The 72,089-nt window shown below is 44.0% G+C and overlaps 1 protein-coding gene and 1 long non-coding RNA gene across 3 annotated transcripts; both read right to left on the bottom strand.

The window, feature by feature from the left end:
* Positions 1 to 19,675: 19,675 nt before the first annotated feature.
* LOC111963241 (bcl-2-modifying factor-like) lies at positions 19,676 to 32,399 on the bottom strand. 2 transcript variants are annotated; one of them, XM_023986549.2, is made up of 4 exons: positions 32,243 to 32,399; positions 28,800 to 28,995; positions 28,196 to 28,398; positions 19,676 to 23,455 (listed from the first exon to the last, which is right to left on the bottom strand). In XM_023986549.2, the coding sequence occupies exons 2-4, from the start codon at positions 28,972 to 28,974 to the stop codon at positions 23,339 to 23,341; spliced, it is 495 nt and encodes a 164-aa protein (XP_023842317.1). In that variant the 5' UTR covers positions 28,975 to 28,995; positions 32,243 to 32,399; the 3' UTR covers positions 19,676 to 23,338. The 2 variants fall into 2 exon arrangements, with proteins under 2 accessions (XP_023842317.1, XP_023842316.1); XM_023986548.2 differs by having other exon boundaries at positions 28,800 to 28,999; positions 32,243 to 32,396.
* On the bottom strand, positions 19,676 to 47,599 carry LOC139027660 (uncharacterized). The gene is made up of 2 exons (XR_011479779.1): positions 47,432 to 47,599; positions 19,676 to 21,541 (listed from the first exon to the last, which is right to left on the bottom strand). It is a non-coding gene; the product is annotated as an uncharacterized lncRNA (long non-coding RNA).
* Positions 47,600 to 72,089: the final 24,490 nt, after the last annotated feature.

Here is a 72,089-nt window from a genome sequence, read left to right as displayed (position 1 = left end):
CATACCCCTCCCAGTCCACGAGGTACTGCAGGCCCCTCACCCGGCGTCTCCAGTCCAGAATGGCCTGTATCGTATACGCCGGGGACCCCTCGATATCCAGAGGGGGAGGAGGGACCTCCGGCACCTCACCGTCCTGCAGGGAACCAGCTACCACCGGCCTGAGGAGAGACACATGAAACGAGGGGTTAATACGATAATAAGAAGGGAGTTGTAATCGATAACACACCTCGTTTATTCTCCTCGGGACTTTGAAGGGCCCCACACACTGCGGCCCCAGCTTCCGGCAGGGCAAGCGGAGGGGCAGGTTTCGGGTCGAGAGCCAGACCCTGTCCCCCGGTACAAACACGGGGACTTCACTGCGGTGGCGGTCAGCACTCCTTTTCTGCCGTCCACTAGCTTGTTGGAGGGATTCCTGGAAGGCCCTCCAGGTCTCCTTGGAGCGCTGCACCCATTCCTCCACCGCAGGAGCCTCGGTCTGGCTCGGATGCCATGGTGCCAGGACCGGCTGGTACCCCAACACACACTGAAATGGGGACACGTTAGTAGAGGAKTGGCGTAGGGAGTTCTGGGCCRTCTCAGCCCAGGGGATGTATCTCGCCCACTCCCCTGGCCGGTCCTGGCAATACGACCGCAGAAACCTACCCACCTCCTGGTTCACTCTTTCCACCTGCCCATTACTCTCGGGGTGATAACCGGAGGTCAGGCTGACCGAGACCCCCAGACGCTCCATGAACGCCCTCCATACTCGGGACGTGAACCACCGCTAACAACTCCCGGTCCCCCACATCATAGTTACGCTCCGCTGGACTGAGCTTCCTCGAGAAGAAAAGGCAGGGGCGGAGTTTTGGTGGCGTACCCGAGCGCTGTGATAGCACGGCACCCACCCCAGCCTCGGACGCGTCCACCTCCACTATGAATGCTAGAGAGGGGTCCGGGTGCGCCGACACGGGCGCATCCGTGAACAGCGCCTTCAACCTGTTGAAAGCTCCGTCTGCCTCTGCTGACCACCGCAACCGCACCGGGCCCCCCTTCAGCAGTGAGGTAATGGGAGCCGCTACCTGGCCAAAACCCCGGATAAACCTCCGGTAGTAGTTAGCCAAACCCAAAAACCGCTGCACCTCTTTCACCATGGTCGGAGTCGGCCAATTACGCACGGCCTTAATGCGGTCACATTCCATCACCACCCCCAAGGTGGAAATGCGATAACCCAGAAAGGAGACGGCTCTTTTGGAGAACACACACTTCTCAGCCTTGACGTATAGGTCATGCTCCAGCAGTCTACCAAGCACCTTGCGTACCAGAGACACATGCGCGGCGCGGGTGGCTGAGTAGATCAGGATGTCATCGATATAAACAACCACTCCCTGCCCGTGCAGGTCCCTGAGAATCTCGTCTACAAAGGATTGAAAAACGGCTGGAGCATTCTTTAACCCATACGGCATGACGAGGTACTCATAGTGGCCCGATGTGGTACTAAACGCGGTTTTCCACTCGTCTCCCTTCCGAATACGCACCAGACTATACGCGCTCCTGAGATCCAGTTTAGTGAAGAACTGCGCTCCCTGAAATGATTCCACCGCCGTAGCGATGAGAGGTAGTGGGTAACTAAACCCCACTGTGATGGCATTTAGACCTCTATAATCAATACACGGACGCAAACCTCCCTCCTTTTTCTTCACAAAAAAGAAACTCGAGGAGACGGGTGAGATGGAGGACCGAATGTACCCCTGTCCCAGAGACTCCGYGACATATGTCTCCATAGCCAACGTCTCCTCCTGGGACAATGGGTACACGTGACTCTTGGGAAGCGCAGCGTTTACCTGGAGATCTATCGCACAATCCCCTCCCGGTCGATGGGGTGGTAATTTAGTCGCTTTCTTTTTACTGAAAGCGATTGCCAAATCGGCATACTCGAGGGGAATGCGCACCGTGGAACCCTGGTCTGGACTCTCCACCGACGTGGCACCGATGGAAACTCCCAGACACCTTCCAGAACACTCCTCTGACCACCCCTGGAGAACCCCCTGTTTCCACGAAATCGTAGGATTGTGCCGGGCCAGCCAGGGAATCCCTAGCACCACTGGAAACGCAGGCGAATCAATAATATAGAGACTGATACGCTCCCTATGATTCCCCCGTGTCACCATGTCCAGTGGAACCGTGGCCTCCCTGACCACCCCTGACCCTAATGGCCGGCTATCTAGGGAGTGCACGGGAAAGGGAGAATCTATCGGCACAAGCGGAACACCTTACTTAAGGGCGAGTCCGCGATCCATAAAGTTCCCAGCTGCATCTGAATCGACTAGTGCCTTATGCTGGGAAGAGGGAAAAAAATTCTGGAAAAAAATCAGGACAAACATGTGACCAACAGGGGGCTCTGGGTGAGTTTGATGCTTACTCACCTGGGGTGACCGAGAAGCGTTCCGCCTGCCATCTCGACTCCCAGATGGACCCCCCCAGCACCGATCGGCCGTGTGTCCTCTCCGACCACAGCTGGTGCAGGGGGAGCCTCCTCCTCCGGTACCCCTCGGCACGGCCCCTCCCAACTCTATCGGAATGGGAGAGGAGGTGCTGGGTGGTGGAATGCACAGGACCCTCTCCGAACGCCCGCGGGCAGCCAGCAGATTGTCCAGCCGGATGGACATGTCAATCAGTTCATCAAGGGAGAGAGCGGTGTCCCGACACGCTAGCTCCCTGCGGACGTCCCCCCGGAGACTACACCGGTAGTGGTTGATAAGGGCCCTGTCGTTCCACCCAGATCCTGCGGCCAAGGTCCGGAACTCCAGCGCGTAATCCTGGGCGCTCCTCTTCTCCTGCCTAAGATGGAATAGTCGTTCTCCCGCCGCTCAGCCCTCAGGAGGGTGGTCAAAAACGGCACAAAAACGGCGGGTAAACTCTGGGTAGTGCTCCTTCGCTGAGTCTGGGCCATTCCAGACTGTGTTTGCCCATTCCAGAGCACGACCCGTCAGGCAGGAGACGAGGACACTCACCCTCTCCGCTCCCGAGGGAGTAAGGTACAGCTCCAGCTGGAGTAAGAACCCCTGGCACCCCGCCGCCGCTCCATCATAATCCCTCGGGAGTGTAAGACGGAGAGCGCTGGAGTCGGGGGATGGAGAGTCTTGAGCTGGGGAAGCCGGAGGTGGAGAGAGGAGACCACTCCTTTCCCATCGGTCCATTCTCTCCATCATTTGATCCATGGCCGATCCGATCCGATGGAGAACGGTGGTGTGGTGTAGAACCCATTCCTCCATCGATGGGAGAGGGTTGGCCGCTGCTCCTGCTGACTCCATTAGGTGGTGCGGGATTCTCTAACGATCTGTGTGTGCGATCTGTGTGAACGGGAAGGGGTGCCACCTTCGGTCGGAGTCGTGACAAGTATATACATATGAAATGAGTAAAACAGAATGTAAACATTATTAAAGTGACCAGTGTTCCATGTCTATGTACATAGTCAGCAGCCTCCAAGGTGCAGGGTTGAGTAATCAGGTGGTAGCCAGCTAGCGGCAGTGACTAAAGTTCAGGGCAGGGTACTGGGTGGAGGCCGGCTAGTGACAGTGACTAAAGTTCAGGGCAGGGTATTGGGTGGAGGCCGGCTAGAAACCAGTGACTAAGTTCAAGCTAGGCTACTGGGTGGAGGCCGGCTAGTGACAGTGACTAAGTTCAGAGCAGGGTACTGGGTGGAGGCCGGCTAGTGATGGCTATTTAACAGTCTGATGGCCTTGAGATGGAAGCTATTTTTCAGTCTCTCGGTCCCAGCTTGGTTGCACCTGTACTGACCTCGCCTTCTGGATAATAGCGGGGTGAACAGACCGTGGCTCGGGTGGTTGATGTCCTTGATTATCTTTTTGGCCTTCCTGTGACACCGGGTGCTGTAGGTGTCCTGGAGGGCAGGCAGTGTGCCTCTGGTGATGCATTGGGTAGACCCTCTGGCGAGCCCTGCGGTTGCGTGCGGTGCAGTTGCCGTACCAGGCGGTGATACAGCCCAACAGGATGCTCTCAGTGGTGCATTGCATTAGCAGAAATGTTTCATATCATGCATTTTTCTATTCCTTATGTCATTCTTTATGACTCTGCATGTTACACCGCTGGAGCATGTGTTTGTTATCTGCACCTTTCCATCCAAACATCCTGCAGCAACGGAAACATCAGCTCCAATCAGGCCAATAACAAATACATAATCAGACCCATGTGACCATCAGCCAAGTCCTGCTTCTCTCTCTCTCTCTCCATCCTCTGTTTGTTTTCCCCACCATTGTAATTACCCCTCCCCCAAAAGCCAACTGGTAAACAAGCCCCCCTGGCCTGGACCCTGACTGACTCAGACCCATAAAAACCATACCAAGAGAGAAAGGAGAGGTTCAGGGGGGTTGTGGGATAGTGGGGGTCTGTTTCGGAGCAAACTTGTCAAAAGAGGCCATTGGGCATTCAATAGGGGTGGGGGGGTCTCAGTGTATACAACCATTACCCCTTTCCTCTGGCTCTGACACTGGACTCCTGCCAGCAACAGTCACAGTGTAATTGCCAAACCCTCTGTGCCAGTGGAAGCATTGTAAGAGTCGTTGTGTAGGACCCAGAGAGAAGAGTTCATTCATCCCTGCATGTTTGCTCTGTCTTTACTTTAAGTGGAACGTTCTCGACAATCTATACGTTTCTGCAAAAACAACAGGTCTGAATGAGTAGTCTGAGACAGCCATGAAAGCTGATACGACGAGAGTGAGCCTAGTCAGTCGTACGGCAATGTGACAGTAAAGTGCTATGAAATGTGACAAAACATTGTCACGCTTAGACAGATTGTTACAATGGACACCCACTCAACCCAGAGTTGCCCTCCTGGTGAGTGGTATGGGTTCCTTAATCTATGTAACTAGAATTATGTATAATGGGATTATCTATGTTGTGTGTGGTCTGGTCTGTATGTTGGTTATCTGTATGGTGTATGACACAGACTCAATAAAGTAATCATCATTGACTTATTTTGGTACTGAGGCCTACATGAAGCCTTATCTGTCCTGTAAGCAGGTGGACATCTGAGTCTCCTGATTGTGGCATCTTTGCATTGATCTCTGTGGGGTCCTTCTATCGTGGAAATGCATTAAGGATGACATACCGACATACACAAATCTGTGTGTCTGTTTACCCCCTCTGACTGCTAACACTGTATGGGAATTGATGTAATTTTTCCCAGGATGAAATCCTTCTGTCAATAGCCAGATTAGAGCTGTGGTCCCATGTTAGAACCAGCAGGGTGTGACTCAGTGCAGATTAGATGCTATGCTCTTTCTTTATCATGTCCATGACTGGATTCATCAAGCATAATGCTGGTAATCTCTTTGATTGTGAGCTAAACCCATTAGGGGATACTGCACAGGCACAGTGTGGAGAAACAGACAGAACCCGGGATAACACAATCGTATTGTTTTAAAAGGACTACAGCTTTATCGTATGTGCTGGAGAGCTTATCAGACGTGCTGTGATCTTGTCAGAAAGAGAGAACTATCACAGGTGAAACTGGGCCAAAACAATGGTGTTATGCCTATTGTTATCGCTAAAACCGTAGAATAGTTTTATTTATGGGACATAACATTGCGTGTTATCTATTTTCTCTTGGGATCAACACTTACCGCTTTCCAAAGAAACCTTGAAAACAGCTCCAGACCGTGTTTTTTTAATCACAAACACAACATTACTCTCTGTAAACAACACTGATATAAGAATGAGAAACTCAAAGCCATAGAGTGGTTAAACATTCCTATGGGGAAGGCCTGCTTGTAGTCCTACTTTTAGTTTTACTTCTATCTGAAAAACTCCTCTGCCAGGTAATATTCTCTCCATCAGGTCTAAGGGTCTTATTCCGTCTTTTTGGCTGAGAAGACATATCATGTGGTGAAACAGGAAGAAGACCCCTATGAGTGGACTACAGTTGAAGGGACACACCCATCCGTCTGTCTGCCTGTTCTGTTCTGTCTCACATTGAGAGTCTCAGTGGCCTTGATCCTCCGTCTGTACAAACCACAGACTCACCGCTGTCTCTCTCCGGCGTCGCACCGTTTGGAGAGCAGGACCCACCCATACCACACCACACCATACTACACCACACCATACTACACCACACCACTATTACACCACACCATACTACACCACACCATACTACACCACCAGCAAACTACACCACAGCGTACTTACACCACACTTATCACCACACCATACTCAACCATAGCAAACTAACACCACACCATACTTACAACCACACCATACTACACCACAGCAAACTACACCACAGCGTACTGCACCACACTATTACCACACCATACTATTACCAAGCAAACTACACCAACCATACTACACCACAGCATACTACACCACAGCGTACCACACCACACCATACTACACCACAGCAAAACTACACCACAGCGTACTACACCACACTATACCACACCATACTATATACCACAGCAAACTACACCATACCATACTACACCCACAGCATACTATACCACAGTACACTACACCACAGCATACTATACCACACCATACTACACCACACCATACTACACCACACCTACCACAGCATACTACACCACACCATACTACACCACAGCAAACTACACCACACCATACTATTCCATAGCAAACTACACCATACCATACTACACCACACCATACTACACCACAGCATACTATACCACGCATACACTACACCACACCAACTACACCACAGCATACTATACCACAGTACACTACACCACAGCATACTATACACCAGTACACTACACCACACCATACTACCACCACAGCATACTATACCACAGTACACACACCACAGCATACTACACCAAACCATACTACACCACAGCATACAACACCACACCATACTACACCACACCATACTATCCACACCATACTATACCATATCAAACTACACCACACCATATTACACCACACCATACTACACCACAGCATACTACACCACAGTCACTACACCACAGCATACTATACCACAGTACACTACACCACAGCATACTATACCACAGCATACTACACCATACTACACCACAGCATACTATACCACAGTACACTACACCACAGCATTACTACACCAAACCATACTACACCACAGCATACAACACCACACCATACTACACCACACCATACTATACCACACCATACTATACCATAGCAAACTACACCACACCATATTACACCACACCATACTTCACCACAGCATACTATACCACAGTACACTACACCACAGCATACTATACCACAGTACACTACACCACAGCATACTATACCACAGTACACTACACCACACCATACTACACCACAGCACTGCATGGCACGGCACCACAATCAAACACATAGGAGCCCATACAACCCAGTCTCCATGCAGTAATCTGCAATGCTTTGGACACCTGACCTACATAACCTGTTTGTTACGTGTATAAATGTTAGTAAACTGGGGAGACTGATGACTAAATCAGCAATGATCTTCTGGCTTCCTGTTGTGTCTGAGGCTTCAAGTCCGTGGGTGAGATGCAGAAAACTGGATGACTATAGCCTAACCTTTATTAAGGAGCTCATTTGTGAGCAAGCCAGCAGAAAGTTATCTCCAATAGGATCAGACAGAGAGGTTAATACACAAGTTACTCACATCTCATGGAGTTAGTATCAGGTAGTCTACACAGCATATAGTCAAGTATTATGACAATTAGAAACCATGGTAAAATTCACTACAGCAATCCAGCAAATCATGGGCATGGCAGTCACCAAAATAAAGTGTTAGAAACAAATGTTACACACTTACACATACAATGTGCATTACTTTTAATTACATTTACACATGTACTGTTCATTACTTTTAATTACATTTACACATGTAATGTTCATTACTTTTAATTACATTTACACATGTAAAATTCACTACAGCAATCTAGCAAATCATGGGCATGGCAGTCACCAAAATAAAGTGTCAGAAACAAATGTTACACATTTAATGTTCATTAAATTCACAGTTTGTTTTCCTACCCACACTTATCTCTGCTTCTAATTGAAATGCATTTGAGTGTCTTCGAAGGGAATCATTTATGAGGAAACCTGTTCATTTGACTGTCTTCGAAGGGAATCATTTATGAGGAAACCTGTTCATTTGACTGTCTTCGAAGGGAATCATTTATGAGGAAACCTGTTCATTTGACTGTCTTCGAAGGGAATCATTTATGAGGAAACCTGTTCATTTGACTGTCTTCGAAGGGAATCATTTATGAGGAAACCTGTTCATTTGACTGTCTTCGAAKGGAATCATTTATGAGGAAACCTGTTCATTTGACTGTCTGTTTGTTTTGTTTTGCTGTGTTTCCCAAGTTAATTCAGCTGGGGTTCCATGCCAGGTTATTTTCAGTATGTTTAACAAAGTCAATATCCAAAGTACAAGAAGTCAAGATGTGTGATTTTAGTACTACTGTGATGATAACCTTCTGACAAGAAACAGGACTATTCCCCAAAAGTTAATTCATGAGATATAGCGCATTTGTTGTTTTGTTTACATTGAGGAATCTATTCATGTGTTCCCATGGTACAGTGGTGTCATCAGGTTAATGATGAGCAGCCAGCTCAGAGAGGATCATGGGAGTCTGAGTCCATCCCAGGTGGCTTCCAGCTCCAGATGTCTCTGTGTTGTCTCTTAAAAGCGTCTGGGTTCAGGAGTTTACACGTGTCCACTGGGTAATAATGCCAGCCCTCAGCGTTAGGGAGGAGCCTGTTGATTGGCTGTGATGGCCTGCGCTGTGACCTCAGAGTGTGAATGAATGACAGTGGGGATTGGATGGCAGCCGTCTGTCTGGTCGCATTCTAAGACTGAAAGGAACATTTCAAACATTTTCGACTTCATATTTATCATCTTCAGCATCACCCCAACATCAACATACTGTATGTGAAAATGGCGCAATTCTATGTGTTGTAGTAAATAAGATAGAGGAAGATAAGTGTTTTTAATGACATCATCGGTGTGCATCATGTGATTTTAACCAATTATGAGTAAACATAGCATACTATGAAGACGATAAATATGAAGTAGAAAAATTTAGACATTTTCTTTTAACGCTCCAAGTCAGTGACTGCACCCTGACTGACCTCTCAGACTGACAATTCTAATGTCATTTTTCTCCCTTAAATCAGCGTCTTGTGAGAGACCGTTAAGCCTTGTTCACACTGCAGGCCTTAATGCTCAAATCAATTTTGTTTTTCAAATCTGTTTTGGAATACTTCTGTGTGTTCAGAGAGCAGTCATTAGCTGGCATGGCTACGCTAGTTGCCATAGTAACGACGAGTGTACGCAGCGGTGTAGGCTGATTGGTGGTGGTACTCCTGTTTCCTATCAATCAGAAGTTATGTAGCAGGTGACAACAATGTCTGCCATGGATGTTTCCCAGTTGCTTTGAATGTTCAAAATCATAGTGTAAGAACCCTTTTAAAGCCTCAAAGGATAAGATGATCCAACTTTCAAAACAAGTAATTTTTGGCTAGCCATAGCATTCATCTCGTTAGGTAGGTAGCTGTTTAACTTTCTGGCACATTCACTAATTTGTTTGTAAACAATTAGCAAGCTAGTTATCTACCACATGTTCTTGTCAAACTGTCAACCTAGTAGCTAGCAAGCAACAAGATATGCCAAATAACAGTCTAAAAACCACTTGAGCGCAAATCAGTCAGATTCGACCGTTCAGACAGTCGCTTGGCCAGGAATCAGATTTGTATCTGACTTCAAACCATCTACGAAGGAGGTTTGAACTGCGGCTTGAATTATCTGATTCCATATGCTTTTTGGCTGTTCAGACTGCAAGAAAAACAACAGACTCTAATCGGATATGCAAAAAAATTGGATTTGAGTCACTTCAAACTGCCAATGTGAACAAGGCTTTAGAGCGAGAGGTTATGTCATATGCTCTGCTCAATTTATAAGATTTTATAATACACATACACACAATTCATGACAATGTGAAAACCTAAGAGCCCAGCACTTTCCTCACAAGAGTTTGGCGCTTATGTAACAGAACGATATGCAGTGTTTAACTATGATGTCTAAATTAGTCCATTGCACAGATGATGAAGATGGTGCTGGCGATGTCCAGAGCTCTGGGCTTGGTGCTGGGGTCTGTGGGATCTATCCACAGCTGCTGGCCACATGGGGCCTGCTGGGGGTTAGAAGTACAGAGAGAGCCAGTCTACTACTTTGTTTATTGCCATCAGAACTTGGCTCTGCAGGCCCTGCAACTCGTGCAGTTGTTTGAGATGAGCTGGCAGCCGTCCAAGCCTGGAGTAAATCAGCACTGTCCGTCAGTCAACAACAGCCAGCACAGAGAGGAGGGAGAGGAGGGAATGTGTACATGAGAGAGAGGGGGAGGGAAGAGGATGAAAAAAAGAAGGTAAAAAGTATGAGTGGGGGAGGGAAGTCAAGAGAGAGCAAGGGCTTGGTCTGCTGTTGTGAAACCTGAGCTGGGTAAAATGTTTAACACTTTCCCCCAATGTTTTTGCAGTTGTTACTGTTAGGAGGGATCGATCGAGTGAGCAGGCACACGCAGACCCAGAACCGTACACACATACATGCAGAGCCCCAAACACCACCTCTTGTGTGCTTGTTTTTCTCTCCCCCTGCCCCATCCCAGCCACACTTCTGTTATCAAGGTGAGGCACACACTCACACTAACAAGCCAGCCAGACGTCTCTGACCTGGCGCCCAGCCAACTGTCTCCATAAAAAACGTTGCACCCACTGAACCGGACCGGCTTCTGCCAGGAGGCACTATCAGCTCTTTATCTGCTGCCTCCCTGCCTGGAACGACACTCACTGTCTCCCAGCAAGAGCCTGTATGGAAACTGGGTATGAGGAAACGCTGCTACTGAACAACCCAGTATCACAGATTATTGTGAAATAGACACAAACTGCTTATTAGAAATTGGTAACAGGCACATGAAAAAGCAATTTATTTTGTGTGCAGTACACGGTTTTGTACACAGTGCATTTCAATCACAGAAAAAGACAGTAGGTTATGTAAGACAGAAATTATAGAAGGGAGGTTGGTTGGGGAGGATGGGTGGGCGTATAACACAAACATCTAGCAACCCAAAGGTTGTATGTTTGAATCTCATCGTGGATAACTAGCTACTTTGCAACTTAGTAGCATGTTAGCTAACCCTTTCCCTTTCCCTAACCTTAACCATAACCCTTTAAATGAACTCCTAAACCTAACCCTTTAACAACTTAGCTAGCATGTTAACTAACCTAGCATGTTATCTAACTAACCTTAACCCCTATCCCCTAAACCTAACCTTAACCCCTAACCTTAACTTCTAGCCTAGCTACTGTTAGCCACCTAGCTAGCCTAGCTAACGTTAGCCACAACAAATTGGAATTTGTGTAATGTACACGAATGTGCTATGAAGAAAGAAAATCGTGTAATACACACAAAATGCGTTGTGATGAAAATCATGTAATACGTGTACCTTGCACGAATTTCAAATAAGTAATTTGTGTTTATTTCACAATAAGCTGTGATAGTGTGTTGGAACACCGCATGTGGAAGGAGCACAGAGGGTTGAGACTGATGTGTCCTCAGGAAGCCATGGTGACTGTCATATTTCCATCTGAGAGAAACTTTTTTCTGACAATTAGTTCTCAACAATCCCCCGGCTTGTTTATGTCCTGTATATTGAGTGACATCTACAAGCATAATTAGACCTGTGCTTGAGTCTCCTCAAGCGACGTGCCAAAGCATAGATGAAAGTCTGCAGTTTAAATACTTTAATTGGGGCCTAAATGTCATCAGAAAAGCTTAAATCTTTGTGAAAGCGACAAAATGGAAAATGTTGTCCAGAAAACAATAGCCGGCAGAGACAAAAAAGGCAAGTTCACTAGGTTCATGGTCTTTGCTTGGAGGATTTTAAATCCCTCCCCTTGACCGCATGATATGGCTAGAGTTTGTGAGTCAGAGATTTTGTGTGTGTGTGTGTGTGTTGTGTGTGTGTGTGCGTGCGTGCGTGAATGTGTGTGCGCGTGTGTCTGCGTGTGTGTGTGTGTGTGTGCAAGCATACTTTTAACTGTGTGTATGTGTGTCAAGAGTTTATGCGTGTGCGTGCACATGAATATGTGTGCTTTTACTTCTGCTTGCGTGTGTGTCACAGCTGTGTGGCTGGGAGTGACTGGCGCTCAACAAAGGACTGGGCTCTTCTGGGTTGCTCTTGGTAAACAGAGGGGAACTCACAGTGCCGCACGCTGATGGCACAACTTCTCTTTTAGAGTAATTGTACAGAGACGGCTTCAAAAGAAAATAAGAATTAAAGGGGCAACACAATACAGAATATGGACAGAGAGAAAGAGATGAATTCTTACTGTCCCAAATCACATGCATTTAGAAACACTTGTAGCCCTCTTCTCAATTCCCAATCCATGCCTATTTCTCAAGCCTAAGTCTCTAAGCATGAATTAAATGCATCTTTGCCTTATTTATACCAAATCAAATCAAATGTATTTATATAGCCCTGCTTACATCAGCTGATATATCAAAGTGCTGTACAGAAACCCAGCTTAAAACCCCAAACAGCAAGCAATGCAGGTGTAGAAGCACCTAGAAGCACTATACTATTATAGTACATAACTTTCATACATATGTAGGATCTTAATTTGATCACCCTGTTGCAGGAGAACTTTCCTTGTAGTCTATTTGAGGCTTTAAAAGGCTTCTGAAGTTTGTCATTTCCACTTTGAAACTTCAGACTTTATTTTCCCTTAAGAAAAATGTATCAACCCCTACAGAAATGTCCATTAATTAAAATCCTCATGATAATTCACATTTCCTGTTGCTGCAGGATTATTGTCCTGCTGTAGCAAACTGGCTCAAGTGAAGATCCTACATCTGTAGCCTGACATAGTAATTGAGAAACGGTTGAACTGAAGTGACTTAAAGTTTCATGCACAGATATTAAAATCACACACTGTATCGCCTTGCCTTCAATTGCAGAAAAGAAAACACAATAAATACTTATCCTTTCAGTATTGACCAAGAGTCAACAGATCCATCTGCTGATAGTTGTGTGTGCTGTGGCTTTCATTGCAGCTGCGATTTGGTGGCAGAGCTGGGCTGCAGGGAGCTAGGGGGCTGGGAGGCTGGAGTTGGGTGCTGGAGGGTTTGGGAGCTGGGGAGTCTGTTCCGAGGGAGGTCTGCTGCCCCTAGCATGCCCGGTCCAGTCCAGTCCAGCTTAGCCCTATGCCCTCACCATCCCATGTGGCTGCATTGGCTTAGCTGGTGTTTCCATGACGACTGTAGACTTTCCTGGTGTTAGATGTGTACAGAGACGAGTAGAGAGAGAGAGAGAGAGAGAGGAGACGGAGAAAACTTTGAAGAGCCTTCTGTGTTTGTGTTTGTTCTGACACGGCTGAGGTTGTTATTTGATGAGTAGACCATTGCCTCTTTGCAGAGGGAGCATGGAGATAACTCTGGCAGTGCCAAGCAAGACAGGATGGTGTTACCAATGACTGTCAACTGACTATGACAGATGCTTAGTAATACTGTTCATTTGTTATATCACTGCCTATTACTCAGACAGCAACACAACAGTGCTTCAGGTAGTGAGTCAGAACCCCTAGGCACCTCCACTATTAGTTTAGCCAAAGCAAAGACAAGATAATTAAAGGCAAAAACAAACAATACACAATGCTATCTAAAGGACAATCTTAAACAAAAGAGAGAAGTGCTGTAATCATGAGGTTGGTTTATCCTGGTTTTAATATGTCTTCCCAGACAACACCAGTACCCTGCCATCAACTTCATGCAATCAGGAGAACCACAGAGTGTTTTGGTGCTGTCACTCAGCAGACCTTTGTACTGGTCCCAGCCCCCCTCTTTACAGCCCACTTTGCAGATCCGTTCAGAGGAGGCATGGCTTTACAGAGTAACAACAGCCATGACATCAACAAACAGAATAATAAAACTAATGACTTCTTTTCAACTAGGAAGTGCCACAAACATATACAGAACATATACAGAACATATACAGAACATATACGGAACATATACGGAACATATATAGAACATATACATAACATATACAGAACATATACAGAACATATACAGAACATATACGGAACATATACGGAACATATACAGAACATATACAGAACATATACAGAACATATACAAAACATATACAGAACATATACAGAACATATACAGAACATATACAAAACATATACAAAACATATACAGAACATATACAGAACATATACAGAAAACGGGTCCTTTTCTTACTTGAGCCACAGAGATCATTATTTGTTGTTGACTGTTGGAAATTACTCACAACAGCCAGACAAGGTGCCACATTGCATGACAGAGAATAAAAACAATAGATGTACTAGCAATGTCATAGGAGCCACATTCAAATGAGCTGTAGTCACTCGCTTCTCCCACCATTAAGCTATCATCTGAAATGATAGCTTAATGAAATGTTAGTAATTACCTGTTAGTAATTACCTTGCCGTTTGGGTGAGATGGTGTTGGGTAGGAGTACAGTGCTTGGGGATGGGGGTTCTGTGGCTAGTGGAACACAGGGGGTGATGAGGTGCCTGTCAGCACTAATTTGCTGTTATTCTCCAGCTCACAGCTACTTTCTTTACTTAATACTGTGCCTATCTGATGCCTTCAGCACCACTCTCAGCCTCAGCAGAGAGAAAACAGAACTTACCAGAGGCTACACAGACAGAATGAAAGGCAGAGATTGACTCTGTGCATCAGCTGAGCACAATCACAAGCGTCTTCTCTTTTTTTCCTCTTGTGAGCCGCCCCGCTCAGCCACAAGATCCAGATACGGACGAGTTAACTACGTACTTAGGCTGCACTGTTTTGATTGGCTTTGCAGACATAAACAAGAGCTGCACTTGTGAGTGACCCCTGGGCCTGACCCCAGAGATAGACGTTCCCTCTAATGGGTGCCTCTTTCAGCGGGCGGCCCGGGGAACAAAGAGCCCATTGTCTGTGCCAGGAACAGCCAAGACTCAAGCCCACAAAAGTGCTGAGCCAAGAGGAGCAGACTAGGGAGCCAGGGAACCATGGGGCCTTCCACCTTTTCTTGCTGCAGAGCAGAGCCTCAGCCTTCTACCCCCTGAGGGAGAGTGAACCCAGGAGAGGATTACCACCTCCCCCCTCAGAGCAGACAAAGTACAATCACTGCACTGATAACACCTGGCCTGACTGCTTCACTTGTTTTGGTCAAATACTCTTTCACTTTCACCTTTTGGTAGATTCTTAGCCTCTTGTTGCTTTTTTTAGGATTTGAAGTGATACTTTAAATTACAAACCTATAATATCTACAAGTGTGAACAGTTGTGTGTGTTTTTCCATGGCTGGGATAGCTGTTCTCTAGTCTTGTGCTGAGACTCCTCCACATCCTCTGACACATACGTGAGTTGGGGCCAGTGCCTGAGGCCAGGGAGTTCTCCTGCTGGAAGTGGCCAAACAGGTTAGTCAGGTGTCAGTGGGGTGTGAAATCTTACCTGGCAGCCATGACAATCGGACTGCCACGTGTCAGCCCTGGGGGACATGACTTTACACAGAGCACAGCTTTGACTGGTCTATTCAACTCAGCCTGAGCTGAAGACAAAATAATACTGGGTTTTACTGTAATTTTTTGTAATGATGATCCTTGTAAGATATGGTCCAAAGGAGATAAACTAGGGGTTCTATTCAATCTGTGTCACTGAAGCGTTACAGATTGCGTGATACAAATGTAAAAGTAATTTCCGATTGAGCCAACAAATGCAGCGTTTACCGTGAATGCTGTCTCCGCTAACGCGGGAACATTCCTCAACTTCAGCGATACAGATTGAATAGAGCCCTACAGCTAAAAAAAAGGTGCTAAGTAGAACCATACAGGGTTCTTCAGTGTCTCCGCATTGGGGAACCCTTTTTGGTGCTGGGTAGAACCCTTTGCAGAGGGTTCTATCTAGAACCCTCTATGTAGGGTTCTTCAAAGAACCCCATGTATATGGTTCTACCTTGAACCCTATGAACGGTTCTGCCTAGAACACTCTATGAAGGGTTCCACGAGCCTTATTAGCCCTTACAATTGAATAATTTTAGACAATATATTACATATATCACAAGGCCTTTCTTTGAGGGCCTAGTCATACCCTAACACAGTTGTGTAAGGAAAGTCCTGGTTTACAGGCCACATCAGGCCTGGAAGTCACATTATGCCGGCTTACAAAGTGATGTGTAATTTCTATTGGAATCCAGCCAGAGTTAGGATATCCAACAAGTGAAATGTTAATCACCCGCAACCTGCATTCAGAATGACTGCCAGGGTAGGGAAATATGAAATACTGAGACTACCTCAATTATCTAAACTGGAACAACCATCTCAGTAGCAGGTGCAATAAATCCAATTACTAACAGATTGGATTAGTTTAGAAAACTGTATGCAATTTATCTTTGTGTAGCATAAAATTAATCAACGAATCACTGTACATTCAAGAACACAGATATTACAGTAAAACCAACAATTGAGCATGCTGGGAAATATTATGTATGGTTCTATGTAGAACCCTTATTGCTTTCCAAAGCATTATCAAAGAAGCCTTTTTTCCAGAAAACAGTTATTAGGATGTTAATGAGTCGACGTCCGTGCCCCTGCCCACATCTAATTAGCATAATAAAAAAACATCTCCACGAAAATCCCTCAGCTAGAGATATCGTTTTTTTTTGCATTGGATAGGTCTCAATCCTCCTCATCCGCCGATGTTGCGCTTCCGCATTTGCGGTGAAAGGTGACAGCGCTAGAGTGGTGTTTGTCAGACTATGAGACATCCCAAAAATCGGTCTTCTCACAAAACCGTCTGTAGCGTCCAAACGGTTTGGACTATAAACTATTATGACCCCTCTATGGAAAGATGAGAGGCAGGAGCCAGAAATAGTCTATAAATGCTTTCGTTACGTACCACAAGTATAAAAAAGTTATATGAACATTTCATTTACCAAAGTGTGTGTTTTATGTTGACAAATATGTTAATCAGTTCTTTAAAAAGTATGACCTTAGATATCTTATTGAACAGGATGATCATCTCTATTTTTTCAGGATTACCGTCCGACTGAAAAAGTTTCCTTCTTTTTGACTACCAAAATGTCAATTCCTGACACTAAACCAAAGGAATACATGTTTAACCTTGAAAAAACCTTCGACGCCTTATTGAATAGGATGATCATCTCTATAATTTATCTGTTGTTCCATATTGTGAATCTGTTATTTAAATGCATTTTTAGCAGTAATGCAGAAAAAAAAAAWAATAATTTTTTAAAATATATATTTTTAAACTTCAAAGGGTCCCAAAATTCAAAATCAAATAGCTAAATGATCATTGGTATGACCTTTAAAAATTCCATATAGCTTAGTAGAACCCCCCCCCCCTCCCCAGTTTAGACAGGGCTTAGACTGTCATGGGTTAAAGGCTCCAGGTAGAACCTCTTGCCTTACAAAGAAACACTGTCTTCAAAAAAAGGTTATTCTGATCAAAGCGGTTCTTGGTAGAACCCTATCCTGCCACAAAGAACCCTTTTGGAACCCTTTTTTATAGGAGCTAATATGGATTATTGCTAGACAACCATTTTCAGGTCTTGCCATAGATTTTCAAGTAGATTTAAGTCAAAACTGTAACTCGGCCACTCAGGAATATTCACTGTCTTCTTGGTAAGCAACTCCAGTGTAGATTTGGCCTTGTGTTTTAGGTTATTGTCCTGCTGAAAGGGGAATTCATCTCCCAGTGTCTGGTGGAAAAAAGACTGAACCAGATTTTCCTCTAGGATTTTGCTTGTGCTTTGCTCCATTCCATTTATTTTTTATCCTGAAAAACTCCCCAGTCCTTAACAAGCATACCCATAACATGATGCAGTCACCACTATGCTTGAAAATATGGAGAGTGGTACTCAGTAATGTGTTGTATTGGATTTACCCCAAATATAACACTTTGTATTCAGGACAAAAAGTTAATTGCTTTGCCACATTTTTGCATTATTACTTTAGTGCCTTTTTGCAAACAGGATGCATGTTTTGCAATATTTTATTCTGTACATGCTTCCTTCTTTTCACTCTGTCAATTAGGTTAGTATTGTGGAGTATCTACAATGTTGTTGATCCATCCTCAGTTTTCCCCTATCAAAGCCATTAAACTCCGTAACTGTTTAAAAGTCACCATTGGCCTCACAGTGAAATCCCTGAGCGGTTTCCTTCCTCTCCAGCAAATGAGTTAGGAAGTATGCCTGTATATTTGTAGTGACTGGGTGTAGTGATACACCATCCAAAGTGTAATTAATAACTTCACCATGCTCAAAGGTATATTCAATGTCTGCTTTTTTTTACCCATCTACCAATAGGTGTCCTTTGTGAGGCATCAGAAAACCTTCCTGGTCTTTATGGCTCAATCTATGTTTGAAATTAACTGCTTGACTGTGGGACCTTACAGGTAATTGTGTGTGGGGTACAGAGATAAGGTAACCATTCAAAAATCATGTTCAACACTTTTATTGCACACAGTGTCCATGAAACTTATTATGTGAGTTGTTAAGACATATTTTACTTCTGAACTCATTTAGGCTTGCCATAACAAAGGGGTGAATACTTATTGACTCAAGACATTTCAGCTATTCATTTTAAATTAATTTGTAAAAATTTTGAAAAACATAATTCCACTTTGACATTGTGGGGTATTGTGTGTAGGCCAAGTTGTGTGAATACTTTCAGAAGGCCCTGTAAGTGTTTCAAATGACATCATCAGTGTGCATGGTGTGATATAAACCAGTTATGAGTAGGCATTGCCTACTAATTGCCTACTAATTAGTTGATGATGTCATTGGAAACACTTATCCCCCACTATCTTTTATGCTACAAAACATAGAAAGGTGCAATTTTCACATATGTTGATGTTGGGCTGGTGCTGGAGATTATGAATATGAAGTTGACATTTTTAAAAACATTTCCCTTAAAGCATAAGGCATCACATTAAGTATGTTATTCCATCACTTTTACAGGGTCCAATAATGCACAAGGGACATGTTTATATCTGTCATTGGCAATATATCAAGCCCCCTGCCCTCAGAGCGCCAGTAGTAAGTCATCTGCAAGCACAGCAGCAGTGGCTCTGACCTTTGTCAAAGTGACAGTAATGCAGAGCGATGGCACTTCTCTCCTTCGCTCTATCCATGGACACTCTTTACCAGGGCTCTGCTGGAGACCAGGACACAGGTCTTCTGTAGTTGCTACTCATCCTCAGTGTTGCTATCGCCCTGCTAGACAGGCGTGTGTGTGTACAGACAGAGCAGCTAATCATTCATCCTCAGGCCGAAGGCCCCATCGCTCCCACCAAATGAATGAACTCTCAGTAGGAGGGATGTGATGAGCACTACCAATGCCAAACGCCTGGCTAACTTCTAATGGCTGGCTGGCTATCCTCAGATGGTTGGCTAGTTTCAAGTTGCTTCATTTGATGCTTGTAACACATGGACGTCTTGATGTTTGACATTGTAGGAGGGGAGAGAATATTAAGTTCTACCTCAGCACAACTTGAGTCATTTATCAAGTAACCACAACATCTACTTTTACCAGGGGACCTTTTTGGGGAGAAAAATAACAGAGAAACCTTTTACACTTTTAATACAATTTTATTGAAAAAAAGAGCCCAAAAAACAAGAAGAAATTCAGAAAAAGATTTGCAGAGAAAAGCTCTTATATGTACAGCATATTGCACTACATAACAAATTGTCCTTCGACAACAAAAATGAAACGCTAAAAAATAAATGAGTGCACAGTACAGTCTCGAAAACACACAGTCAATGTTTACAGAAATGCTACATTTTCACTGGGTCTCTTTTCTTGGGAGTACAGAGAGTGTGTGATAATCAAGACTTAGTTGTAACTGAGCAGTTAAAGGCATTTTCCAGGGTGTCAGTAATACATGTACAGTTCATCGGTTCCTTAGAAAGGACCATGTGTAATGCTGATGATGTCAGATATCATATGGTGTACAACACTGAAATACATTTTTTGTTTTGTTGTTGAAAACATGTTTACACCAGAACCAGTCACAAAAGGAATGTTTCAAGTTCATTTTTATACGAAAAAGCCCTTGATCTCATTGGACTCGTTAAAAAGATCCAACAAGTATTAAAAATGATTTAAAAGCCTAAAAACTGTCCGTATAAAACCTGGCCCTTTCATATGAAAAGACATTTAAAAAGTTACGAAGACAATGACCAAGGAAGGTTCTTAATACAAATAATAAAAAAAGAAACATACAAATTGAAACCTTCCTCAAAAAACTTCAAATTGAAAGAAAGTGGACTACAAAAATTCAAGACACTTACGGTTTATCCATAATATACAAAACTCACTCCTTTGAGTTCCTGTAGCCTTGCACAGTGCTGAGATAGACTTGCCATATACTATCTGCACTACACAGCTTCAGAACCCTCTCTAACAAATGATTTCTGGGCACCATGGTGGTTTGTTTCTCTTTCAAAGAAATCAAAAAATGTGCTATACAGGTTATAGCTTCGTCAATGGTCTGCTATAGTAAAGACACACTCAGCTAGTTCAGCACCTGACAGACTTGAGAGAACGATCCAGAGTACACTGTACAATAACACAGGGATAGCTCAGGGAGCCACCAGCTCTACAGACGCAAAGTACTTTCCAGTGCATGTTGATTACAAAAGAACGCTAAAGAAGACAAAAAGTACAGAACCCATAACCAATGCCCAGTGACTAAAGAAAAACGAGGCAAATTATCTGAAGGTTACTGATCCAGCTCCAAGCCATTGACCAGGAAATAGATTCTACTGCTGTCTACTGAATGGATGACGTGACGTGGCTGATTTAGATAAATGCCTTAACCGATTGGGCCCATTTCTGGAGATTATTACCCTCAGGGAAAACCAGACACAGTGCAGACAACCATCGCTCTGCACAGTCAAACAAATGTATCATACACACATCTAGAACCAAAAAAAGAAGATAAATTGCACACAAAATCTATACAGTAGAAAAGGGTGAATATACAAAAAATAAATATAAAATAAATACAAAACTGAAAACACCAAAAGTCCTAAAGGAAATGGAGGAGCAGTACACATAGATGTAGGCTACAGTAGACGGAGATAAGCAAGTTTAGAAACTGGTCAATGTGCTACAGTGAGACAGGAAGCTACGGTGACTGGCTCAGTGTTCAGGATCTGCAGGAAACAACAACAAACAACACCAACGTTCAGCTGATCTCTTACTGCCCCACATGCTTCTAACGTAGTCCCTGCCATAACAGAGTCATAGCAAGCGTAATCATCTGACCACTCTGCCTAAAGTGTACCTTTGTATCTATGGTTATGTATCAAATGCATTTCAAGTGATGCAGACAACAGAATTGGATTTAACCACTCATTTCTTTTGTCCTTCTACTCTATATGGGAAACTCTTGCTAAGAGTATTGTATTTTCCCTGGCCCTGAGACATATCTCCAGTATTCTAAATGAAGGTTTGAAATAAAGCTCTGATTATACAGACAGATGATGACACATAAGTACTGTAGGACCAAACATAACCGGGTAATACGAGCTGTGTCTAAAATATGTATACTGCTCCTTCAAAATGGACGAAAGTAAAGTAAAAAGGCAATAAAATGTACAACAAACAGCATCTTCAAGAATACATCAAACAGATTCAAATTTCAACAGTAAATACAGTCTTCCACACTACCAGTTACTTCTAATCTCAGACACTTTCTCTTGTCAATTGGATTAGCAGTGGTCATTTCTATCAAACAGTTACAACACAGGATCCGAGGACAAAGGACTAATACAAGATCACCCCACAGGTACAAAAAGTATAAAAGCCCATGTAAGAATCCTGAGAGGAGAGGAGAGGAAAGGCTGTTGTTTCACTGGTTTGTTTGCACATTATTGCATTGGAGTCCAGAATACAATTTAATATCTGACAGTGGGTTAAAAAGCACATCAGTTAGAGGGCTAAAAAACACTGGAATTTCAATGAGGCATTCAGTTAACTAGCATCACTAGTACCTCAGACTGTTGGTCCATTGGTCAGTTCCTGTGATGATATGTGAATGAAAATGAATGGAAATGTGACTGAAAACATTGTAATGTTACCATGAGAAATCAGATACAGTTAAACACCTTCATTGAATAACAGAGGTTGGTTTTGTAACCTAATCTACTCCTGACTAATGTACTATAGTGCAAACAATGTGGATCCATAGCTCCACTTGAAGGGCCTGAAAGTCTTAAGAGACTAAAATGATCAGCACACTGTTTCTTACAGTGGCTGGGGTCCAGTTTTGGGACTTATGGAATTAGTAAAAGATCCATCTGAAATAGACTATGATTGAAAATACGGTGTTCTTTCTTAGTAACTTGAAGTAATTCGTGGGATCCCCTTTGTCTCGGAAGTTGTATCTAAATTGTAAAAGTATTTTGTCTGTAATGTCTTTTTCGTTATATGTCGGACCCCAGTAAAACTAGCTGTCACCATTGGCGTCGGCTAATGGGGATCATAATAAATCGAAATCGAAATCTACCTTCACACCACAAAGTGGCACTAACCACCTTAGAAGCCACTGAGTGCTCCACCATTTTGTTCTTATTACTTTTGGTGACACAGGGAAAAACAACAATTATTGAAATCAATGCAATGAAAGTGACTGGAAGAGCAAAGAAAAATCAACATGTAATATAACAGTATTATGACAGTACACACAACCCCATTGAGGAGAAGGACGAGTTGAGGTGCAAAATGCTTTGTTCTGAGAAACTGTGCCTTTGGAAATTTGGTAAGTTGTCAAGTTTGACCGATTATTTCCTGGGAAACTTCAGAAAAGAAAACCCCATGAACCACTCTTCTTTCCCTTCTTCAGATCCCTCCATCTCTTGCTTTATTCTGCTTGGTTCATGTCAACAGTTGTTGGGTTGTGGCAGGTGACATTGACAAGGCATTCCCAGGTCCATGGAGGCCATTCAAGATGTACACATACGGAAGTGCAAACAAATTCAACAGGAATAATGACTGTACAAAATACTACATCACACAATTACCAAAACAAGGACATCATCCAGTAGAGGAATCTCATGAAACAACATGGCATCTTCTTGGAAAAAAATCTACCTTGTAAAAAAATGGTTGTCTCCGTCCTGCGGTGACCTTTTCTCTCTTCCCCCAACCGACCCATGTTAAATTTGACAGTGCCATTAGGAGTCCAGTCCCTGTGGGAGAGGGGTGGTCTGGGCTGGTCTTCTCCATCACCTCCACCCTGCTCTCCCCCTTCCAGCGATGGCCTCCTGCTCAAACAGCAGGGTGAGCAGAGCTGAGGCCAGGCGCCACCACAAGGGCCTCATATTCCTTTGGTTTCGGTGATACTGCAACAAAACAAGGGAGAAAAACAACCGAGTCAGAACAGGATGTGGACAGGATAGTCGGGAAACTGGCATAGTCAGAGACAAATGATGGCATCATTCACTTCCCAGGGTGTCCAGTTGGAGCTCTGGATGGTTGTTGGTGAGTGATGTGTGGTGATTGTCAGTGAGAGGGATCAACAGAGTAAATTGAGGAGGAGTAAGTCAAAACCAGAAACCGGAATGGCGCTGATATTTTCACAACAGTCTGTGCCTGTCCCCAGCACTACTTATTACCGCTGTCTCTTTGTGTGCAGGATTGAGAACCCTATACAGCCAGTGTAACACTAACTACCACCCCATGCCACAGACACATTCATTGCACAGCTCTTGTCTATGGAAGCCGAATCCAACAGCACATCCGGAGCAGCCTCCCTCTCTGGCTAGAGAGCCAACTGGACAGTGTGTGATTCGGAGGATAATGCTATCTCTGCCATTGAAAGGAGGAGATAAGATAATTGCACTAAATAGGATTAGGGAGCACTTGAGGAAGAGCGGAGACCTACAGAAATACATCTCAGTATGAGAGCTGAGCTTAGCTCCACAAAGTAACTCATCTACAGACGAAACAGACACTACCGGACCTGATAACACCACGGCTATTTTTAGACACACGCCATAAACTAACAAAGACCAGCAATAGGCTGGATAATACGTTTTGGCAATACACTGTAAGCACATTGCCAGTTTCAGGCAACATTATCCCATTGTATTCCAATTCCACCAAAGCGTGACTGCCGAGTTGACTTGTACCATCTTAACACGACAGCTGAGGCAGCATCTGTGTCCAACCCCAGAGATCAAGCTGTTTATAACTAGCCTGCACTCTCCATTGTGGTAAGGCCCAGGTTCTCTGCCACAGCTTAAACCGTTCAAAAGATAGAGACATATTTGTAGGAAGAAAACAGAAACGGCTCTGTTCATTACAACTGTATCTAGCGGCTACAGGAGGTGACTGACATAACCCCGGTTCTATGAACCCAGATTTTTTATTTTAGTTCCTGTCATAATTTTTTTAATTAGGCGACCCCACATAGGGTCGCAACCTTTAGCTTGGGAAATGCTGTTTTAGAGTGTTGCATAAGCTGGTACCAGGTGCAAACTGGCTCCTGCACGCTCCACACACACCAGTTTTTGTTAAAAAAAGAAAATAAACAATCTATCAGGAATCGCCATTGGCTATTTGAGGGACTACTGGGAATCTTGATCGTGCTAGTTTTGTGTTGTAGCATTTATTTGAAGCTAACTGAGGGATATTTTCGATAAGTGCATAATAACACTGTCTGCTTCATAAAGTCTTCTTCATAAATGTACATTATACGTAGCACAAATTGGACTAGTTCACCTGAAGACACTCTGAGCCCTAACAACAGCTAACATAGCAACACAGTTCTGCCTTGAGACACTCTTTCTTTAGATCTAATTACAACTACAAAGCACATTACCAAGCCCATCCATCTGTCTGTGATTACACCTGAACAGGCCAGCTCTCACAGAGGGCAAAGCCCATTACAGGCAGTTGTGACTGTCAGTAATGCTGTACAGTGTTAGTAGGCCTACAGTGAGTAATACCAGGGCAAGATACTTCCAGGCCATCTGTTAACACAATGGGCTCATATCTTTTTATCAACAAACATTGCTTAAACCGCACCTAATGATATCAATGTGTACATGATATCTGCTTCACATCCACAATGTCCTGTCCTCTAAAATCAGCAGCAGAAAGTCCCTGAGTTTGACAGTGACCTTTTCTCCTCTTCTGGTTCCTCCACCCAGCTCACCTCAGAGATGGTAGGGTGTGGGCCAGCCCTGTCGCTCACTCATGAGTCACGAGTCACACCACCAACTGTCTAATATGACTCGGTCAGGTTCTAAATTTAGCCAGTGATAGAGAACAGACACTAACCAGATGCAGAGTGTCATCACGCCAACACAACCCTAATGTGTTTTATCAGAGCCTCATGATGCTGGCTGTCTGTCTGTCCTAAGGCTCACAGAGGCACTGGCTTATAAGCTACACAGACAGGCAACGACCAGTGGCCAGAGACTCAGAGCCACACATCTCAGGACAGGAGTGGACAGCCAACAGGCAGGAGAGGACAGGAATCTAGACATCTATATCTCAACAACTGTAGAGAAAGTGAAGTGCCCTTACAGAACAGTGAGAAGATAAGGAATGGAGATCTGAGACACACACACACACACAAACATACCCTAGGGACATTCAGTGCTTGGGTTTTCAACACTCATCGAGAGCACCAGGAGGAGTCTTGGTGTAACCCAACTCTGCTCCTCGACCCGTGCAGACTGTGGCAGTCTTCCTTTCATTGTGACTGTCATTACTGCCATGTCTCAAATGGCTGCCCTCCTCATGTCATGTCAGTACTGCTCTGCTCTCGGGGCCTCTGCTCTGTCTCTCCAGCCTTCTCAGACTGAGAGCAGTTTATGTGTCAGCACCAACGCTCCACTTACACACTTAAGCACCTTACTGCCTCCCCCTGCCATGGGCCATGATGGTAGGATGATAGGGAAACGGAAGGGGTTGTTTATGAGTCAGTCAAGGAGATGGGTGTCAAACTGCGTTTGAAAGCCTTCTGATGCTCTACAATACATGATTGCAATAATCGATTGACGAGAGCGAGAAAGAAAGGGATGGAGTGAGAGACATATCATTGAAAGGTGGCAGTCCAAGTGAGAGATTGAAAGACTATCACACTCATGCTCACACATGCACGCAGACACACACTTCCTCTCATGCACACACGTGCACGCACGCACGCGCACGCGCACTGTTCTGCCAAACACCAGCAGCCTGAGGTGGGTTACCTACCTCACTGCTGAAGACTGCATTACACAACGAAAGCACAGCGCCAGGCATAACAGCCATGGGCTAAACTGGAGATCACGCATAAAAAACACACTGATCTGTTTGGGTTAGTCTGTCCAAGCATCACTCAACAGCATCCAGACAGGCAGAGAGAAACTCTCAGAGACTCAGGCCTGTACAACTCCCTGGGCTGAGTGGGCTCTGCAGACAAGAACAGTAATTCTGCCCACTCGAATGACAAGAGAGTAGTCAATAACTTCATGGACTGAAATAACACCTAACTGTTGGTTGCTATACACAGTATGTTGCCAAAGTCAATAATCCAGATCCACTATTCTCTGGGCTTAAAAAAAAAGTCACCTCAGTTGTTTTTTTCCTTAACTTGCTAGGCTTAGCAGTGTGGGAGTGTATGTGCCCTAGAGCTGTGCAGCTTCAGGATATGACATCACAGTGTTCTCACTCTGACTACTCTCACTTGTTGTTGCGTTTACCCAGTGAGTAAGGAGAGCGCAAGAGCCACTTCCTCATCCTCTGCCCTGGTCTGTCTCTGCTGTACGTCAGTCAGTGTATCGCAGCCCTGATAATATAACGCCTGCCTGACTCTGCCTTTAACTTCCTGTGTCACATCAGATGAGTCACGGTGCAGTGTGGCTCCAGGACAGCAGTCGGTGGTATTAATTTAACCTCAGCCGGAGTGTGGGAGAAAATCAGAAACACATCAGCGAATAAGAAGTCTGCTTAGTTACACCAATCTGATTACAAAAATGTAGTTTCAGAGCCCAAATAAAGCCTTGAATATCTATCTATATGAGACTGAAGAGGTCCATGCACTTCATGAAAGCGATTTTGAGGAAATTCAAGACAGTTGTCTTTAGTTGGTCAAACCCATTAGATTGGGTGTGCATTAAGTGAGTGGGCCCCTCCCGGCCCCTCCTCCAGACACACAACCCTCTTATTTGTGAGTCTCTTGTGGGTGGTGGGGGCAACTGATCTGCAGGACTGGCTGGAGACTCCCTAACCACATCTGTTCCCCCGGGCTCATGCGCCAAGCTTCGGGTTACAACATGTTTACCTAGTCCCGGCCACTTCTGCTTTTTCTCTGTGTGAGAGTGTGTTGAGTGTGTTTATGTGTGTAAGTGTGTGCCTTTAGTTTTTTTTTATGCTTGATGACTCTCTTAGTGTTTCCTTCTCCTCAAAACGTACCATTGGTGCTCTGCAGAAAGAAAATCTCAAAGATCCACAGTTCTACCACCAATACAACCAAATGTATAGTATGTCAAGCAGAGGAGGCTGGCGGGAGGAGCTATAGGAGGACAGGCTCATTGTAATGGCAGGAATGGAATAAATGGAACAGTATCAAACACACCAAATATATGGAATCCACATGTTTGACTCTGTTCCATTAATTCCATTCCAGCCATTAAAATGAGCATGTCCTCCTCTAGCTCCTCCCACCAGCCTCCACTGATGTCAAGAGAGTCACAGTCTGAGCTCTTCAACGTATTCAGCACAGTAACTAGCAATGTCACCCTGACCATAATGTCTGTGGTGGACTCCTTCATGTCCCCTGTGGCACCGTGGCAGCATAGGGAGGAAATGGGGGGAGAGAGGCAGAGACAAATAAACAGGAAGCTGGGGTGGGGGAGGGGCTGCCCTGGTTAAGCTGTGTCTTGGAGGGGTAGAACGAGAGGTCAGAACAATGGGCTAATTCATGTTCACTGGCCAAAACAAACATGGGACACTTAGACATGACTACAACGGATGCCCCTAAAGAAGCAACTTCTGGTGCTCACTCTCTCTGTAGGCCCCTGAGTACAGTAGGCCTATCCAGTGGGCTTTAGCTGTGTTGTGCAGTCAGTCACAGTGGGTATCCTCACCAGTTGAAGGTGTTCTTGGTAGAACTGGTCTCCGATGAGTTGGAGTTTCTGTCCAATGCAGACCTCCATGCTTTGTGCTGGCTGGTGAGGCTGCTGTTGAAGCCGTTCCATCCTCCCTCTCTCCCCCTGATGCTGCTCCTGAGGCCCCTGGTCTCCAACCTGCTCAAACCGCGCTGGAAAGTGCAATCGAAAGCCTGCGTTGCCTGTAGGAAAAAGGCCATAGATACTGGTCAGGTCAATTTCATAATCCCTGCAACTCATAACACTCCAAAGTTTACACACAGTAATCTTTTCAATTACCAGCGTTATCTGTAGCGTGCCAGGACAAAGAGGGCATCACTGACAGATAGCGCCACGGTGTCCTAGTAAAGGGTCAGTTATACAGGTATGGCCTGTCGTCACGTCTGCACAGGGCCAGGCTAAATAACCTGATGTGGCGCCATCTGAATGGGAAAGCAGCTGGGTACACTACACACAGGTCATAAAAGCTTCTGTGGCTAGGACTATCAGGCGCCAGGAGATGACTACAGCAGAGTTCCACTCTTACCTATTTCTCACACTGTGTTTGTTTGTGTGTGTGTGTGCGTGTGTTTGTAGGCCTCACCGTAGAAGAGTGGTCTGGGCTCCTGGTCCACCCCACAGGGCAGCATGTCGTTGGGCAGTGCCAGGGCAGGGCTGGGTGTCTGGGTGCCTCTGTCCTCGTACTTTATTTCCCTGAAGGCTGTGCGCCAGCAGTGGGAGGAGTCTGGCACAAACACATCATCCTCCTCATCATCCATTCGGCAGAAATCTGCTAAGACCTGCCTAGAGGGAGAAGAGAGAGAGAGTTAAGCATATTGCTCTGCTAAGACTTCCATTGACTACTGTATTGATATTGACAAATTGGGATCTTTCCCTTCAAATCAATGTGGATTCTAAACATGTCTGTCTCTGTACTAATGAGATGACCTCGCCTCAGGCAGGACCATAGAGAACATTTACCATTCTGTAAATGTACTTGGTCATTTGGTCAGAACAATAATTACCATTAAAGACAACCTTTCTAATCCATAATAACTACCCTTCTATAAATAAAGGCCATGCTGGCTGGTCCAGCCAGAGCAGAGCACAGTCCGTAGAGGAGATCTATGTGGAACAGAAAGCTAGCAGAGCTCTTCTCAGTCTGTGGTTGTGAAGCCCAGTGCTGATTTAGACAAATCGCTCAGCTCGTCATAGTGATCAAACCACACAGTTGGCTGTGGTTAGGAGACTCGTTGGCTAAATGTACCAAAATGGGGGGTTTGGCAGACAGGGTTGAGCGAGAGGCAGTCTCCATCTCTCTCCGACCTCAACCCAGCGGACCTGTGGCTAGCTTGGTCCCTCATACAGTCCAATGGCTTGAGACTATACCATGCAGAGTAGCCGAGACAACAAAGTCTAGACTTGCAAATATGACAAACAGGTTTAAATGACAAGTCTGACGCTTGGTCTAGAGACTTGCTCATAATGAATAGGTCTACACTTCTAATGAGATTTGTAAAATAAAAAGGGAAGAAAAAAAGTGAAAAGCTTCTCTACAACATTGCTGCAAGATCAAACTTGAGGATCCCTTCAGTACTGGCAGAGATTCATGCTAGGATTCTCCTGAGGCCCTTGGCTAGCAGAGCAGACAACAATCTCTATGTTTGGTTAATTCACAGCATCACACAGCCTTCAGCGATATGGCGGTCAAAGTGTTATCAAAATACTGCTGAAATGTAAGTAGCCTCGTGAACCCTTTTAGAACTCTCCATCAATACTGTAATACAGGGTTAGGCTACTACCACACCACTATACACTTCCAAATGAGAGTCTGCCGCAAATGGGTAATGACAGCCTTGGATGAAGAAAGACGGAGCCAGTCTCTTCTTCTCTCCTTGGATTTGTTAACATGCCAGGTTCTGAGGATGCTTTTTCATTTCTTCACCAAAAGAGATTTGCCTCAGTTTCTTTAGTGCCTATTATTCTGTGTAAAGAGGTTTGCTATGGCACCCTGTATGCATTCGCAATAAACCCTACATGCAAAACCACATAGTGCGTTGTTTTGACAAACAATACAAGAACATGGAAGTTGCACAAAAGTATATTCTGGTGGTATTTTGTTACAACTACCATTCAGTTCTCTGCCACGGACCAAAGTCTGTTCCCTCAAGTGTGTGTCAACCAGTGGCTCCCCCTGCTGTATTGGGCTCAATTAATTAGCAGATAGCCTACTATCACTCAAGACAACTCTGAACATCACCCCCACACCTACTGACAACACACACAGAACAGACCACACCCCCCGCCCAAACCCACTATCTGGAAACCTGACAAAATATTCTCTCTTTGTCAAAATGAGGTTATGGATAAGGAGTGTGGTCAAGACGGATGTGTTGAGCAAAGGACACTAAAACCATTCAGGTAACTGACATTAGTAGCCTATAGGCCGATCCTCGACTTCGGGGATGGCATTTACAAAATAGCCTCCAACACTCTACTCTGCAAACTGGATGTAGTCTATCACAGTGCCATTCGTTTTGTCACCAAAGCCCCATATACCACCCACCACTGCGACCTGTATGCTCTTGTCGGCTGGCCCTCCCTACATATTCGTCGCCAGACCCACTGGCTCCAGGTCATCTATAAGTCTTTGCTAGGTAAAGCTCGGCCTTATCTCAGCTCACTGGTCATGATAACAACACCCACACGTAGCACGCGCTCCAGCAGGTATATCTCACTGGTCATCCCCAAAGCCAACACCTCCTTTGGCTGCCTTTCCTTTCCTTTCTCTGCTGCCAATGACTGGAACGAATTGCAAAAATCGCTGAAGTTGGAAACGTATATCTCCCTCACTAACTTTAAACATCAGCTATCTGAGCAGCTAACTGATCGCTGCAGCTGTACACAGCCCATCTGTAAATAGCCCATCCAATCTACCTACCTCATCCCCATATTGTTTTTATTTACTTTTTTTGCTCTTTTGCACACCAGTATTTCTACTTGCACATCATCATCTGCACCTCTATCACTCCAGTGTTAATTTGCTGAATTGTAATTACTTTGCTACTATGGCCTATTTATTGCCTTACCTCCTCGACATTTGCACACACTGTATATAGACTTTTTTTCCTTTTTTCTATTGTGTTATTGACTGTATGTTTGTTTATTCCATGTGTAACTCCGTGTTGTTGTTTGTGTCGCACTGCTTTACTTTATCTTGGCCAGGTCGCAGTTGTAAATGAGAACTTGTTCTCAACTGGCCTACCTGGTTAATTAAATAAAGGTGAAATATATATATATATATATTTTTTTTTAAATAGGCTATGGTTCATAATAAGTCAAGAGACTCTGAGCTGTGAGATATGGGAATGACAACCGTCTCTCTCAACTGTCAAGCGTATTGCATAATTTATTGGCCGCAGATATTCTTGATCCTCTTCTTTATTGTGAGATTCGTGGCACGCTCTGATTATTTTGAAGGAACCTGTCATATCTGTCTTATTACACTTGCTAATTAATTTGTTTAAAAAACATGCAAATTATTCAGCAAATTTGAACGAATTAGACTATATAAACTAAAACACAGATGTGTTATTTCCCAACTTGAGTACTTGGGAAAATTGCTTGTTTGTTTAGAGTTTGAGTAAAACCATTAAAGACACTGGAAATGCCGACACGGTGCCGACAGACCTAAACTCTACAGAGAGGGAATGCCAATTCGACACGCACACAAAATAAAAAAAAGACTATGTTATGTGGATGGCCACGATTGTTTTGCCATATCACATCAACACGCAACTACCGTTAAGTCAATTGTCAAAGATCCATATAATGTTCTATATCGGTGAGAAATATCCACACATAATGAATAGGAATAGTCCCAGCGACTATACCGGGGGTGGTGTGAGAGACAATGTAGCGCGACTCAATGGTACAATGTCCAAAATTTTACAGCGCAGGCAGACCAGCAAAACAAAGATACAATAAAAAACAACAGGTGAATGACACTGTTCAATCTTATTTGATACATTATGACCCGGAACTCACCACAAGATATGTCCTTCGATGATATTACCGGTGTATAGACAAATGTGGTCTCTGTTCACTGTAAACCCAAGAGGATTTAGTCCGTATCACTCCACCGCAACTTTGATTCTGTGAGACAAATCGCAACAAGCTGATTTCATTTCACAGGCATCAGCTACAAAATCTCTCCGCCCTCAAATACTGGGCGTGAACATAAAAAATAAGTAAATAAAGTGGTCTTAAAGAAACAGCAGTATGCAGGCGATGTTTAATTGTGTTACCATAGAGTGTCTTTGGCATTACAACGTGAGTAGTGTATGGCCCTTTAAGAGCTCTTTAGCATTTTTTCTCATAACCAATCAGAGGGTTTGTTTTGATCCTGCTTCCAAATCGTGTATCCAGACACGTGGATGGGAAATTCCCTCGTGCGTGAGACAGCTTTGGTTTGTCGCTTACACTCAGCTGACTGAATTGCCATCAATGAAAGTAAGAACAAGTGAGCACAAATGGTTTATAGCCTAGTACTGTATATTCGATATAATACAATTAATGTCAGTGATATTATGAATTAGAATTTTTACTACTAAAACTGTAATGACTGGGTTGCTACGCTATGCCCACACAATCTTTTTGCTATGACTAGACACGTTTCTAAACAGATGTAGACCTAATACCAACAGTATGTGGCAAAATGTTATGTTCATATTTAGGATGACATTGTTGTGTTTGTTCTAGATAGACATGCATTTGGCAATAAAATGTAATTAGAGAGGGTGCCCAATCAATAATACATATTTTGACCAATGGGTGAAATAGTATGTTAATTGTGTAGATAACCTCTAAGAAAGTCCAAACCTCATGTCTCTATCATAATCCGTTCAAAAGTTATTGGAGTTTTTACCCTTGTAGGATGGCCAAAATTAGGGTGACTAAATCAATGGAGGCCAGAGAAAAAAATAATGAGAAATTGCGAGAATGAAGGATACCTGACAGGCTTTCCCGTTGATCTCCTCATCTTTCTTCCCGAACCCGCAGGGCATAAAACAATATAGACGTAAGATAGATATCGATTGTGAGACATGACATGTAGTATTTTCACATTTTAGTATCCGCTTTTCATATTAATGCGAAATTCCTGTTATTTTTCAAAGATTTCTCAAAAACAAGTGTATCTCTATGAAATGCCAATGGACTACTGAGTGCTTTTTATTTTAAAAGATTAAGATGGGCAAAAGAACACAGAAACTGGACAGAGGAACTCTGCCTAGAAGGCCAGCATCCCGGAGTCGCCTCTTCACTGTTGATGTTGAGACTGGTGTTTAACAAAATTGCAAATGAGATTTCTAATGACCAATTAGCTTTTGAAAATGATAAACTTAGATTAGCTAACACAAGGTGCCATTGGAACACAGGAGTGATGGTTGCTGATAATGGGCCTCTGTACACCTATGTTGATATGTGTACGGCTTAAAGTGGTCCTATGGACAGATGCTCCAATCTCCGCAGTGGAGCTTTGCAGCTCCTTCAGGGTTATCTTTGGTTTCTTTGTTGTCTTTCTGATTAATGCCCTCCTTGCCTGGTCCATGAGTTTTGGTGGGCGGCCCTATCTTGGCAGGTTTGTTGTGGTGCCATATTCTTTAAATTTTTTAATAATGGATTTAATGGTGACCCATGGGATGTTCAAAGTTTCTGATATGTTTTTATAACCCAACCCTGATCTGTACTTCTCCACAACTTTGTCCCTGACCTGTTTGGATAGCTCCTTGGTCTTCATGGTGCCGCTTGCTTGGTGGTGCCCCTTGCTTAGTTGTGTTGCAGACTCTGGGGCCTTTCGGAGCAGGTGTATATATACTGAGATCATGTGACAGATCATGTGACACTTAGATTGCACACAGGTGGACTTTATTTAACTAATTATGTGACTTCTGAAGGTAATTGGTTGCACCAGATCTTATTTAGGAGCTTCATAGCAAAGAGGGTGAATACATATGTACGCACCACTTTTCCATTTTAAAAATTTTAGAATTTTTTAAACAAGTTATTTTTTAAATTTCACTTCACTAATTTGGACTATTTTGTTTATGTCCATTACATGAAATCCAAATAAAAATCACATTTTAAATTACAGGTTGTAATGCAACAAAATAGGAAAAACACCAAGGGGGTGAATACTTTTGCAAGGCACTGTATTGCACTTCAAACAAGAAACACACAAATTAAATTGTACAACTGGCATCTAAACCCTGACCTTTCTTGCCTTCCTTGATGCAAAGTCATCAATTACATCATCATAAGAAATCTGCCCAGCAATTGCATGGTTAATACTGATGACAGCAAGGCCAATAAGGCGTTCCTGTGACATGGTGGAGCTCAGGTAGGATTTGATGAGCTTCAGCTTTGAAAAGCTCCTCTCTGCTTCAGCTACGGTCACTGGAAGAGTAAGACAAATTCTGAGAGCAGTCCACAAATTTGGATACATTTCTGAGAGTCCCCTTTCGTGTATAAATATCAGCAGCTCAAGCAGGGTCATGGTCTTCGATGGCAAGTCAGGCAAGTTCTTCAGTTCCTGTGCAAGCTCTCTGCCATCCAAGTCTGAGWGTTCTTTATAGTGCAGTGTCACACTAACAGCCTCACATTGTTCTGTCAGCTCCTCATTTGAGAGACTTTGGAAGGTTGACAGCACTCCTAACTTCTCTCCCACATTTTCCAATGTGGAAAATCTTTCCTGAAATCCCTTACCTCAATCAGTGCCTCCCTCACCACTGCTGCCTGATACCTCGGTGGCTCGACTCTCTTAACTTTAATCTCCCACCTTGGCTCAGTCCACATCTTCAAAGTGATGTCCACATGTTTTTTTTTCAGGATGGCCCATCCCTATGTGGAGCCTGAGAACAAGGTGTACAGTTTGTGTAAGATGCCAAAGTAACCTGTGGAATCGACAGAGCTTTTAGCAGCATCAGGCACAACCAGGTTCAATGTGTGAGCCCCACATGGCACAAATAGAGCTCTTGGATTCATTTCATGGAGTCTGGCTTGGACACCTTTGTTTTTGCCTCTCATGTTGGCCCCATTATCATATCTGCCAAATGTTGGCCCGTGGATTCTTCTGCCTCCAAAAACCCCATAAAATGTTCCTTTATGTGGGGCTCCTCCTTCAGTGACAATTCTAATCACAACTGACAACTGTTTAGTGTGGCTGACATCTGAGATGCAATCTAGAATGATAGAGAATAATTTTGCCAGCTTGATGTCACTCACCATTATTGAAATTACATTGCTTCTCAACAAATCAATGAGTTCATTCTGTATTTGCTGGCCAAGGTAGCTGGTGGTGTGACTCGAGGTCCATTTTTGGACACGGTTAAGGTGCTCTTTCATGACTGGATCAAATTGTGCCATCAGTTCAACCTCTTTGAGGACATTTCCATTTGATGGAGAGTACAGTGTTTCTGTGTGTCCCCTTAAGGCCAGATTTCTAATTGCCAGAGACTGCACCACAGCAGTCAGACGTGTCAACAACTCTCTCCATCTTATCCTCTCAGCCTCCATAAGTGCCATCTCATGCTTATCAATTGCTTCCTCTTTTTTGATCCTCATTGCCAGTTCTTTCCATGTTTTCATGCAGTTTTGGTGTTCTGGGCTGCTGTCGTGTGAAGTCAGCAAAGAACTTGCATGTTTCCAATCTGTCAGTCCTGAGTTTGCTAAATAAATTTTCTTCTTAGAAAAGAGTTTGCAGCAGAAGCAGAAGAGGCTGTTGTTTCTTTCAGAATACACCAACCAACTTCTAGGGATTTTTTCACCACTCACCAAGGTCTTCCTAAAATACTGGTGGTGGCAACTTCTCCATCACTTGGTCCTCTGCAAACTAGTTGTGTCCGAATTCTGTCAGTCAGAACTGAAGGCCAGTCAGCAGGGGTCTGTAGACAGTGGTTCATCCTCAGCAGCAGGATTTGGTGGGGATGCTGCTACAGACATTTCTAAAGGAGAGCACATGAGCATTAGTTTACACACATTATTCACAGCCTTTATAGTGGTGTAACATCCCACATACATACCCAGTAATAATTAAATCATCATTGTTACCTACACTATGGAAACTTAAAACTTTGCAGAAGGGAAATTATATATTTTGTTTATGTAATGCATGGGTGCACACATAAACACATGTGCCCCCCCCCCCCCCCACACACGGGCGTGTGCATACAAACACACCTGAAGAATCATGCTGGGGAGAAGTGGAAGCAAATGGTTCTTCATCTTCATCCTCAGGCTCAGACAACATTTGTGAAAACACCTGTGTGGCTGAGGAGGTGGATGGCTCCTCATCCCGAGGCTCTGAGATCATTTTGAAGAGGCCTGTGTGGCTGAGGAGGTAGATGGCTCCTCATCCCGAGGCTCTGAGATCATTTCTGAAGAGGCCTGTGTGGCTGAGGAGGTAGATGGCTCCTCATCCTGGCCAGTGCCAGAGGGTGCTCCAAAATATTTTAGAAGTGCCCCTGAATTTGCATTAAAATACAGTATATGAGTCTGACACCCTAAATATATTTGTTGCACAATTAAATATACATGTCATTATGCACAATTTATCAAACTTTCAGAATAGGAACCAAATGAGCCATACAACCTCATTGGCTAATTCTAGGCATTATACACCCCAAAAGACTCAATATATCACAAAAAATACAAAATATCAGCATAATATAGACGTCTTCTAAGTTAGCCTACAGCATTGGAAATTCCCCTTACTGAGCTCAGGACCTAGTCAGGACCTAGTTAACCCAATGAAAGTTAACCAAATCAATAATGTGCTAGTTAGGTTGTAATCGTTTTGCTGCAGGCTACACACATTATCATGATGAAACTGTGAAATTATATCCAATGTTATGTAAACTAGTTGAACAGAAAACTGAATATTGTCGCCCTATGTGTAATAGCATAACAGCATAGCAAGCAACATAGCAACATAGGCTAACAAACATAAGTATTATACTAGCCTATTTCATTACATGCATAATATTATACCCATAAAGAGAGGACATAGCTGCAAACCTTTATTTATTTATTTATTATTTATTTAAAAAACACAAGGAAGGGGTAACATTAAAGTATTAGAACATGAAGGACAAACAATATAGCAATACAGCATCAAGACACTATCAAACATGTATCAGTCTTTCCGCAACAGAGCCTGCATACCTTTATCTTTTGCGTGTTTCTCCTCTTATTATTTCCTCATTTTCCTAAACTGGACACCTGATGGCTTAGACCTTTTCATATCCATTTGTGTTGATTTGGCACTCGAGCATCAATACATTACCCATCCCCCAACACTGTCAACCAAGAGTCAAGACTGAACCAATTCACCTTGGTGGTGTGCAGACTGGTTTTATATTATTCTTAACGATTTCGCCCATACCTACATACGCCATTGGGTGGAGTACTGCAGATATGGTTGTCCTTCTGGAAGGTTCTCCTATCTCCGGAGAGAAACTCTGGAGTTCTGTCAGAGTGACCATCTGGTTCTTGGTCACCTCCCTGACCAAGGCCCTTTTCCCCCGATTGCTCAGTTTGGCCGGGCAGCCAGCTATAGGAAGAGTCTTGGTGGTTCCAAACTTTTTAAGAATGATGGAAGCCACTGGGTTCTTAGGGACCTTCAATGAGGCAGAAATGTTTTGGTACCCTTCCCCAGAGCTGTGCCTCGACACAATCCTGTCTAATAGCTCTACGGACAATTCCTTCGACCTCATGGCTTGGTTTTTGCTCAGACATGCGCTGTCAACTATGGGACCTTATATAGACAGGTGTGTGCCTTTCCAAATCATGTCCAATCAAGTTTTCGAAACATGTCATGGATGATCAATGGAAGCAGGATGCACCAGAGCTCAATTTTGAGTCTCACAGCAAAGGGTATGAATACTAATGTAAATAAGGTATTTCTGCTTTTATTTTATATACACTTGCCAAAATGTAAAAAAAACGGTTTTCACTTTGTCATTATGGGGTATTGTGTGTAGATTGATGAGGGGGAAAATACATTTTAGAATAACGCTATAACGTAACAAAATGTGGAGAAAGTGAAGTGGTCTGAATACTTTCCAAATGCACTGTATATATATATATTTGTAAATATATACAGTACCAGTCAAAAATTTGGACACATCTACTCATTTAAGGGTTTTTCTTTATTTTACTATTTTCTACATTGTAGAATAATAGTGAAGACATCAAAACTATGAAATAGTTTTTTTTTTAGATTCTTTTGAGATTCTTCAAAGTAGCCACCCTTTGTCTTAATGACAGCTTTGCACACTCTTGGCATTCTCTCAACCAGCTTCATGAGGAATGCTTTTCCAACAGTTTTGAAGGAGTTCCCACACATGCTGAGCACTTTTGGCTGCTTTTCCCTCACTCAGCGGTCCAACTCATCCAAACCATCTCAATTGGGTTGAGGTCGGGTGATTGTGGAGGCCAGGTCATCTGATGCAGCACCATCACTCTCCTTCTTGGTCAAATAGCCCCTACACAGCCTGGAGGTGTGTTTTGGATCATTGTCGTGTTGAAAAACAAATGATAGTCCCACTAAGCACAAACCAGATTGGATGGCGTATCACTGCAGAATGCTGTGGTAGCCATGCTGATTAAGTGTACCTTGAATTCTAAATGAATCACTTGACAGTGTCACCAGCATAGCACCCACACACCGTCACACCTCCTCCTCCATGCTTCACGGTGGGAACCACACATGCAGAGATCATCCGTTCACCTACTCTGTGTATCACAAAGACACGGCGGTTGGAACAAAAAAAATCCAATTTGGACTCATCAGATCATTTTTCTTGGCCCAAGCAAGTCTCTTCTTATTAGTGGTGTCCTTTAGTAGTGGTTTCTTTGCAGCAATTTGACCACGAATGCCTGATTCATGCAGTCTCCTCTGAACAGCTGATGTTGAGATGTGTCTGTTACTTGAACTCTGTGATGCAATCTGATGTGCAGTTAACTATAATGAACTTATCCTCTGCAGCAGAGGTAACTCTGGGTCTTCCTTTCCTGTGGCAGCCCTCATGAGAACTAGTTTCATCATAGTGCTTGATGGTTGTTGTGACTGCACTTGAAGAAACTTTCAAAATTCTTTAATTTTTCCAGATTGACTGACTTTCATGTCTTGAAGTAATGATGGACTGTCGCTTCTCTGCTTTTCTGAGCTGTTCTTGACATAATATGGATTTGGTCATCAACCAAATAGTGCCATCTTCTGTATACCACTCCTACCTTGTCCCAACACAACTGATTGGCTCAAACGCATTAAGAAGGAAAGAAATCCCACAAATGAACTTTTAACAAGTCACACCTGTTAATTGAAATGCATTCCAGGTAGCAGAAGGGTGAGACTGAAAACAAACAAAAGATAAACATTGTAAAATATACTGTGTCTGTAAAATGTATATAGTATGTATAAGCTGGAAGTAGAAGCATATGTGTTGTTGTCCATTAGCTTACTCCAATTAGGGGAGGGGTGGTATGTTTTAAATATACAGTACCAGTCAAAAGTTTGGATACATGTCACGTTCCTGACCTGTTTTCCCTTGTTTTTGTATTTGTTTAGTATGGTCAGGGCGTGAGTTGGGGTGGGCATTCTATGTTGTGTGTCTAGTTTGTCTGTTTCTGTGTTCAGCCTAATATGGTTCTCAATCAGAGGCAGCTGTCAATCGTTGTCCCTGATTGAGAATCATATATAGGTGGCTTGTTTTGTGTTGGGGATTGTGGGTGGTTGTTTCCTGTCTCTGTGTTTGTGGTCTGCACCAGATAGGACTGTCTCGGTTTTCACGTTTGTTGTTTTGTATTGTTGTAAGTGTTCACAGTTCGTTATATTAAACATGTTGAACACTAACTGCGCTGCATTTTGGTCCACTCCTTCATCCCAGGAAGAAAGCCGTTACAGAACACCCACCTAAGCGGACCTAGCAGCAGCAGCAGGAGAGAGGCTGCACTATTTGGAGGAATGGACATGCGAGGACGAATTAGACGGCAAAGGACCCTGGGCAGAGCCAGGGGAATATCGCCACCAAAGAAGAGCTGGAGGCAGCGAAGGCGGAGAGGCGCTATTATGAGGCGCTAGCACGGCAGCGGGCTGGAGGCCCGAGAGGCAGCCCCAAAAATGTATTGGGGGGGGGGGGGAACACGGGAGTGTGGCAGAGTCAGGAGTCAGACCTGAGCCAACTCCTCTGCTTACCGTAAGGAGCCGGTCAGGGCGGAATTGGAGGTGAGCGACACAGAGACAGTGAAGGAGTTAATGGGAAATTTGGAGGAGAGAGTTATGAGGGAGGTGCTGTTTTGGTGCATGAGGCACGACATCCGCCGACTGAACGTGTCGGAGAGTTGATGTCACCGGGAACAGCTCTCCATACTCGTCCTGAGGTGCGTGCTAGCCGTCTGGTTAAGACTGTGCCAGCCTCACGCACAGGCCTCCTGTGCGCCTCCTAGCCTGCACGTCCTCTGCCAGCTCGGCGCTACAGCTCTCCAGCCGGGCTTCCAGTGGAGAGAGAGGGCGTCGTACCGGGCAGGCACCGTGTTATGCGGTGGAGCGCACGGTGTCCGGTGCGTGTGCTTAGCCCAGTGCGCAACATCTCAGCTCCCCACATCTGCCGGGCTAGGGTGAAGATCCAGCCAGGCGGATGGTGCCAGCCCTGCTCTCAAGACCTCCAGTGCGCCTTCACGGTCCGGTCTGTCCAGTACACCAGTGCCTACACCACGCACCAAGCCTCCTGTGGTCTCCAGAGTCCTGTACGCACTGTTCTTCTCCCCGCACTTGCCCTGAGGTGCGTGCCCTCAGCCCGGTACACACAGTTCCGGTACCAGCACCAGCCAATAGTGCACCTCGAGATTCCAGTGTGCCCTGTTCCTGCTTCCCGCACTAGCTTGAGGTGCGTGTCTCCAGTCCGGTACCACCAGTTCCGGCACCACGCACCAGGCCTACTGTGCGCTCAGCAGGTCAGAGTCGGCCGTCTGTCCAACGCCGCCTGTACTGCTCGTCTGCTCAACGCCGCCTGCACTGCTTGCCTGCCCAGAGCCGTCTGAGCCGCCTGCCTGCCCAGAGCCGTCTGAGCCATCCGTCTGCCAGCGCCGTCTGAGCTGCCTGCCTGCTCAGCGCCGTCTGAGCTGCTGCCTGCCCAGCGCCATCTGAGCCATCCGTCTGCCCAGCACACTCTGAGCCATCCGTCTGCCCAGCGCCATCTGAGCCATCGTCTGCCCAGCGCCATTTGAGCCATCCGTCTGCCCAGCGCCATCTGAGCCATCCGTCTGCCAGCGCCATCTGAGCCATCCGTCTGTCCCGAGCCATTAGAGCCGCCCGTCTGTCCCGAGCCGTCAGAGCCGTCGTCAGTCAGGAGCTGCCGGAGCCGCCAGCCAGTCAGGAGCGGAGCGCGCACCAGTCAGGAGCTGCCGGAGCCGCCGCAGTAGGAGCTGCCGGAGCCGCCAGCCAGTCAGGAGTGCCGGAGCCGCCAGCCAGTCAAGGGAGCTGCCGGAGCCGCCAGCCAGTCAGGAGCCGCCAGCCAGTCAGGAGCCGCCAGAGCCGCCAGCCAGTCAGGAGCTGCCAAGCCGCCAGCCAGTCAGTGAGCTGCCAGAGCCGCCACCAGTCAGGAGCTGCGAGCGCCAGCCAGTCAGGAGCTGCCAGAGCCGCAAGCCAGTCAGGAGCTGCAGAGCCGAGCCAGTCAGGAGCTGCCAGAGCCGCCAGCCAGTCAGGAGCTGCAGACGCGCAGCAGTCAGAGCTGCCAGAGCGCCAGCCATCAGGACAACACGTTTGTTGTTTTGTTGTAAGGTGTTTCACAGTTCGTTATATTAAACATGTTGAACACTAACTGCGCTGCATTTTGGTCCACTCCTTCATCCCAGGAAGAAAGCCGTTACAATACACCTACTCATTCAAGGCTTTTTCTTTATTTTTATTATTTTCTACATTGTACATTATATTGTATGACATCAAAACTCTAAAACAATACATATGGAATCATGTAGTAACCAAAAAAGGGTTAAACAAATCAAAATATGTTTTATATTTGAGATTCCTCAAAGTAGCCACCATTTGCCTTGATGACATCTTTGCACACTCTTGGCATTCTCTCAACCAGCTTCATGAGGTAGTCACCTCCACTCAACCCCTCCAATCTATCTCTGAACACCATCCAGTTTTGATTTCAATTTGCCATATATTTTTCAACTTTGCTTTGATGTTTCACAAAAGTTCTGATCCTTTCTATTCTCATAGTTTCTACAGATGTAAATGAAAGATAATCATTTTTGCTAAGAATATTATTATATTCAAATCCCCATAATAGTGCTATTTGCAGTTAGCTCCAGGTAAATGTTCCAATACTTCAGCTGTTCCTGAACCTGCAAACAAAAACAAGCTACATATGGACAGTACCAAAACAAATGATCTAATGATTCTGTCTCTTCGCAGCAAAATCTGCAGAGATGGTTGTATCCCCCATATATATAACATTCTATTGATTCCCAGAATTTTGTATAATAATTTAAATGGAAAAACTCTACGTTTTGAATATGGTTTCGTTTTGTGTATCATGGAATCCGTACATTAAATATCTATTCTACTCTTGTAGGATGACCAAAATTAGGGTGACTAAATCAAAAGAATAAATAAGGAAAATTGCACAGCATTGCGTCAGCTGGGCTGGTTGCTGTGCGAGAATGAAGGCTAGCTGACAGGCTCACTTTCCTGTTGAATTTGTCATCTTTCTTCCCGAACCCGCAGAAGATAAAACAATATAGACATAAGATAGATACAGTTGAAGTGGGAAGTTTACATACACCTTAGCCAAATACATTTAAACGCAGTTTTTCACAATTCCTGACATTTAATCCTAGTAAAAATTCCCTGTCTTAGGTCAGTTAGGAACACCACTTTATTTTAAGAATGTGAAATGTCAGAATAATAGTAGAGAGAATGATTTATTTCAGCTTTTATTTATTTCATCACATTCCCAGTGGGTCAGAAGTTTACATACACTCAATTACTATTTGGTAGCATTGCCTTTAAATTGTTGAACTTGTATCACACGTTTCGTGTAGGCCTCACAAGCTTCCCACAATAAGTTGGGTGAATTTTGGCCCATTCCTCCTGACAGAGCTGGTGTAACTGAGTCAGGTTTGTAGGCCTCCTTGCTCACACACGCTTTTTCAGTTCTGCACACAAATGTTCTTTAGGATTGGGTCAGGGCTTTGTGATGGCCAGTCCAATACCTTGACTTTGTTGTCCTTAAGCCATTTTGCCACAACTTTGGAAGTATGCTTGGGATCATTGTCCATTTGGAAGACCCATTTGTGATCAAGCTTTAACTTCCTGACTGATGTCTTGAGATGTTGCTTCAATATATCCACATAATTTTCCTCCTCATGATGCCATCTGTTTTTGTGAAGTGCACCAGTCCCTCCTGCAGCAAAGCACCCACCACATGATGCTGCCACCCCCGTGCTTCACGGTTGGGATGGTGTTCTTTGGCTTGCAAGCCTCCCCCTTTTTCCTCCAACATAACGATGGTCATTATGGCCAAACAGTTCTATTTCTGTTTTCAATCAGACCAGAGGACATTTCTCCAAAAAGTACGATCTTTGTCCCCATGTGCAGTTGCAAACCGTAGTCTGGCTTTTTTACGGCGGTTTTGGAGCAGTGGCTTCTTCCTTGCTGATCAGCCTTTCAGGTTGTGTCGATGTAGGACTCATTTTACTGTGGATATGGATACTTTTGTACCTGTTTCCTCCAGCATCTTCACAAGGTCCTTTGCTGTTGTTCTGGGATTGATCTGCACTTTTCGAACCAAGTACGTTCAATAATCTGTGAAATAATCTGTCTGTAAACAATTGTTGGAAATGACCACCACAACATGTAAAATCCACAACATTTAAAATCCTCAAAAGTAGTTGCTCTGTCAACAAAGCTCGGTGCTTATTATTGGATGTATTAGGTTACAAAAAAACTACTTTTTGGATATACTGTTAATGAAATGTTATAGAAAGACCCCACTGAATGATTCAGAACATGAATAATCATATATGTCTTGGTAAAATGCATTTTATAACATAAGGAAGTGACATTTCATCACCAAAGCGCATGTCCACCCTATCTGGGTGGAGTGGGTGGACAACCTACATTTGATTATAACCCCCCCAACCCTTAGATCAGGGGTTCCCAAACTTTTCACTTGGGGCCCCCTTCCTGCACCCGACCTGCGGGTGTGCACAACATCTATTTCTATGGGCAGAAGCACTGTTCATGACACAAACTGTTCACATCCCTCTTTTGCAGATTTAAAGCTTATTTCTGCAGTTCTACACATTTTGTCATGGGGTGCAAAGATAATGTGGCAGTTTAAATGTTCTTGCAATTCTATACATTTTGCCATTTCTAACGTGTGATGTGATGTTTGAGTGACTAAAACACCAAAACAAAAAATTGTTATCTGACATGGGCTAGTTGATCTGGTCATTTCTTACACGTTATAAATATCTCTCTACGGTATGCAATGACTAACATGACAAGAGGAACTGATGATGCACTACCCAATTTTCGAAATTGCGCCTTGTGCATTCTACTATTACAACTTTCAAGAGTAAGTTTAAAGCCAAACTGAGTTCCCCGGCCGACCTCCCCTCTCTCTCTCCCATAGGGGGTGCGCCCCACAGTTTGGGAAGCACTGCCTTAGATCTTCTGCCTTAATTGGACTAAACAGCTGAAAAGCTGGGCTGTTTCACACATAAGCTATCCTTGTGTGCTATTATTGTATCACCCATAGGCCTGCCATTGAATTTGGTAATGTGTTGAGAGTCCCTGTCTCTCTGACAAGGCACACTGGGACTGGGATTATGACAAAACATATCACCTCAGCCTGTCATGTTACCTTTGTTTGACACTATTATGGCTCATTTGGATGCAGTGAGTATTGAGTCCTGGGCTCAGTTCAGTTTGCAGGGCAGGGCTGGCCACGGCAGGTGCTGGTTGTTATGATCTGCCTCCCCTTCTCCCCTCAGGGTTATCACTGATCAATAAACACTTGGACAGCTGGGGCAGAGGGTGACCCTGCATTCTCTCACAGAACAAGACAATCACCCTGCCCCCAACTCCTCTAGCTCCCACCCCTATCAACTGTGATGTCCCAGTAGTGAGCTGTGTGAGAAGTCGCAGTTCCCTCGTTTCTCTGTCCACCTTCAATGGGGTAGGACTTTCTGCCTGGATTGCTCCCATTTGCAGTGTATCCAAGGATCTGGAGATGTTCCGTGGAAAAGAGGATGGTTTCTCTCTCAGTGTGATATTGGACATTGGATCACTCTCGCATGAGCGACCACTGAAAAAAACTAAGCTGAGAGGAGAGGAAACTTTCATTATGGCAGCATGCTTTGTACATAAAAAAAACAGGAGCTTTCAATTAATCACTTTCAAGTTTATTGGAGAGCGAAAATAATCAATTTCCTGTAGTAATTACTACAGAGTAGGTCATCATTGGCCCCTGCAAACCTAGCGGAAGTAGAATAATAAGCCATAAGAAAATATAAACATTTCTTTTTTAAATTGTATTTCACCTTTATTTAAACAGGTAGGCTAGTTGAGAACAAGTTCTCATTTACAACTGCGACCTGGCCAAGATAAAGCAAAGCAGTTCGACACATACAACAACACAGAGTTACACATGGAATAAACAAACATACAGTCAATAATACAATAGAAAAAAGTCGATGTGCAGATGTGCAGAAGATGAATGTGCAAGTAGAGATACTGGGGTGCATAGGAGCAAGATAAATAAATAAATACAGTATGGGGATGAGGTAGTTGGATGGGCTATTTATAGATGGGCTATGTACAGGTGCAGTGATCTGTAAGCTGTTCTGACAGCTGGTGCTTATAGCTAGTGAGGGAGATATGAGTCTCCAGCTTCAGTGATTTTTGCAGTTTGTTCCAGTCATTGGCAGCAGAGAACTGGAAGGAAAGGCAGCCAAAGGAAGAATTGGCTTTGGGGGTGACCAGTGAGATATACCTGCTGGAGCGCGTGCTACGGGTGGGTGCTGCTATGGTGATCAGTGAGCTGAGATAATGCGGAGCTTTACTTAGCAGAGACTTGTAGATGACCTGGAGCCAGTGGGTTTGGCGGCGAGTATGATGCGAGGGACAGCCAACGAGACCGTACAGGTCGCAGTGGTGAGTAGTATATGGGGCTTTGGGGACAAAACTGATGGCACTGTGATAAACTGCATCCAGTTTGTTGAGTAGAGTGTTGGAGACTATTTTGTAAATGACATCGCCGAAGTTGAGGATCTGTACGATGGTCAGTTTTACGAGGGTATGTTTGGCAGCATGAGAGAGGGATGCTTTGTTGCGAAATAGGAAGCCGATTCTAGATGTAATTTTGGATTGGAGATGCTGAATGTGAGTCAGGAAGGAGAGTTTACAGTCTAACCAGACACCTAGGTATTTGTAGTTGTCCATATATTCTAAGTCAGAACCGTCCAGTAGTGATGCTGGACGGGCGGGCGGATGCGGGCAGCGATCGGTTGAAGAGCATGCATAGATAGATCATAATTAGAGCAGTAAAAATAATGTTTTGTCATACCCTCCAGCTTTATCTTGCATTTAAGAGCATTTGGAGGCCACGGAATGAGTGTTGTATGGCATTGAAGCTCGTCTGGAGGTTTGTTAACACAGTGTCCAAAGAAGGGCTAGAGGTCTACAGAATGTTGTCGTCTGCGTAGAGGTGGATCAGATAATCACCAGCAGCAAGAGCGACATCATTGATGTATACAGAGAAGAGAGTCGGCCCGAGAATTGAACCCTGTGGCACCCCCATAGAGACTGCCAGAGGTCTGGACAACAGGCCCTCCAATTTGAAACACTGAACTCTATCAGAGAAGTAGTTGGTGAACCAGGCGAGGCAATCATTTGAGAAACCAAGGCTGTTGAGTCTGCCGATAAGAATGTTCTGATTGAAAGAGTCGAAAGCCTTGGCCAGGTCGATGAATACGGCTGCACAGTAATGTCTCTTATCGATGGCGGTTATGATATTGTTTAGGACCTTGAGCGTGGCTGAGGTGCACCCATGACCAGCTCTGAAACCAGATTGAATAGCAGAGAAGGTAAGGTGGGATTCGAAATCTGTTTGTTAACTTGGCTTTCGAAGACCTTAGAAAGGCAGGGTAGGATAGATATACAGTGGGGAGAACAAGTATTTGATACACTGCCGATTTTGCAGGTTTTCCTACTTACAAAGCATGTAGAGGTCTGTAATTTTTATCATAGGTACACTTCAACTGTGAGAGACGGAATCTAAAACAAAAATCCAGAAAATCACATTGTATGATTTTTAAATAATTAATTTGCATTTTTTCTCAATTATAGTGGATTTATCGGTGGTGACAGTGTTTCCTAGCTTCAGTGCAGTGGGCAGCTGGGAGGAGGTGCTCTTATTCTCCATGGACTTTACAGTGTCCCAGAACTTTTTTGAGTTTGTGCTGCAGGATGAAAATTTCTGCTTGAAAATGCTAGCCTTAGCTTTCCTAACTGCCTGTGTATATCGGTGCCTTACTTCCCTGAAAAGTTGCATATCACGGGGGCTATTCGATGCTATTGCAGAACGCCACAGGATGTTTTTGTGCTGGTCAAGGGCAGTCAGGTCTGGAGAGAACCAAGGGCTATATCTGTTCCTGGTTCTACATTTTTTGAATGAGGCATGCTTATTTATGATGGAGAGGAAGGCACTTTTAAAGAATAACCAGGCATCCTCTACTGACGGGATGAGGTCAATATCTTTCCAAGATACCCGGGCCAGGTCGATTAGAAAGGCCTGCTCGCTGAAGTGTTTTAAGGAGCGTTTGACAGTGATAAGGGGTGGTCGTTTGACCGCAGACCCATTACGGATGCAGGCAATGAGGCAGTGATTGCTGAGATCTTGGTTGAAAACAGCAGAGGTGTATTTGGAGGGCAAGTTGGTTAGGATGATATCTATGAGGGTTGCCCGTGTTTACGGATTTGGGGTTGTACCTGGTAGGTTCATTGATAATTTGTGTGAGATTGAGGGCATCAATCTTAGATTGTAGGATGGCCGGGGTGTTAAGCATGTCCCAGTTTAAGTCACCTAGAGGCACAAACTCTGAAGATAGATGGGTGGCAATCAATTCACATATGGTGTCCAGGGCACAGCTGGGGGCAGAGGGTGGTCTATAGCAAGCGGCAACGGTGAGAGACTTGTTTCTGGAAAGATTTTTAAAAGTAGAAGCTTAAATTGTTTGGGTACAGACCTGGATAGTAAGACAGAACTCTGCAGGCTATCTCTGCAGTAGATTGCAACACCGCCCCCTTTGGCAGTTCTATCTTGTCGGAAGATGTTATAGTTAGGAATGGAAATTTCACGGTTTTTGGTGGTCTTCCTAAGCCAGGATTCAGACACGGCTAGGACATCCAGGTTGGCAGAGTGTGCTAAAGCAGTGAATAAAACAAACTTAGGGAGGAGGCTTCTAATGTTAACATGCATGAAACCAAGGCTTTTACGGTTACAGAAGTCAACAAATGAGAACACGTGGGGAGTAGGAGTGGAGCTAGGCACTGCAGGGCCTGGATTAACCTCTACATCACCAGAGGAACAGAGGAGGAGTAGGATAAGGGTACGGCTAAAGGCTATCAGAACTGGTCATCTAGTACGTTCGGAACAGAGAGTAAAAGGAGCAGGTTTCTGGGCGCGATAGAATAGATTCAAGTTATAATGTACCTACAAAGGTATGGTAGGATGTAAGTACATTGGAGGTAAACCTAGGCATTGAGTAATGATGAGAGAGATATTGTCTCTAGACACGTTTAAACCAGGTGATGTCACTGCATATATACTGTATGTGGGAGGTGAAACTAAATGGTTGGTTAAGGCATATTGAGCAGGGCTAGAGGCTCTACAGTGAAATAAGACAATAATCACTAGCCCGGACAGTAATGGACAAGGCATATTGATTTTAGGGAGAGGCATGCGTAGCCGAGTGATCATAGGGGTCCAGTGAGTGGTTGGGCTGGCTGGAGACATGGCGATTCAGACAGCTAGCAGGCCCGGGATAGCAAGCTAGCAGAAGAGCCTTAGAAGGACATCGTGATGGAGGAAAGTCTGTTTTAGCCTCCGCGTGCGGTGACGTCGATAGACCAGTCGTGATGGATTAGTAGGGTTCCGAGTAGCAGAGGGGTCCAANTGATGGAGGAAAGTCTGTTTTAGCCTCCGCGTGCGGTGACGTCGATAGACCAGTCGTGATGGATTAGTAGGGTTCCGAGTAGCAGAGGGGTCCAAGTCCAATTGGCAAAATAGGTATAGTGGCCCAAGAAATTGGCCGATCTATTCAGCTGAAGGTCCAATATGCTCTAGATAGCTAGCTGGCTAGCAGATGGGCATTCAGGGGACGTCGCGGCGTAGGGGCCAGTTGAGTACCACCTCGAGCAGGTTACGTCGGTAGTCCAGTCGTGAAGGATCGGCGAGGTTCCGTGCCCCATACCGGCAGTAGAAGGGGTCCGGGTATTGTAGCCCAGGAGTGGCTGATGGGCCTCTTCAGGTAGCCGGGAGAATGGGCCTAGCATGGGCTAGCTCCAGGCTAATTGGTGCTTGCTTCGGGACAGACGTTAGCCAGGAGTAGTCACTCGGATTGCAGCTAGCTAGCTGCGATGATCCGGTGAAAGGGTTCAGAGCTTGCGGTAGGAATCCGGGGATATGGAGAGAAAATAGGTCCGGTATGCTCTGGTTTGAGTAGCGTTGTACAAACTGGCGAGAGCTTTTCGAGCTAAAGGCTAGCTGATGACCGCTATGACCGTGAGCTGGCTAGCTTCTGTTGGGGGATTCCGGTTCCGAGGTAAATAAAAACACTTGAGAAAAAACAGATCCACACCACATTGGGTGAGACGGGTTTCAGGAGAGTATTTTGAAGTTGATGTTTAGAAAAACATAAAAAAGATAGGTGAAGAAAAATATATAAAAAGATATATACATGGGACACGACAAGACGAAGGACAAAGCGTCTGACTGCTATGCCATCTTGAATCAAGTTGTGGGGTTTAAAACTGTTTTTTTACTCTGCCTGGCCCTTTGTCATTTGAAAAGTAGCCTTTTGACAGTGAAGGTGTCATGAGAGGTGTTCATAACGGCACCTTTCCAATTGTATCAGTAACTCTTAGTTGAGGGAAATGAGTCATGGCTTACAAACAGTTAATTTCATTTATTTGAATGTCTTGTTCTCTGGAAACCCAAAAGCACACGATTTGACAGCTTTAATTACAGTACTGTATTATGTCAGTTTCTTAAATAGCCTCTCATTTTGTCTGCAACAGCATGTAATTTTAGGAAGCAGAGTGGCTTAGTCTGCCATTACATTTTACAGCCCAAATGACACTGTTGAAGTGTATGACGTGTTCATATTTTTTCTTGGGATTAGCTTTATTTCTCTTCTAAAGCTGATGTAAAAACAGAGAAATATGATTATGTTGGTCCACAGAAGGCCTGAGCTGAACCCAGTCTTGCTCTCAGTCTTGAATCCCAGAGGCAGGGACAACTCTGGCCCTCGGCCAATTCATCAGGCTATCTCCAGGTTCACGAAGCGGCCACCAATATTTATCTCCTCAATCTGAGGTGATGGAAAAATGCACCGTTTGAAATATCTGTCTTCATATCAGTGGTTACTCTCATGGTTTCAGTCCTGTGTTAACCAGTTCAATGGAGAAAAGTTAAATACCATTTTGGATGATCAAACAAGTAGTAATGAATGATAATAGGGGTTGTATGTTATTCAGTATACTGTAGTTATGTATTAGACATGAAGAGCAGTCAGAGGTTGTCGTCTTGTCATCAAGCTACTCCCAGGAGGTATGAAGATAGGCCTATTGCTCGAATATTAATGAATAGAGGGGCATCTCTCTGGCTCCGCTATTTAGGAACATAAATATTGCATTCAACAAGACATTTTATTCATTGGTGGCTCCTGGTTAAGGGTATATTTCCTCCACTATCTATAATGTGTCTGTTTACTGATACAAGCTGTGTTGCATAAAGGCTTTCTATGAATGATAAATGAAAATATTGACATTCACAGAGCTTTTCAGCAGATGACCAGGGTAATCAGTTCCTAATGAAACTGTGGATGAGGGGTGCATTGGACTGGAACGGAGACATAACAAACATATCTTACTGCCTCCGATGGCAACAGGGCAGTCATTGGCTACAAGTGCTTCCTGGAGGAGGGGGAAAAAATAAACAAGTTCCCATCAAAGCCTCAGAAGCCTGGAGAGGCAATGCCAGCATCACTTTCTGTTGCATCAGACAGCTCTCTCATGCGGGGGTGCGCACGCATGCAAACACACACGCATGGCTGCACAATCACATGCTCCACTTCTTCAGCAACTTCAAAAACCTCTCTCTCTCTTTCTCTCTCTCTCTCACAAACAACACACACACACACACACACACACACACACACACACACACACACACACACACACACACACACACACACACACACACACACACACACACACACACACACACACACACACACACACACACACACACACACACACACACACACACCAGATTCAGTTTCCCACCAAAACAACTCCAACATGTGAATCCTGCCTAGAAACTGGAAAGGAGATTGCATGTGCTCCAATTGGATGTGTTCCATAGCAACTGCATCTGCATGGCCAGCCAGTTAGGAGAGGCATATGAGGCACACTGACCCAATGGCAGAGATCACATTCAAGAAGCCCCAATGACCTGGTAACAGAGGAGCCTTTTCCACTTGTCTTCAGAGGCTGTCCCCCCAATGACTTGCCCCTGTGTCATTGGCTCTAGGAAATCCCCTCTGTCCCTTCTCTGAGTGCACACCACACATGTTTTTACCACTTGTAAGGATTCACTCAGCCATCTCCTTATTCAATCATATTCTGGATTCCTCCCAGAATTCATCAAAACAGGTAGTGTTTTTCTAGGGGTGTCTCACATCTGCGTGACAGGGTCAAGAACACTCAATGTCAACTATTTAAAGTAAATGTCCAGTGGAAATCTCCCTTTTAAAAGTTGACTCGCCCTATACCTATATTTGTGGCTAACGCATAAATTGGAGAAAAAACACTTTTAAAAAAACACCTCAAACTTGTATCTCAAACAGACTGTTTAAAAAAATGCTGGCTATTTCCTCATAGAACATGATGTCATCTGAGCGGGCCAATCAGCGGTCTACTTTCATGAATATTTTAAATGACCGGTATACACCCACACAATTCTGTTGTTGGGGCATGCCCACACCATTCCAACAAAGAAAAGCAGCTTTTTAACATTAAGACATTTTTCGAGAGATAACTATTTCACTAAAATTAATTATTGGTGATATTTGATAGACATCTTGAAATACTGGGCTGTTACTTTAAGATCAGGCTTGAAGGACCCAGAGCAGAATCAGGGATAACATAATGAGCATACGCACACACACTGCTCTGCATAAGCCTTCTGCTAGATTAGCCTCAGGTCTGTTGTCATACCATCAAAGTGATCTGTTGTTTTTGTTAAAGCTGAGCTCCACGATAGGCAGAACAGCGCCACTGGCCGCCCCAGTTGCATTTATCATTGTTTTTGTTGGGAGGAAATTGGCATCCAGCTTTGTGGTAACAATTGTTTGAAGTAACGTCTTTGTTGTTGTAATATCGCAAACGGATGTGGCAGTTTCACCGCTATTGATTTTGAATGACCAGGAGACATTTACATGCAACATCTACATATTTTTACAGTTACTGTTATTTCTCATGCCTAGGATTTAATAAAAAACTGCAATAAAGCATTTTCAAAGATTATATTGCTTCGTAATGCGCCATTATTATTGTTCCAACACATTGCTGCTGCTATTTAGGCTCATGTCTGATATGTGATACCATATCAGAAAATTGGTTACCAAATGTTACAGCCTGGCAAAGTGTATGATAACCCTATAGTCATATATTTTCATCCTGTTGAATGGTATTTATTTCCAGGTTGGTTTACTTTAGCTTACCACAGGCCATAGTGACGCATGACAAACGGAGACAGGGGATAGGAGACAGAAATGACAAGGGGCTGCACTGCAGCCCCTTGCAGGTGCTCTCAGGTGAAGACAGAGTGAATAATGTAACAGGCAGTAGGGGTATGGGGGTAATGTGTGTCTGACCCCAGACTCTTTCAGACAGAGAGACAGAGTAAGGGTGAAGGTGAGGAGGATGGACGGCCTGGTTATGAAGCAATGACACCTGATCTGGCCTTGTAACCGAGAGGCCAGACACAAACTGCCAACTTTTCACACCGTCTAGTCGGTCTGGTAAACATACATCCATCCCTCGCCCACTGCAGCTTATAGCCGAGTTGGGTCTGACCACATAGTGCCCCTGTCTAATGTATACGAACGCCTCTCTATATGAGTATCACATTATACAAAGGCCCTTGTTCTTTTTGGAGATCATTGTTTTCCAGTTTGAGCCTTGTGCCCTAAGGAGTCATTGCTGGACCCTGTCCCACCCAAGTCAAAACCATGACACTGCCTTATTGTGAGTGTCTACAGTTTGTAGGAGGTGTTGAGATATGTAACACCACTAGCCACAAATGCCATCTAAGCTACTAAATGATATTGCTATGAATGTAATCTGTTTGCACATATTTTAAACTCGAATATAATCCCAACAGAGCCTATGAGGTTGTTACACCGGACTCACTTAACACGCAACCACTGGCGTGTTAAGCCTACAAGCTTTGGGCCTCCTCCCATTTTGCCAACAAGCTTTTGGGTTGGGTCACCCTAGAGGTCGGGCCCCCCAGATCAATCAATCTAATGTATTTATAAAGCCCTTTTTACATCAGCAGATGTGACGTAGTGTTATACAGAAACACAGCCTAAAACCCCAAACAGCAAGCAATGCAGATGTAGAAGCACGATAGCTAGGAAAAACTCCCTAGAAAGGCAGGAACCTAGGAAGAAACCTATAGAGGAACCAGGTTTTGAGAGGTGGCCAGTTCTCTTCTGGCTGTGCCGGGTGGAGATTATAAGAGTACATGGCCATTAAGGCCAGATCGTTCTTCAAGATGTTCAAACGTTCATAGAGGACCAGCAGGGTCAAATAATAATCACAGTGGTTGTAGAGAGTGCAAAAGGTCAGTACCTCAGGAGTAACTGTCAGTTGGTTTTTCATAACCGAGCATTCAGAGGTAGAAGCAGCAGGTGCACGTCATAAACCATGAAATATGTAGAATAGCAGGAAATTAGCTCAGAGATTCTTGAAAGTCGGGACAATTCTTGTCCGGCAGGGAAACTTTATTGTTATAGTAAAAAAAAAAAGGTTGTTACATTATTTGAGCTAAAACTTTTTTTTATAAATAAAAATATTTGCAATTTTCAAATTAATTTAAATATGACTTATTTTCCACTATGCATGGAAATTCCCTTGTCCGGAGCAACGGATCCCAATTTCAAACTCTCCAAACGTGTTTAAAACATTTTAAAAAATGACAGTAATGGATATTAACAGAAAAATTATTGTATGTAGTTTTTTGCATAATTTTTTACATGAAATACAATTTGCATAATAACAAGAATGCCATCAAAATCCATCTGTTTAAGCTATAGATATCATTTTTTTTGCACGGGTTGCGTCTCAATCCACCGCATCCGCCGATGTCGGCCTTCCGCATCTGCGGTGGAAGGTGACAGAGCTACAGGTGTGTTTGTCAGACAAGGAGACATCCCAATAATCGGTCTTCTCAAGAAAACAAACCGTTTTGGCTTCAAACGAATGTGACTCCTCTATGGAAAGGTGAGACTCTCATGAACATGTTTATGTTTTGCTTTAGGACACCGACAAGCCTCACAAGACTCATTTGAAGATAGCCCAGTACCAGTTAAAATGGAGGTATACTGTAGATGGACTTAGATAGTTTGTGTGTATGTATTGATATGTAGGCTATGTGTGTCAATTATTTTTTAAATTAATGTAGTTCTGTTCTTTAGCTGTTCCTTTCTATTAATGTTCTGTATTATGTCATGTTTCATGTTTTGTGTGGACCCCAGGAAGAGTAGCTGCTGTTTTCGCAACAGCTAATGGGGATGCTAATAAAATACCCAAAATACCCCAAAATATGGAAGTAGCTTAGTGCCAAAAAAGGTGTAGAATATGGGTAAAAAATAAAAGGAGTACAATTTCCGGATCTGTCTTAAATCAGTTCTACCTAATTTCTATCAACATGTTAAATGTGCAACCAGAGGGGAAAAAATTCTAGATCACCTGTAATCCACACAGAGATGCGTACAAAGCTCTTCCTCACCCTCCATTTGGTAAATCAGACCACAACTCTATCCTCCTGATTCCTGCTTACAAGCAAAAATTAAAGCAGGAAGCACCAGTGACTCAGTCTATAAAAAAGTGGTCAGATGAAGCAGATGCTAAACTACAGGACTGTTTTGCTATCACAGACTGGAACATGTTCCGGGATTCTTCCAGTGGCATTGAGGAGTACACCACATCAGTCACTGGCTTTATCAATAAGTGCATCGAGGACGTCATCCCCACAGTGACTGTACACACATACCCCAACCAGAAGCCATGGATTACAGGCAACATTCGCACTGAGCTAAAGAGTAGAGCTGCGGTACTCTAACCCGGAAGCTTATAAGAAATCCTGCTATGCCTTGCGACGAACCATCAAACAGGCAAAGCGTCAATACAGGGCTAAGATTGAATCGTACTACACCGGCTCCGACGCTCGTCTTATGTGGCAGGGCTTGCAAACTATTACAGACTACAAAGGGATGCACAGCCGCGAGCTGCCCAGTGATACGAGCCTGCCAGACAAGCTAAATCACTTCTATGCTCGCTTCGAGGCAAGCAACACTGAGGCATGCATGAGAGCATCTGCTGTTCCGGATGACGGCACGCTCTCTGTAGCCGACATGAGTAAGACCTTTAAACAGGTCAACATTCACAAGGCTGCGGGGCCAGACTGATTACCAGGACATGTGCTCCGGGCATGTGCTGACCAACTGGCAGGTGTCTTCACTGACATTTTCAACATGTCCCTGATTGAGTCTTTAATACCAACATGTTTCAAGCAGACCACCATAGTCCCTGTGCCCAAGAACACGAAGGCAACCTGCCTAAATGACTACAGACCCGTAGCACTCACGTCCGTAGCCATGAAGTGCTTTGAAAAGCTGGTAATGGCTCACATCAACACCATTATCCCAGAAACGCTAGACCCACTAATTTGCATACCTCCCAAACAGATCCACAGATGATGCAATCTCTATTGCACTCCACACTGCCCTTTCCCACCTGGACAAAAGGAACACCTATGTGAGAATGCTATTCATTGACTACAGCTCAGCGTTCAACGCCATAGTACCCTCAAAGCTCATCACTAAGCTAAGGATCCTGGGACTAAACACCTCCCTCTGCAACTGGATCCTGGACTTCTTGACGGGCCGCCCCCAGGTGGTGAGGGTAGGTAGCAATACATCTGCCACGCTGATCCTCAACACCGGAGCCCCCCAGGGGTGTGTGCTCAGTCCCCCCCCTGTACTCCCTGTTCACCCACGACTGCATGGCCAGGCATGACTTCAACATCATCATTAAGTTTTCAGACAACACAACAGTGGTAGGCCTGATCACCGACAACGACGAGACAGCCTATGGGGAGGAGGTCAGAGACCTGGCCGGGTGGTGCCAAAATAACAACTTATCCCTCAACGTAACCAAGACTAAGGAAATTATTGTGGACTACAGGAAAAGGAGGACCGAGCACGCAACCATTCTCATCGACGGGGCTGTAGTGGAGCAGGTTGAGAGCTTCAAGTTCCTTGGTGTCAACATCACCAACAAACTAGCATGGTCCAAATACACCAAGACAGTTGTGAAGAGGGCACGACAAAGCCTATTCCCCCTCAGGAAACTAAAAAGATTTGGCATGGGTCCTCAGATCCTCATAAGGTTCTACAGCTGCACCATCGAGAGCATCCTGACTGGTTGCATCACTGCCTGGTACGGCAATTGTTCAGCCTCCGGCCGCAAGGCACTACAGAGGGTAGTGCGTACAGCCCAGTACATCACTGGGGCTAAGCTGCCTGCCATCCAGGACCTCTACACCAGGCAGTGTCAGAGGAAGGCCCTAACATTTGTCAAAGAGCCCAGCCACCCCAGTCAAAGACTGTTCTCTCTACTACCGCATGGCAAGCAGTACCGGAGTGCCAAGTCTAGGACAGAAAGGCTTCTCAACAGTTTTTACCCCCAAGCCATAAGACTCCCGAACAAGTAATAAAATGGCTACCCGGACTAATCAGCCTGACTAACCGGTGCCTGTATGTATCCTCGCTACTGTTATAGCCTCGCTACTGTATATAGCCTCGCTACTGTTATTTTTCACTGTCTTTTTACTGTTGTTTTTATTTCTTACTTACCTATTGTTCACCTAATACCTTTTTTGCGCTGTTGGTTAGAGCCTGTAAGTAAGCATTTCACTGTAAGGTCTACACCTGTTGTATTCATCACAAGTGACAAATAAACTTTGATTTGATTTGATATCTCTCAGATACACAGTACCAGACAAAGGTTTGGACACACCTACTCATTCAAAGGTTTTCTTTAGTTTTTACTATTTTCTACATTGTAGAATAATAGTGAAGACATCAAAACTAAGACATAACACATATGGAATCATGTAGTAACCAAAAAAGTGTGAAATAATTTATATTTGAGATTCTTCAAAGTATTCACCCTTTACCTTGATGACAGCTTTGCACACTCTTGGCATTCTCTCAACCAGCTTCATGAGGTAGTCACCTGTAATGCATTTCAATTAACAGGTGTTGTCACGTTCTGACCATAGTTCTTGTGTGTTTTACTTGTTTTAGTGTTGGTCAGGACGTGAGCTGGGTGGGCATTCTATGTTGTGTGTCTAGTTTGTCTATTTCTATGTATGCCTGATATGGTTCTCAATCAGAGGCAGGTGTTTGTCATTGTCTCTGATTGGGAACCATATTTAGGTGGCTTGTTTTGTGTTGGGGTTTGTGGGTGGTTGTTTCCTGTCTTTGTGTTCTGCACCAGATAGGACTGTCTCGGTTTTCACGTTTGTTATTTTGTATTTTATATAGTGTTCACGTTATCGTCTCTTTGTTATTAAACATGTTGAACACTAGCCGCGCTGCGTTTTGGTCCTCTCCTTCATCTCGGGAAGAAAACCGTTACAGGTGTGACTTGCTAAAAGTACATTTGTGGAATTTCTTTCCTTCTTAATGCGTTTGAGCCAATCATTTGTGTTGTGACAAGGTAGGGTTGGTAAAAGACCAATTTCAAGAACTTTGAAAGTTTCTTCAAGAGCAATCGCAAAAACCATCATGTGCTATGATGAAACTGGCTCTCATGAGGACCGCCACAGGAAAGGAAGAACCAGAGTTACCTCTGCTGCAGAGGATAAGTTCATTAGAGTTAACTGCACCTCAGATTGCAGCCCAAATTCTTCACATTGTTCAAGTAACAGACACATCTCAACATCAACTGTTCAGAGGAGACTGCATGACTCAGGCCTTCATGGTCGAATTGCTGCAAAGAAACACTACTAAAGGGCACCAATAATAAGAAGAGACTTGCTTGGGCCAACAAACACGAGCAATGGAGATTAGTCTGGTTGAAATCTGTCCTTTGGTCTGATGAGTCTTAATCACTCGATCACTCTTAATGATCGGCTATGAAAAGCCAACTGAAAATTATTCATGATTATTATTTGACCATGCTTGTCACTTATGAATATTTTGAACATCTTGGCATAGTTCTGTTATAATCTCCACCCGGCACAGCCAGAAGAGGACTGGCCACCCCTCATAGCCTGGTTCCTCTCTAGGTTTCTTCCTAGGTTTTGGCCTTTCTAGGGAGTTTTTCCTAGCCACCGTGCTTCTACACCTGCATTGCTTGCTGTTTGGGGTTTTAGGCTGGGTTTCTGTACAGCACTTCGAGATATTAGCTGATGTACGAAGGGCTATATAAAATAAACTTGATTTGATTTGATTTGATGAGTCCAAATTTGAGATTTTTGGTTCCAATTGCTGTGTCTTTGTGAGACGCAGAGTAGGTGAATAGGATGATCTCTGCATGTGTGGTTCCCACCGTGACGCATGGAGGAGGAGGTGTGATCATTATTTAGAATTCAAGGCACACTTAACCAGCATGGCTACCACAGCATTCTGCAGCGATTCCCCATCCCATCTGGTTTGCGCTTAGTGGGTCTATCATTTGTTTTTCAACAGGACAATGACCGAACACACCTCCAGGCTGTCTAAGGGCTATTTGACCAAGAAGGAGAGTGATGGAGTGCTGCAAACGGGGGCTACTTTGAAGAATCTAAAATATTTAATATATTTTAATTTGTTTAACACTTTTTTGGTTACTACATGTTTCTGTATGTGTTATTTCATAGTTTCTACAAAGTAGAAAATAGTACAAATAAAGAAAAACCCTTGAATGAGTAGGTGTGTCCAAACCTTTGACTGGTACTGTATATATTTTTTTGCAACTAGCAAAATGATCCATGGTATGAACATCTTAAAACAATTCCATATTAAATTATATTTCTCAAAAACTTGAATTAATCAGGAAGTAGCAGGGTCAGCTATACCATAAGGACCCCTTAATCATGTCCTCATTACATGTAGTGCAACAAGACCACTCATGGTCTGTAAAGTTCTCTACTGTTGATAGATTTAAACAAACAATATTGGAATCACCATGGTCACAACCATAACCATCACAATCATCAAATACGTTACATTTATTTAGGTTTTAGAGTTATAAAGCAACTGAGGAAAATGCTATACCTAAGGGATAATGTTTTATTTCTAAATGTTGTAAATCTAGAAACACCAAAATGCAACAACAACAAAAATGTTTTGCCCTGGAGCATTTAATGGTGCTATGAAACAAAAGAAGAAGTTTAGAGTTTTCTATTACATATTTGAATAATATAATGTTATATTTCAACAATCAAGGCCTTTAAACACTTGTTGGACAATAATTGTAAAAAATAAAATGCCTTTTATGTGTCTGACGGAGTTGACATGAATCCAGTTAATTGCAAAAAAAATTGAAGTTGCTCCTTTACATGGTGTGATAGCTGATACTTTGGTCTATCAAAATATATATTTCAAATTGTGTTTATATTAAGACAAATATTTGTGGGAAAAAAGTTGAGATTGTCATGTCTTTCAAGAATCTATGAGCTATAAAAAAAAAGAAAAAAAAAAGTGCAGTGTGCCACTGCATGCAGCGCTTTGACAAATGCTTTACTAGTGTGAGTAACTGAAGGCTTCAAGGTATTTGCGAAATCATTTTTGATCTAAGAATCTGTCAGTGTCCATCTGTTTATATCCTGCTTCTTCCCTTTGTCTCGGAAGGTCGACTCTGTAATCATGATTAAGAATGCCTTCCAACAGAAGACCTAAAGACGGATTTATATTTTGTTTCTGAGAATTATTTGACATTGTTTTGTTCTTCCTGTTGACATCTAACCTGTTAGACCTTGCTTATTGACCTCTTCAATCAGGTCAGGTCAATCTCAGGAGAGGATCCATGATACATGAAACAGCATAATTTAAATGAGACAGGACAAAAACAACAACACAGTTCTGGCCAGACATGCTCTATCTACAGTGTCTTCGGAAAGTTTTCAGACCCCTTGACTTTCTCCACATTTTGTTACGTTACAGCCTAATTCTGAAATGGATTTATTAAATAWWWWWTYTTATCAATCTACGCACAATACCCCATAATGACAAATCAACACAGGTTTTAAACCATTTTTGCAAATGTATTACAAATTAAAAACAGAAATACCTTATTTACATAAGTATTCAGACCCTTTGCTACGAGACCCGAAATTGAGTTCAGGTGCGTCCTGTTTCCATTGATCATCCTTGAGATTTGAAAAGGCACACACCTGTCTATATAAGGTCCCACAGTTGACAGTGCATGTTTGAGCAAAAACCAAGCCATGATGTCAAAGGAATTGTCTGCAGAGCTCCGAGGCAGGATTGTGTCGAGGCACAGATCTGGGGAAGGTTACCAAAACATTTCTGCAGCATTGAAGGTYCCCAAGAACAGAGTGGGCTCCATCATTCTTAAATGGAAGAAGTTTGGAACCACCAAGACTCTTCCTATAGCTGGCCGCCCGGCTAAACTGAGCAATTGGGGGAGAAGGGCATTGGTCAGGGAGGTGGCCCAGAAACCGATGGTCACTCTGACAGAGCTCCAGAGTTCCTCTGTGGAGATGGGAGAACCTTCCAGAAGGACAACCATCTCTGCAGCACTCCACCAATCAGGCCTTTATGGTGCAGTGGCCAGACGGAAGCCACTCCTCAGTAAAAGACACATGACAGCCCACTTGGAGTTTGCCAAAAAGCACCTAAAGGACTCTCAGACAATGTGAAATAAGATTCACTTGTCTGATGAAACCAAGATTGAACTATTTAGCCTGAATGCCAAGCGTTACATCTGGAGGAAACCTGGCACCATCCCTACGGTGAAGCATGGTGGTGGTATCATCATGCTGTGGGGATGTTTTTCAGTGGCAGGGACTGGGAGACTGGTCAGGATCGAGGGAAAGATGAGCGGAGCAAAGTACAGAGAGATCCTTGATGAAAACCTGCTCCAGAGTGCTCAGGACATCAGACTGGGGAGAAGGTTCACCTTCCAAAAGGATAACAACACTAAGCACACAGCCAAGACAACGCAGGAGTGGCTTTGGGACAAGTCTCTGAATGTCCTTGAGTGGCCCAGCCAGAGCCCGGACTTCATCCCGATCAAACATCTCTGGAGAGATCTGAAAATAGCTTTACAGAGCTTGAGAGGATCTGCAGAGAAGAATGGGAGAAACTCCCCAAATAAAAATGTGCCAAGCTTGTAGCGTCATACCCAAGAAGACTTGATGCTATAATTTCTGCCAAGGGTGCTTCAACAACGTAGTGAGTAAAGGGTCTGAATACTTATGTAAATATGATATTTCAGTTTTAAATTCTTATTACATTTGCAAAAATGTCTAAAAACGTGGTTTTGCTTTATCATTATGGGGTATTGTGTGCAGATTGATGAGGGGGGGAAACTATTTAATCCATGTTAGAATAAGGCTGTAACGTAACAAAATGTGGAAAAAAGTCAAGGGATCTGAATACTTTTCAAATGTACTGTATATTACTGGAAAACAGAGTCAAAGGCCTGTTGCTATGTGCTATGTGCATCTTGTATTTCTCAGCCATTACGAACATCGACAGTTCTGGCTAGGTTACAACAGCGATTCCTTAGAGGGCGAAGAGAGGAAATTGAATCTTAAATGAAGTGGCATCTTCGACTACGATTCTTCAATTGACTATTCCCTGAACACCATCAGAACGCCCTGTGACTGCAGGGCTCAGATACCCTCAGATACCCTCCTCCTTCATCTCAGCTCTGTACGACATAGCTAAGATCCCAAAATCTTTCCTTACCCCAGGAAACTTTAACTGGTGACTATCCAGGAAGCAAAGAAAGTGAGTACTCTTTCTGCATAGATCTGAAAGATATATTGTCGAGACATAGAAACAAAAGGCTTACGTTTAGTCGGGATCACCTTCATCAGAGTCTTGGAACCTTCATAGTTAGGACCCATTCAGATACTCCTATGTCAGGTGAATCAATAGGAACGCTTTCTCTATCCCCCAAACAGTTCATAGAGTGTTCTCAGATCATGGGGCCACTGGTTACCCAGTGGAGAGAGATTGAAGTATCACGACATGGTTTAATGAGACCCTGAGTGGTGTGTAGAGCTTTTGTGATCGGCTCCGTCCTGTGAAGGTCTGGTGTCTGCATGCACACACAGATAGAGGATGACTGTGGGAGAGTTGACCTGTCAACCTGCCTTAACAAAGACACCCTGTCTGATGTGAGGCGCACATTAAAGTAATGCCACCACAAAGCAGGCATGTCCAAACAGCTGTGGACATGTCTGTCTCTCTGAAGTGAGGGAGTAAAGGGAAGACAGCGCAGTGGTGGCTGTGGTGGAGGAGAGGATGAAAAGAAACCACTCCCTGTGACTGAGTCAATCTCACACCAGGCTTATGACAATACAAAGAGCCCTGAAACCAACAAAGCATTTATTTTTACACAAAGGGCTGATCTCGCACAAATCTCCACCAATAAAAAGGTGTCATACTGCTCTTAGGAACCTTTTGATATGCTGATACTTTTGGTCATGTAGTGTATGTGGACATCCACTTCAACATCTCATTCCAAAATCATAGGCATTAATATGTAGTTGCTCCCCCCTTTGCTGCTATAACAGCCTCCACTCTTCTGGGAAAGCTTTCCACTAGATGTTGGAACATTGCTACGGGGACTTGCTTCCATTCAGCCACAAGAGCAGTAGTGAGGTCAGGCACGGATGTTAGGCAATTAGGCCTAGCTCGCAGTCGGCGTTCCAATTCATCCCAAAGGTGTTCAATGGGGTTGAGGTCAGGGCTCTGTGTAGACCAGTCAAGTTCTTCCACACTGATCTTGACAAACCATTTCTGTATGGACCTCGCTTTGTGCACTGGTGCATTGTAATGCTGAAACAGGAAAAGGCCTTCCCCAAACTGTTGCCACAAAGTAGGAAGCACAGAATTATCTAGAATGTCACTGTATGCTGTAGCGTTGATATCCCTTCACTGGAAATAAGAGGCCTAGCCCGAACCATGAAAACAGCCCCAGACCATTATTCCTCCTCCGGGGCAGGTAGCGTTCTCCTAACATCCGTCAAACCCAGATTCGTCTGTCGGACCTCCAGATGGTTAAATGTTACTCATTACTCCAGAGAACACGTTTCCACTGCTCCAGAGTCCAATGGCGATGACCTTTACACCACTCCAGCCGACTCTTGGCATTGTGCATGGTGATCTTAGGCTTGTGTGCGTGCGGCTGCTCGGCCATGGACACCCATTTCATGATGCGGCCGACAAACAGTTGCTGACGTTGCTTCCAGAGGCCGTTTGGAACTCGGTAGTGAGTTTGCAACTAGGGCTGTGACCGTATTACTGCCACACCAGCAGTCATGAGTCATGAATTCAGTCAAATTCCATATGACCTTTTAGTCACTGTAATTAGGCAYCTCCAAGCTCTGATGCTGCTGTTGGTCATCAGTAGCCTACCAAACTTGCATACTGCCTTGTACTCAGCACTCTATTATCCCTCTAATCACTCTGACATCAATGCAAATGTATTTGCAAATCAAATCAAACTCTTAATGTGAGCCCATGAGCTCATGTTTGCGAAACATTTCTGTAGGCTATGCAATTGCAGGAGAAAACAGAGTGATGGCCTCTATTAAAAAGAGGAGGATCCCATCAGCTTTCTATAGGCTAGGCCTACTATATTTATTTTCTCAACTTTCCTAATATTATGCACATTGCTTATATTTACAAGAGCAGTATAGCCTACCTGGCTGTCATGAAAATAAACAACAGGGAAAAGCATCCTCCATTAGCTATGTATTTGTTTCGATACAGGTGAATGATAATGGTCGATTCAAATCAAAACAAATGTCACACATGTGTTATTTAGTATATGTAAAGACAAGATTAAATCAAGAATAGTCTGATGGGTGACAATATTAGCCTATCACTTGTGAATTATATATTATCACTTTTTGCGACTTTTTCAAATCATAGTCGCACACCTCAAGTAGCCTAGCCCATAGGCCTATATGTTTAAATAAGGTTTGTATCACTAAAGTGGCCAAATAACTTCTTAAAATTAAGCACATTAATCCGCATATATAGCTGGCATATATAAGCAGTGCGTGAGTTTGAAGTTCGGGGAAGATAATTTTCACCATAAAAATGCACCTTTATTGTCACGCCCTGAACATAGTAAGCTGTTTTTTCTCTGTGTTGGTTGGGGCGTGATGGTGACTTGGGTGGGTTATCTAGGTGTATTTGTATGTCTATGGTGGCCTGATAGGGTTCCCAATCAGAGGCAGCTGTTTATCGTTGTCTCTGATTGGGGATCATATTTAGGCAGCCATTTCCCTTTTGTGTTTGTGGGATCTTGTCTATGTTTAGTTGCCTGTCTGCACTATTTGTATAGGTTCACGTTTCGTTCGTTGGTTTTGTTGTTTTTGTTCAGTGTTTCATTCATTAAAAGAGAATGTACGCATACCACGCTGCGCCTTGGTCTCAATCATACGACGATCGTGACATTTATAATAAAAGCATTACATGCATAATTGCATTTGCGGTCACTTTTGACCTCGAACTGAACATTTGCGCTTATACTACTTATACCTACTACGATATGTGCATTGCTGTGTTTGCATTGCATATGGGCATTGCATTATCAACATTTTAAGCTAAAGTTTTTTTATGCTAGTGCTTGTATTCATTTTGGATCTATTGCATCCCACAACTGTCCCAGACTATGTTTGGAATATATATTTCTCGAACAGAATAGAGTAGGTACACTTTTGTAATATGGGGGATAGTAGATTGACATAGGCTATTGCTTTTACTGTTCGTTAGGCCTATTAATCTTGTTGGCTGATGAAAAATAATTGTGGACAGTTCTTCCAATATCTTCAATATACACCTTGGAACTGGATAAGGATGCACGCATTTGCGTCCCCGATGTGTCTTTCTTCACTTGTAGCCTGTGAGAAAGACCTGTTCACATGAGTGAGAGACGCTTTGGATTGCGCAGCACACTCAGGGAGAAGGGCACAAGGCAGCACTTTTTTAGGGGTGCGTTACGGCCACAAAGGGGATGCCACTGTGAAATTTGAAGCATTATCAAGTGCTTGTCAAATTGTGAATGAGAGACTATTGGAGTGTGTACAGCCTATTGGAGTGTAGTCTCATCATGCAGCCTTACAATGTATTAAAAATCCAAACATATAGTTCAACGTTTGTAGAGCAACGAAAGTTACATTAATAACTCTAAATTAAGCATATAGGAGTACCAATTTCTTTGTTAACCGGTCAACACAGAATAGCCGCATGCATGTGCGCACTCCCTCAAATCATTTGGGGTAAATATTTATATTTTAATCAGCTTTGGTCAATTGTATTCTTCATACTATAAAATAATATAAAATAATGCCACGGAATTATAAGCAAATCTTGTCTGGTAAATGAACTAGTGTAATGCACAGCCATTTGGCATAGCCACATCAGGACCTAACATAAGGACAACTCAGACTATGCAATTATTTTCTTCTGAAATAGACTACATTTTCTTCATATCATGCTTTTTTAGACCTGTCTGGAATAAAAAWAAAAAAAKATTTATTGTGAAGGTGTAGGCTGTATTACATGGATTTATTAGACTTCTTAAAATGGCTTGTAGAAGTGTGAAAGCCAGGATATGCTAAATGTGTTTATGTTAATTAACGGTCAATTATCATGAGACCGACACACGCTATGAGCTTCAGCACTCGGCAGTCCCATTCTGTGAGCTAGTGTGGCCTACCAGAAATTTGCATCCTATGGTGCCAAGCTGAAAGTCACTGAGCCCTTCAATAAGGCCATTCTACAGCCAATGTTTGTCTGGAGATTGCATGGCTGTGTGCTTGATTCTATACACCTGTCAGCAACGGGTGTGGCTGAAATAGCCGAATCCACTAATTTGAAGAGGTGTCCACATATATTTGTATATATGGTGTATTATTCTGTAGTTTTTTTCTCACTCATACCATCAGGTGCCAGGGCATTTAAAAAAATATATCTATTAACGATCTAACAAAATATCTCAAATATGATTTGACAGGCAATGGGCAGAATAGACTATATACATAATATGTACATTAGAATTGACAGTAGAGACAGATCAGTGCCATGGTCCTGTAAGTAGATCAGTGTTTGTTTATAGTGGCTTAATTACCTGTGTCTGTCTGAAAGTGGGCCCATGTGGAGGTCCAGGTAAAGTAAAGAACCCAATCTATATGTGTGGAAAAGAACCATTGATGGCATCTCTCATCAGCTTCTAATTAAACCGCCTGGGCCGTGTAGATCCAGTTTCTGCTAATAAATGCTTAGCATTCATATTTAATCACACTTCATTATCTCACACAATGTAGGAAGCAGACAGACCCTTACCTGACACCAGACATGATCAACACACACACACACACACACATTTTTTTATCACACACCATCACCTGCCAACAGAAATAGCACCAACACGCACACACACGTGCCCAAGCTCATGTGAGCGCCGACCCAACTTTGCTAATTTGTGACTCTTTTGGCATTTAGCTTTACTTTTTTGCACTAAACGTATCCGCTATAATTTCTTATGACCGAGAATAACTTTTAAACATCAGATCGGCAGTTACTAACCTCAATTCTGCCAACAACTTTGACTCATTTGCCATGGGCTCTTTGTGTAATTCCGATCCAAGAGGAAATGCTGGTGAAAAAGAGCCAGGAAAGGGGGAGCCTGGCGAGATATAGGTGAAGGGAAAACCGGCCACCTCTTCCCTCCATTCTGTTGATAAAATTTGCTATCAACGGGACTCTCATAACTGTAATATTCTCTGCTTTTCTGAAACATGGCTTTCAGACAAGATACCCCCCATGGCTATCCAACTCGATGGATTCTCCTTCTACAGGGCAGACAGGACATTGGATTCAGGGAAATCGAGAGGGGGAGGGGTATTGCTCTTCATCAACAACATATGGTGTGTTGACTCTAGTGCAGTGGAAGTCTCAACCCATTGTTCACTCGTCTTGGAATASCTGATGGTCAAATGCTGACCCTTTCACCTCCCGAGAGAGTTTTCAGCTGTTTTTGTGACTATTTTGTACACTCAGTATACACTGCACTCTCCAGACCTCGAGCCCCCCCCATAAAAAAACGTTCCTGAACCAACACCGCCCACCTAGTTATCTTAAGATGAATGCACCAACTGTAAGTCGCTCTGAATCAGAGCGTCTGCTAAACGACAAATGTAAAATGTGTATGCGTGCCATTCAGAGGGTGAATGGGCAAGACCAAATATTTAAGTACCTTTGAACAAGGTATGGTAGTTTGAGTGTGTCAAGAACTGCAACACTGCTGGGTTTTTCACACTCAACAGTTTCTGTGTGTATCAAGAATGGTCCACAACCCAAAGGACATCCAGCCAACTTGACAAAACTGTGGGAGGCATTGGAGTCAACATGGGCCGGAGTCAATGTAGAGTACATGCCCTGACCAATTGAGGCTGTTCTGAGGGTAAAAGGGGGAGCAACTCAATATTAGGAATGTGTTCCTAAGGTTTTGTACACTCAGTGTATATTCCACCTCAGGACAAGAAAAACAGGTTATAAGAGGTTATAAACATGCAGGAGACCATACACCCGGAGGCTGCTTTCCTTGTTGCCGGTGATTTAATTCTACATCATTAAGACACGTAATGCCCAACCTCATTCAACACGTCTCCTTCACCACTAGGGGCGATAAAGTCCTAGACCACTGTAACTCTACCCACAAGCAAGCATACAAGGCCCTCCCTTGTCCCCACTTCGGCAAATAAGAACATGACTCTATACTCCTGCTTCCTGTCTACAAGCAGAGGACTTCTACACAGAAACTACCCCTGATCCGCTCCGATTGAGGAATGGTCCTCCGAATCGGAGGCTATGCTACAAGACTGCTTTGCTAGTGCTGACTGGAATATGTTCCGGGACTCCGCCGATCAACCATCTCCGTCACCGGCTTCATTAGGAAATGCATCGCCGATGTTGCCCCCACAGTGAAGGTTCACTGCTTCCCCAATCAAAAGGCCTTGATTGATATTGAGCTTGGCGCTAAATTAAAGGACAGAGATATCGCACACAGGGCTATTACAGCCAACCCCGAAACAATGGCTGAGGACTCAAACAAGAAGTCCCGCTATGACCTCCGCAGATCCCTCAAAAAAGCAAAAGGACAGTATAGGAACAATGTTCTATTACACAGGCTCTGACACCGGCCGCATGTGGCAGGGGCTACAGTTCATTACGGATTACAAAGGAAGACCCAGCCGTGATCTGCCCAATGATGCCTCCCTACCAGATGAACTCAATGCATTTTATGCACGCTTCGACAAAAAATAATGCACCTCATGCACTTTGAGCCAGTGCATGAGGGCCCCCACTGACCCTGGGGACTGGGTGATCTCACTCTCCACCGGGGGGCCGGATGGTATTCCAGTGTGTTCTCAGAGCATGTGCAGAAACGCTGGAAGGCATATTCATAGTCATTTTCAACCTCTCCTTGTCCCAGTATGTAGTCCCCACATGTCTCAAGCTAACCACCATCATTCCTGTTCCGAAGAACTCTAAAGCTACCTGCCACAATGACTACAGCCATGTAGCACTCGCATCTGTAATTATGAAGTGCGTTGAAAGGCTGGTTATGGCACACATCAACTCCATCATCCCAGATACCCTAGACCCATCCACATTAACAGGGCTGTAGTGGAGCGGGTTGAGAGCTTCAAGTTCCTATGTGTCCAAATCACTAAGAAACTAAAATTGTCCACACACACTCAGTCATGAAGAAGGCGAGACAGACCTCAAGATTTGGCATGAGTCCTCAAATCTTCAAAAAATTATACAGCTGCACCATTGAGAGCATCTTGACTGGCTCCATCACTGCTTGGTATGGCAACTGCACCGCCCTCAATCGCATGGCTCTACAGAAGGTGGTGCAGACTGCCATCCAGGACCTCTGTATCAGGCGGTGTGAAAGGAAGGCCTGGAAAATTGTTAGACTCTAGCCACCTAAGCCAAAGACTGTTCTCTCTGCTTCCGCACGGCAAGCGATTCCGGAGCAACAAGTCTTACACTAACAGGCTCATGAACAGCTTCTATCCCCCAGCCATATTTAATTTATATTTTTGCACTGACTCTATGCACACTCACACACTCACKCTATGCACACTCTACACCAGTGGTCACCAACCTTTTCTGGGTCAAGATCACTTTCGCAGTCAAAAAGCCAGTTGAGATCTACTGCTCAGATATTTATTTTATTTTAATTTTACATTAACCTCACACAAACAGTTTTGTAGGAATGARGTTTGGGCAGTAGGCCTAATACATTATCACAGCATATTGGCTATATGATTGGCCTGCCAATATTGTTAATCAGACCATATTATATTTCAAAACTCGAGCTTTGATAACAAAATAGATCAGTTGGTGTAGCACTTGTGAGGCACTGTGGAGAATGAATTGAAATAATTAGCTTTTTATTTTACTGGACTGATGGTACCTGCTTCTGATGGTCAACGAGGTCAAATCACGACGTCAGAGATCTTCAGGTCGGAAAGTCGGAGCTCTAGAAAGATGCCCGAGTTTCCGACTTGGAATTCCGAGTTGGATGAGCGTTCAAATGTTTTTTCCCAACCGCCTCTCACGGTCCCTGCTCTCTCCTTCCTTTCCTCCGGTGAGACTGACCAGAGAGAGGGGACACCGTCTTCTACCTGATGGTGAAACTCGTCGCACCTCATCTGCCTCATGCACAAATTTATGTTGTTCCTATGACCAGAGAAAGTTAAATATTCCTTAATATTAAAATCGACACGACGAGCTGCTAATAAATAATAAAATGCAGGGCTATCGATACTTGGCTACTCATTCATTCCAGCTGCAGTCCAAGCAGAAGTACGGAGAAGCGCGTTTTGTAATAGTGTTGAATAAAAACAGTGACAGTGTTGAATATAAACTTAAGCATGAACTCACTCATAAAAACAGCAGCTCTTTGCTCTGTATTCGTTGACAGTCTCTCTGTGGTCATGGTTTTAAACGTTATTAAATGTTACGTAGGCTAGTAGCCTATTAAACTTGGCTGTGGCCAGGGTCATGGAAGCTCTGTATCCACTGTGATTTGAGCTATCTGATTGGGCAGCGCAGTAGGTGCACTCGATTTAGTCACAGATTTGCCAGGCGGAGTTTGTCTCATGGGAACACTTTGCTTATCCGATGTGTAGGACTTTTGAATTAATGTGTACCTACCCGCAACAGCTCAACACGATTTTAAAAAGGAGCGCAGGCCTTTACCGTTCGTTGGCGTTTCTACAGAAATATCTGGCGATCGACCGGTTGGCGACCACTGCTCTACACACTCACACACTCACACACACTCACACACACTCACACTGACACTCCAAAACAAACAAACATGCTTAATTTGCTCACACACATAACATGCACACACATTCATACTGATTCTACACACACGCGCTCACATACAATAATCATATACAGTGCTACTACTCTGTTTATCATATATCCTGATGCTTAGTAACCTTACCCCTATACATATCTTATCCTACCACTCCAGTATCCCTGCACATTGTAAATGTGGTATTGTCACTGACCCTGGAACTGACCCTGCATATAGCTTCCTTACTTTTTCGTGTTCTTCTTATTTCTAGTTCTCGTGTCTTTTTGTTCTACTTTACATTTTAATTTATTTTTTATAGTACTACTGATATTTATTACTGCATTGTTGGGAAAGAGTAAGCAAGAAAGGCATTTCACTGTACTTGTGCACGTGACAATAACACGTGCACAAGTGCGTCACACGCACACACACACACACACACACACACACACACACACACACACACACACACACACACACACACACACACACACACACACACACACCACACACACACCACACACACACACACACACACACACACACACACACACACACACACAATCGCCCTTCTACTCCACCAGACAGAAGTCTAAAAAGTGCAGCCAAAAGTGACTCAAGCCTTTGATGTGTTTTTATTTCTCAGCAAGTTGTCTCTTTTAT

This window comes from Salvelinus sp. IW2-2015, linkage group LG4q.2 (assembly GCF_002910315.2).
Source record: "Salvelinus sp. IW2-2015 linkage group LG4q.2, ASM291031v2, whole genome shotgun sequence".
Taxonomy (NCBI): Eukaryota; Metazoa; Chordata; class Actinopteri; order Salmoniformes; family Salmonidae; genus Salvelinus; species Salvelinus sp. IW2-2015.
Note: the sequence above shows the minus strand (reverse complement) of the source record. Positions and strands in the feature narration are given on the sequence as shown.

What these genes read in the sequence shown, in the direction of transcription:
- LOC111963241 (XM_023986549.2), bottom strand. Translation starts at nt 28,974, where the DNA reads ATGGATGATGAGGAGGATGATGTGTTTGTGCCAGACTCCTCCCACTGC. An exon ending in GCCCAGACCACTCTTCTACG is followed by an intron (nt 28,399 to 28,799) that starts GTGAGGCCTACA and finishes TTTTTCCTACAG; the next exon opens with GCAACGCAGGCTTTCGATTG. An exon ending in ACCAAGAACACCTTCAACTG is followed by an intron (nt 23,456 to 28,195) that starts GTGAGGATACCC and finishes GTTTTGTTGCAG; the next exon opens with TATCACCGAAACCAAAGGAA.